This window comes from Aotus nancymaae, unplaced genomic scaffold, assembly GCF_030222135.1.
Source record: "Aotus nancymaae isolate 86718 unplaced genomic scaffold, 86718_ANA_hifiasm-v0.15.2.pri h1tg000053l, whole genome shotgun sequence".
NCBI classification, from domain to species: Eukaryota; Metazoa; Chordata; class Mammalia; order Primates; family Aotidae; genus Aotus; species Aotus nancymaae.
The window spans coordinates 24,787,435-24,859,004 of NW_026988467.1; the positions used below are offsets into that span (position 1 = coordinate 24,787,435).

Here is a 71,570-nt window from a genome sequence, read left to right on the forward strand (position 1 = left end):
AAATTACACTTTTGAGACAAGGTCTGGCTCTATCACCCAGGCTGGAGTGCAGTGGCGCGATCTCGGCTCACTGCAACCTCTACCTCCTGGGCTCAAGGCATCCTCCCACCTCAGCCTCCTGAGTAGCAGGGACTACAGGCATGCACCGCGTGCCCAGATAACTTTTGTATTTTTTGTAGAGACAGGGTTTCTCCATGTTGGCCAGGCTGATCTCGAAATCCTGGAATCAAGTGATCTGCCTGCCTTGGCCTCCCCAGGTGCTGGATTACATGAGCCACTTTGCCTGGTCAGATAACATTTCTTAACACTTTTAAAACATTGTTATGTTGGAGAACGCAATACACACGCATCCATATATAAAGACAAATTCAGGATATGATTACCTCTGGGAAAGAGGGGGTGAATTAGTGTGGGTACACAGGAGGCTTCTATTATAACTGTAATATTTAACACTATAGTGGATACACAGTGTTTGTAATATTATTCTATGGATTATATCTATTTTATATTCTATAAGACAAATACATGAGCCTGATATTGGCAAACAGAATCTGGAGAGTGAGAGAGTGAGAAGTCCAGGAACATGCCGCATCATCTATCAGCCTTGCCATTAAGTTGTAGTAAAGAAGGGGTGGTATAGACAACTCCAAGGATAGAAGATAGCACGAAAGAACAGAATAGTCACAGGAGGAAGGGGATTGCACTAAAGAAACATACAAGCCCCTGAGAGCCCAAAAGTAACGTGGGCAGAGACTCCTGGGGATGAACAGCCCTGAATCTTCTCTTCCTCCTCACCACAACCTCAGCTTCTCTCTCTCTCAATCTCTCTCTCTCTCTCTCTCTCTCTCTCTCTCTCTCTCTCTCTCTCTCCTCTTTCTCTCTCTCTCATCCTCTCTCAAATTTTGGGAGTTTGAATCCCATCTCTGCCACTTCACAACCGCATCACCTTGGACAAGTCCCTGGGCCTCACTGAGCCTCAGAGTCTTCATCTGTGAAGCACCCCATCCTCACAATGGGATTGGGCCAGTAAAGAACAACGCCTGACCGCTATCATTCTCCTCTCTCTTCTCCTCTCCTCTTCCTCTTCTTCTCCCTCATCCTCTCGAGTCCCGCTGGCCCTCCCTCTCCAGCTCAGGAGCAAAGCAAGAATTGCTCTGCTCCCCATCTTGTATAGTCGCATGGGCATGCACTGTATCCTGAGAGGAAGCCTCAGACCATGCAGAGGAGGCCTGATGGGGAGAAAAATCCAGACCAGGAGATTCAAAGGCAGGGAGGTCCCTGGAGATTTAGGGCAGCAGAGGACTTAAATTCAAAGAAGCCCCGGATGAGGCCACTGGCTTTGCCCGGGCAGGGGAGGGCCTCGGAAAGCCCACAGAGCCCAGGCACTCTTCTTAGAGCCCTGAGACTAGAAAGCCATGACATTGGTATGAAACGTAACTGTCATAAGTCTAACTCAGTGGTTCAAAGAGAGGTCTTCAGCCAGTCACAGTGCCTCACGCCTATAGTCCAAGCACTTTGGGAGGCCGGGGCGGGTGGACCGCTTGAGCCCAGGGTTCGAAACCAGCCTGGGCAACATAGTGAGACCTTATATCTACAAAAAGAAAAAAAGAGAGAGAGACAGAGAGAGGTCTCCAAGAGTTTAGGCTTCCCCCAAGAGGGAAATAGGGTGGTTGGAGAACAAGGACAGGAGAGATCTTCTCTCTATGCACTCTTTTATATCTATTGAAATTTTAACTTGCTAATTATTACCTCTCATTTTGGGTTTGTTTGTTTTTAATTAAAAAACAGAGGCTGGGCACGGTGGCTCACACCTGTAATCCCAGCACTTTGGGAGGCTGAGGCGACCTGATCACGAGGTCAAGAATTCAAGGCTACCAAAAATACAAAAAAATTAGCTGGTCGTAATGGCACATGCCTGTAATCCCAGCTACTCAGGAGGCTGAGGTAGGAGAATCACTGAACCTGGCAGGCAGAGGTTGCAGTGAACTGAGATCAGGCCACTGCACTCCAGCCTGGGCAGCAGGGCAAGCCTCTGTCTCAGGAAAAAGAAGAAAAAAAGAGGTAAGAGGCCAGGTGCAGTGGCTCATGCCGACTGTAATCCCAGCACTCTGGGAGGGCAAGGCAAGAGGATCGCTTGAGTCCAGGAATTCAAAACGAGCCTAGGCAACTTGATGAAACCCTGCCTCTACAGAAAATATAAAAATTAGCTGGGCATGGTGGTGCATGTCTGTGGTCCCAGCTACACATGAAGGGACTGAGGCGGGAGGATCGTTTGAGCCCAGGAGGTCCAGGCTGCCATGAACCAAGATCATGCCACCACTGCACTCCAACCTGGGAGACAGAGTGCGATCGTGTCTCAATAAATAAATAGAAACATTTAAAAAAGAGATGGACTCTGGGACTAGACTCACCTAAGTTTAAATTCCACTACAGCCTCTTAGCTGTGGTATATTAGGCAACTTTCGTAACCTCTCTGAGCCTATTTCCATAGATGTAAAATGAAGACAAGAATATCTACTTCATAAAGGTTTTACACAACTGTATAAGATAATGCTTGTAAAAGCCTTGAGCATGGCGTTTGGCTCCCAGGAGATGTGGTAAATGCCGGTAGCTGGAGTTTTTCTCTTTTGAGACAGAGTCTCGCTCTGTGCCCAGGCTGGAGTTGAGTGGCGCGATCTCAGCTCACTGTAAACTCCGCCTCCTGGGTTCAAGCGATTCTCCTGCTTCAACCTCCCGAGTAACTGGGATTACAGGTGCCCGCCACAATGCCCAGTTAATTTTTGTATTTTTAGTAGAAACAAAGTTTTACCATGTTGGTCAGGCTGGTTTCAAACTCCTGACCTCAGATGATCCACCCGTGTTTTTATTATCAGTGTGCTGTAAGTCCTAGGGCCATAGGAAGCAACACTGAGACAGCTGGGAGTGCTAGCCTCTCCTGTCATGCTCGGTGCAGCTGGGACCCCTGGCTCTGCTCCTGCCCTTTTTGACCCACTGTGCTGCCCTGGCTGCCAGCACATGAGGAGGGTGAGAAGTGGGGATGGGGTTACTGACCTACTGACTGAACAGTAGGGGCGCATCTGGGGGAAGGGCAGTTCTGTGGTATGTACAGGTGGTTGCGTTGCTGTGTGTGTATGTGTGTGCATGTGTGTGCACGTGCGCACATGTGGGGCAGGTATTTGTGAGACCTTGTGGAGTAGGTTTGTTTGCAGTGAATGGGTGGAGGGTCTTCCAGGTTGGGGTGTGTGTCTGTCAGTGCGGTTGTGCCTCCTGTGTGTCTGTGAGGATGTTTTTCCTTGGGTTAGGATCTGCATCGCCTGAGGCAATCTTGTCTGTTGGTGCCTGTTTGTGTATGTGTGTAGGGAGGGTCACGGGTTGTATCTGTGGATGACGAGGGTCTGTTGTGTATCATGAAGGGGTTCTGTGGGTGACGAGGATGTGTTTTGTGTGGTCTGTGGGGGAGTGTGTGTGAATGGCTGTGAGGGGTGGGAGGATTGTGCTGTGTCTGTGGGCAACAAAGACAGGCCGTGTGTCTGTGAGGGGTGCTGACAGGAGGGCAATGAGGCATCACCTAGCTCTGTAGACCCTTCCAGAATCTGAGCAGTCTTGGGGATTCTGCAAGGCAGCTAGATGAAGCGGTCAAATCTGAGTCCTTCCCTCAGGCCACCAGCCTCTTACCTGAGAAACGGCTGGGATGGTGGCCCAGGCGCTGGCAAACAGGCTGAGGCAGACGGGGCACCTGAGAGCATGTTTCCTTGCAGCTTCTCAGGGAGCTCCTGGACGGCTTCTCGGGAAGCGAAGGAAGCAGGAAATGAGTGGAGAGGAGGCAGAGGACGGGTCCAGACGCAGGTGTGTGACTCACTCTGCTCTAGCCTCCAATGGGCAGCAGCAGGATGAAGGGTTAGGAAAGCCCTGCCCCCGGGCTCTGCTGGGTGGGCAGGGCAGCTGAGGCCAGGAAGGCAGCTCCTGGGGTGGGGCCCCAACACCAAGGTCACCGGGAATACCCACATCCAGCCAGGCACACCAGCTCATCCCACAATACTGGGCTGGGCCCCCGCCCCCAGATGCTGCGCCCCTCTGGGAGGAAGGGCTGGGCCTGGGCTGGCAGAGGAGAGAGGAACTGGGTCCTTCGACTGAGGGGGAGATGAGCCCTAACCTAGAGAAGGACCCAGCCCTGTCCTCAGGAGCTCCCAGCCTGGGCCTTGTCCTAAGAAACCTAGGCTTCAGTGGGCACAGCCCCGAATCCAGTGAGCCCCAAACTGATGAAAAAGACCCAAAGCTGCCTCTAGAGGCACCCCTGTCTTAGGGGACATATGGCCAGTTTGTCCACAGGAGGCCAGTCCAATGAGTGTGACAAAACTGCGCCTACAGGTGCCCTCAACCGAAGAGGAGACAGCCCTGCCTTCAGAAATGCGCAGCCTCTGGGAAAGAGAAGATTCTGCCTTCTGAAGCCATATCCAGCTGAGAGGGACACAAAGACGTCCCTGTCCCCATAGCCCCCAGACTGAAGGAGAAGACAAACCCTTGCTCTGAGGAGCCCCTTGTCTGACCAAGGCAAAGGACCAGAGTTCTAGGACTGCACCTGGGGTTCCAACTTTGCAGGTTCTGCACTGAAAGTTACGCTATTTCTATTAATACCTCTGCCCACACCTGACCCCGCAACCAAAATATTGGGCTTAGCAGGGAGCAGAGGTGTCAGGCCACAGAGGAAAGCAAACTGGGCCATGGCATATGTGGACATTCTCAAATACCAACTCTAAGAATCTGACAGATCGGGGTGTAACTGCCACCTCTGGTCCTCAGCTTGAGCCCTGCAGTGAATGTTCTCTGAGCCTGCTTCCTGAGTCTGTAGCAGCAAGACATACATCCTACCTCCCACTTAGCATGATGACTGCACATACCAGGATTTCCGTAAATGAAAATCACTTTATTTATCCAAGCTCCTGTCCAGTGTCCTGGGGTTGGGAGTCAACTCCTTTCCCCACATCAGACTCCGTTAGAGAACTTTTTACAAATAAAGGTAGAGCCAAGCATGGTGGCTCACAACTGTAATCCCAGCACTTTGGGAGACTGAGGTGGGTGATCACCTGGGGTCAGAAGTTTGAGACCATCCTGACCAACATGGTGAAAACCCGTCTCTACTAAAAATACAAAAATTAGCCAGGTATGGTGGTGTGCACCTGCAGTCCCAGCTATTTTGGAGACTGAGGTAGGAGGATCACTCAAGCCTGGGAGATTGAGGCTGCAGTGAGCCATGATTGCACAACTGCACTCCAGCCTGGGTGACAGAGCAAGACCCCATCTCATAAAAAAAATAAATAAACAAGATTCTGAATCAGCAGTGCTGGTGATGGGGCCAGGAAGTGAAAAATTTTTTTTTGAGATGGAGTTTCACTCTTGTTGCCCAGGCTGGAGTGCTATGGCTCGATCTCAGCTCACCACAACCTCTGCCTCCCGGATTCAAGCGATTCTGCTTCCTCAGCCTCCATAGTAGCTGGGATTACAGGTGTGCACCACCACGCCCGGCTAATTTTTTTTTTTTTTTTTTTTAGTAGAGATGGAGGTTTCTCCATGTTGGTCAGGCTGGTCTCGAACTCCTGACCTCAGGTGATCCACCTGCCTTGGCCTTCCAAAGTGCTGGGATTACAGGTGTGAACCACCGCTCCTGGCCAGGAAGTGAAATTTTATTTTATTTTTATTTATTTATTTTTTTTTGAGACGGAGTTTCGCTCTTGTTACCCAGGCTGGAGTGCAATGGCGAGATCTCGGCCCACCGCAACCTCTGCCTCCTGGGTTCAGGCAATTCTCCTGCCTCAGCCTCCTGAGTAGCTGGGATTACAGGCACGCACCACCATGCCCAGCTAATTTTTTGTATTTTTAGTAGGGACGAGGTTTCACCATATTGACCAGGATGGTCTCGATCTCTTGACCTCGTGATCCACCCGCCTCGGCCTCCCAAAGTGCTGGGATTACAGGTGTGAGCCACCGCGCCCGGCGGAGTGAAATTTTAACAAGCACCCAGGTGATTCCAAGGTAGCAGTTCATGGAGCAAACAGGCTTGGAGGGACTCCAGAGGAAGCCAGGGAGAGGAGAGTTTAGTCCTTCAGGGGCTCTTTTTCTTTTCTTTCTCTTTCTTTTTTTTTTTTTTTTTGTGTGTGAGAAGGAGTTTTGTCCTATAGCCCAGGCTGGAGTGCAATGGTGCAATCTCAGCTCACGGCAAACTCTTCTTCCTGGGTTCAAGTGATTCTCCTGCCTCAGCCTCCCAAGTAGCTAGGGTTACAGGCATGTGCTATCACACCTGGCTAATTTCCTATTTTCAGTAGAGATGGGGTTTCTCCAGTTGGTCAGGCTGGTCTCGAACTCCCAACCTCAGGTGATCCACCTTCAAGGGCTCTAACTATGCTTGCCTATCTCCCACCATGGGAATGGCAGCCCTGCTGAGCCAGAGATGTGTGGTTAGGGTAATGGCATCACTGACAGAACACTAAGCTCTGCCCATCCCCAACCTCTTGGAGGACTGGCTGTCCCTGCCCGATGGCCCCAGCCCTGGCTGGGTTAAATTGGGAGTTTATTAAAGATCCAGCTGTCTGGCCGGGCACGTGGCTCACGCCTGTAATCCCAGCACTTTGGGAGGCCGAGGTGGGTGGATCATGAGGTCAGGAGTTTGAGACCAGCCTGGTCAAGATGGTGAAATCCCGTCTCTGCTAAAAATATAAAAAATTAGCCGGGCATGGTGGAGAGGGGCAGGTTATCCAGATGTGCTAGGATGAGGTTAGGGAGCGGGGAAGGAAATGGAGAGGGGCAAATCCTGTTTCCTTGAGGTTCCACCCTCAGAGCAGGTCCACACCCATCCACAACCTCCCACACAGTTCCTCCTACCTCCACTGGGCCCCAGGGAAGCGGGAGGGGCCAGAAGGTGAAGCTGGCTGTGGCTGCTCCAGGAAGCAGCTGAGAAGCCACAGCCATAGGGTGGGGGGGATTCAGATGACTGGAATGCCAAAGGCAGCAGCAATTCTCCTGCCTCAGCTTCCTGAGTAGCTGGGACACAGACACGCACCACCACGCCCGGCTAATTTTTATATTTTTAGTAGAGACGGGGTTTCACTATGTTGACCAGGGTGGTCTCGAACTCCTGACCTCTAGTGATTCTCCTGCCTCAGCCTCCCAAAATGTTGGGATTACAGGCGTGAGCCACCGCGCCCGGCCTACATTTCATTTTAAAGGTGCAGTTCTCACTTTACATACGAGGATACTGAGGCTGAGTTGATGTTTCCAGCTGTACCTGGCTGCCTCCTTCCACCCCATCTCTGCCCACAAAGGCCCTCTTGCCAGCAGTTGGCCCCGAAGCTGGGGAGCCTATCTGCTCCATTAGTCACAGAAAATAAGAAAAGTGGCTCATCCAGTCTTTCATTCTCTCTGGGTCCTGGCGCTCCTCCAGCAAGCCTTCCCTGTCCAGACAGTTCCCCTTAACCTATTCATGGATGAAGGGGCAGGAGAGGATGGCACTGTCATAGCCACAGTCCTGCCCTGGAGGCCAGTCTTGGCTGTGCTGCCTCAAGTCAACGCACAGCACACACCTCTCTCCCCAGCCAGGTCATCACAGAGATTGCTCCAAGCAGGGTTATAAGAATGTGCTGGGACCACTGCTGATCTTCCGAGTGAGTCTGTCACTAAAATGCACCAGAAAGGAAGTGGGAAGACTTTGGTCTATCTAGGAAAATAGGATGTCCTGACTGAAACCCAAATTCCTCAATATGCCATTATGATCTCCCTGGTCTCGTCTCACCTCACATCTGTGCTCCAGGCACAACAAATGTTATTCAGTCCCACGAATGGGCTAGGCTCTTCCCTCTAGGCCTTTGCACATGCTGTTTCCTCTGACTGAAACACATTTCCTCAAGTCCTACCCATTCTGTGCCAGACACTGTTTGTTGTTTCCAGTGGGCATTCTTTCATCCTTGCCAACAAAACTTTATTTTATTGGAAACAGGTGCCCAATCCCAAGGAGTATGGTGTATTCCCCATTCATTCTCCTTGGTGGCTCTCCCAGCCAAACTTACCAACATGGGTCCATGTGACCTACTGTCTTTTTTTTTTCTTTTTTTTTTTTTGAGACAGAGTCTCATTCTGTTGCCAGGCACCAGGCTGGAGTGCAGTGGCACAATCTCAGCTCACTGCAACCTCCGCCTCCCAGGTTCAAGCAATTCTTCTGCCTCAGCCTCCCGAGTAGCTGGGACTACAGGCGCACACCACCACACCCAGCTAATTTTTGTATTTTTAGTAGAGACTGGGTTTCACCATGTTGGCCAGGATGGTCTCGATCTCTTGACCTCATGATCCGCCCGCCTCAGCTTCCCAAAGTGCTGGGATTACAAGTGTGAGCCACTGCGCCCGGTGATGTGACCCATTTTCTAACCAGTGACATCATCTGGGAAAAATTTTGCTTCCTGGACTTCTATTTGGTAGTTGTTAAAAGATGTGGTGCTAGAACCTTCTTACAACTATGAAATGCCAAGCCCTCCAGAGAGGATGGAGAAGCATAGTAAGAGCCTGTTTCCTTGGAGGTATTACTGAATGAATGACACCACCACAAACAATACCTGAAACCACCTGTCTCCTCTTATGGAAGTAAAATATTCCTCTAATTCTTTTTGCTAGTTATTCCTTGCAGCCAAAACATTCCTAACTGATGCATCAGCCCTGGGTTCCAGTTTTTTTGTTTTGTTTTGAGACGGAGTTTCACTCTTGTTGCCCAGGCTAGAGTGCAATGGCACGATATTGGCTCACTACAACCTCCACCTCCCGGGTTCAAGTGATTCTCCTGACTCAGCCTCCCAAGTAGCTGGGATTACAGGCATGTGGCACCACACTCGACTAATGTTGTATTTTTAGTAGAGATGGGGTTTCTCCATGTTGGTCAGGCTGGTCTCGAACTCCCGACTTCAGGTGATCTGCCTGCCTCGGCCTCCCAAACTTCTGGGATTACAGATGTGAGCCACCGTGCCCAGCCAGGTTCCAGCTTTTAAAGAGGCCATTTTCTCCAGGAAATATTCCCTGGCTGCTAAAACCGAGATCAAGGGCCCCCTCCTTAGAGCAGTGGACACAGTCTCATTGTCTGTGTGCCCCAGCTGTGAGGCAGGCAACAGGGGTCCTGAGGTGTTCACCATTTTATTTCTAAACCAGTATATTTGTTCAATGAATAAACACACCTGATATGATTTGAATTTGTATCCCCGCCCAAATCTCATGCCCAATTGTAATCCCTCAATTGGAGAAGGGACCTGGTAAGAGGTGATTGGATCACAGGGGCGGCACCCTTTGCTGTTCTTGTGATAGTGAGTTCTCCCTATCACTGTCTCATGGTAGTGGGATCCGGTTGTTTCAAAGTGTATAGCACCTCCCCCTGCACGCTCTTCCTCCTGCTCTGGCCATGTAAGACGTGCCTCCTTCCTCTTCATCTTCTGCCTCAATTGTTAAGTTTCCTGAGGGCTCCCCAGCCATGCTTCCTGTACAGCCTGTGAAACCATGAGTCAATTAAACCTCTTTTCTTTATAAATTACCCAGTCTCAGGTAGTTGTTCATAGCACCGTGAGAACTAATACCCATAGCTAATTGCTGGCACAGCCTCCTTGAAGGCAAAGGTAAGTTTGTGGATGGCTGAACTAAACCACCACCACTTAAGCTCTAAGGAAGGGGTGTGTGCATCCACATCCTGGAGTGAGATGGGGGTCACTTTGCTTTGCCTGGCTAGAAAAGACAATCATTGCCCCCTACTCAGGACAGTCTGCATTACCTCACAGAATATATCGCTTTAGCAAGGCATCTAAACATTTCCTCCCTCTGCCTCGGTCCAGTTTTAGCCAGAGGCACACTCACCCATCCACCTACCCACTCACCCCTGTGCTCTACTTCATGTGTGGTTTGGATGTGCTCAGCTGTACTTGGAAGGACAGTAAGACACCCAAGCCTCTGTCTTCTCCCATAAAGAAATCAAAGCTGCACTTCTCATGATATTAAAAGACATTGTGCCTTTCATAGTCATGGTGCCTGTTTACTCGTCTCTAAGACATTGCAAAAAGCAAAGTCTAGTTCTGAGTCACCTAGTTTCCTGTATCTTCACATTTCAAGTGTCACCTTTCCACGTCTCATTTTAGGCCCCACCGGAGGGCTGATTCTGTGGCTGGAAGCAAGCCAGGCTTTGAGCATAGACTATGAGCTGGACGCTTCATACGTTACTTCACTTAATCCTCAAACCCATCAGTATCTTCATTTTACACAGAAATAATAGTTTTGTAGATGAAGACACTATGGTTTGCTCAGGTCTGTCCAATCCCAAAGCATTTTGGGGTTGAGCCAAGCCAGACAAGGGATCCAAAAGGGATAGTACAAGGAAGAATACATCAATAGTTTGGGTATAAAAATTTATTATACATAAAGAATATTACCACTAACAAATGCAGACAGGCTATGACACCATGGTACTGGGTGGAGGACGGCTAGCTCTTTGGAAAGTGAAAGGTTTGGGTGGCGTGGGCCTCATGCCACGCTGATTGGTCAGTAGACGGGAGGGCACATGCCAAACGCCACAGGGCACCAGGGCAGCGGGTGCCTGCTCTGAGTGCCCACAAGTGTTCCCTGTCTCATCTGGGCCTTCAAAGGGAGCACACCCAAAAGCGAGCAACTGAAGCGAAGGGGCTTCCTAAGGTGCCCCAGGCCTGTCTCTGCAGTCACAGCAACACCATTTTAAGCAATATGTTTAATTGGATGATTTCCACAAACTATCCACGAAGTTTCTAACCATCACAATTCAGTGAAGTACAAAACATTAAGTTACAGGCTGTGGGAAGAGAAGGCAGCACCAGTGGTGGCACCTTCCAATCCTGGTGGTTCTAGGGGCAGGGAGAGGGGAAGGTCTTCTTTTTAAACCAAGCCCCTCATTTCAATGTACAAAAGAATTACTCTGATCGGTATTAAATTGTATTGAAAACAAAATGGACTAAAAAGCAAATACTACTCTATGTTGGGGTGGAAGTGGGAGGAAAGAATGAGTCCTTCGAAGCAGGAAGGGAGACAGCAGGGGGAAGGTTCTGTGCCTGTGACCCTGGGCGGTCACTCACGCTGCTCCATTTTTACTTTTGGTGGTCTCAGGAAGGTCCGATTTTTCTTCTCTTTCTTCCCCTTTGTATTGGCTTGGAAATTTCGCCAGCTGTCTACACGACCATCTCGACTTTCCTATGCACAACGAAGTTTGAGGTGAGGAGACCAGTTAATGAGTGGAAAGGCCTACACCTGCCCTGCCATCCACCCACCGTCCTGTAGCCCAGCCCAGTTCAGTCCTCTGAAATAATCCAAGAGTGGAACAGAGCTTTCTTCCCACTCCCATGGGCCCAAGAAAGTATCATAGCGCCCCTAGAAAGCAGGATGAGCTGCAAGTTGAAAGAGGAGGACGAAATGAGGAATAATCATCACAACACCCAGGCCCCATTTGTTGGGGACCTCGAGGCTAGACGTTTAGCATATGGTATTTCTAATCTTCATCAAAAGCTGACTATGGTGTGTACTGCCACCAGCGCTTCACAAATAACATTGAGGCTCAAAAAGGTTATATTATCTTCTCAAAGCCATACAGCTAGCTAGCAGTATAGCTACTCTTCCCATTACAGCTTTCTGCTGCCCCCCAAAACTTGGATGGCTGCTCCGAGGCTAGTACAATGCCGAGCCAGTTGTGTAGAGATGGCCACTAGGACCTCTACCTCATTATCATTTTTTCTCTTTTCATACATGAAGTGGAACAGAAACAAAGTCATCAACTCTGATTAACCAGCCCCTAACCATGAGTCCTAAACCCTATAGAAGATAAGACTGAATGTTGCCACAATCCAGAAACTGGCCACGCACCTGAAGGATATAACCAGGGTGTCAAAGAAGAGTCAAGTTCAAAAGTTTTAACTCTCTCTACAGGCAGGACACTGGGGCCACAAGAACTTCAGCGTCTACTAAGAGATCTCTAAGCAGGGCACTACTCTATTTTACCCCTAAATTAACAGTGCAACCCACTGTTCCTGAGCCCACTGGGCAGCTGTGCCTACTACAATCTAAAAAAACCATTCAGGGTGAAAATGTTAGTGTGCTGTAAAAAGAAATTAAATAATAATTAAAAAAAAAATTTAAAAAGCCATTCAGGCATCTTTGCCAAGGCTACAGAGCTCACAGGAGGCTGAGCCAGGATCAGCCTCATTCTTCACAGCTCCCATTCTTCCCCATATATCCCACTTCCCTCTGACTGCCCCACTCAGTCCTGGGAGTGCCACAGGAACCAAGTTGCCTTAATCTGGAATTAGAATCCCTGGCCACCATGGAAATTTACCTCAAAGTTTTTCTGCCACTCTCTTTCTCGTTTGGCTTTTTCTTGAGCTTCGATCTCTTCCTCCCTTTGTCGTTTCCTGGGAGGAAAACCAGATCATAGTATTTATGTGATACTTACAGACTGAAATAACCATACGGCATCTCCCCACAGAAACAAGCATATATAGTAAATCAGTTCCCCAGAAGTCTACAAAGACAGCTGTCTGCAAAGGATTCAAAGCACTTTCATGAATGTCTCAGCCTAAAACATGCAGATGAGACTGTGGGCACGGCTATGGGGAAAGACATAAATATCCCTGTTACACAGATAAAGTAACCAAAGCCCAGCCAACAGCAATCTGAGGTTTTCGGCTCTGTCAGTGACAAAGCTATGTTGAGAACACAGGCCACCTTATTTCAGCAGAATGACCATTATAAACCCAAAGTTCTTAAGTTCTCTGGACAAAACCCTATTCCAAAACAAGGATATTTCACATAACCTCAACTAGCAAATTTTAGTTACTGCTACACACCAAGCAACAATATAAAATACACACAGAAACAAAACTTGGCCAGGCATGGTGGCTCATGCCTGTAATCCCAACACTTTGGGAAGATGAGGTTGGCAGATCACCTGAGGTCAGGAGTTGGAGACCAGCCTAACCAACATGGTGAAACCCCATCTCTACTAAAAATGCAAAAATTAGCCAAGTGTGGTGGTGCACGCCTGTAGTCCCAGCGACTCGGGAGGCTGAGGCAGGAGAATTGCCTAAACCCAAGAGGTGGAGGTTGCAGTGAGCTGGGATCGCGCCATTGTACTCCAGCCTGGGCAACAAGAGCAAAACTCCAACATTTCTGATGCTCAAGAGAAATCATATTTTAGAACATTAAATATTGTTACTGACAACACTGTACAATACACAATACTATATACTCACCAAAGCTGTAGTCACTAGTCCCACAAAAGGTTCTGGCCTCAATAACAATGGCCTTAATAACTGCTTATTTTACTCCAGGATGTCAGAAAGAACACAAGGCTCTTGATTATAAATAAACTCCCTAAGGACAGAGCTATTCAATAATTCCCAAAAGTCAAAGAAAAAACTTCTTACCCTGGTGATTCAAATGTTTGACTGTTTTTAGGTAACTATTTTTATGGTCTCTTAAATGATATACTACATCATTTGTTCATTAGGAAAATCACCAAAGACCAACGTTAGTTAATCTAGGTATTTAAACATGGTTTAAATGAAGACACTGCTATATACCTTTCATGCATCTCTTTGGCTTCTCTCTCTTTCCTTTTAATTTCCAGCTCAGCAAAGAGTTTCATAGTCTGTTTATATACAGCTTGTTTGAACTACAAGAAAATCAAGAACAAAAGAAAATCAGAGTAAATTTTTATCAGCAACTTGAACCATGTACTTTCACTTGAAGCCCAAGATAAAGCAGATTAAAACCTGGCACAGGCTGGGCACAGTGGCTCACACGTGTAATTCCAATACTTTGGGAGGCCAAGGCAGGAGAATCGCTTAAGGTCAAGAGCTCAAGACCAGCCTGGGCAACATAGCGAAACTCTATCTCCACAAAAATATTTCTTAAAAACTAGCACGCAGGCTGGGTGTGGTGGCTCACACCTGTAATCCCAGCACTTTGGGAGGCTGAGGCAGCAGATCACCTGAGGTCAGGAGTTCAAGACCAGCCTGGCCAACATGGTGAAATCTCATCTCTACTAAAAATAGAAAAATTAGCCAGGCGTGGTGGCACATGCCTGTAAATCCCAGCTATTCAGGAGGCTGACACAGGAGAATCACTTGAACCTGGGAGGCAGAGGTTGCAATGAGCCGAGATTGTGCCATTGCACTCCAGCCTGGGCAACAAGAGCGAAACTCTATCTCAAAAACAAACAAACAAAAACTAGCAGGGCATGGTAGTGCACACCTGTAGATCCACCATTTCAAAAGACTGAGGCAGGAAGATCACTTGAGCCCAGGAGTTTGAGACCACCCTAAGCAACATAGTGAGAGCCCAACTCTACAAAAAATAATAAAAATAAAACATTAACCAGGTGTGGTGGCACACACTTGTAGTCCCAGCTATTCAGGAGGCTGAGCGGGGAGGACTGCTTGAGCCCAGGAGGTCAAGGCTGCAGTGAGCCAAGACTATGCCACTGCACTCCAGCCTGGACTCCAGAGCAAGATTCTACCTTTTTTTTAAAAAAAAGTACACTGTATGACAGTCTTACAAAGATAGGAACATAAGCTATTATTATTTATTATTATTATTTTTGAAACAGGGTCTCAATCTGTCGCCCAGGCTAGAGTGCAGTGGTGTGATCATAGCTCACTGCAGCCTTGAATGCTCAGGCTGAAAATATCCTCCCACTTCAGCCCCCAAAGCACTCGAATTATATATCTGAGCCACCAGAGGTTATTATTAGAATGTATAATATCCACTAAGGTGGGAGGATCACTTGAGCCCAGGAGGTCAAGGCTGCAGTGAGTTAAGATCACACCACTGGCCAGGTGCAGTGGCTCACGCCTGTAATCCCAACACTTTGGGAGGCTGAGGCGAGCAGATCACGAGGTCAGGAGATCGAGACCACCCTGGCTAACATGGTGAAACCCCGTCTCTACTAAAAATACAAAAAACTACCAAAGTGTGGTAACACGTGCCTATAGTCCCAGCTATTAAGGAGGCTGAGGCAGGAGAATCACTTGAACCTGGGAGGCGGAGGTTGCAGTGAGCTGATATCACGCCACTGCACTCCAGCCTGGATGACAGAGTGAGATAACATCTCAAAAAAAAAAAGATCACGCCACTATACTCCAGCTGGGGTGACAGAGGGAGACCCTATCTGTAAAAAGAATTACAAAAAATAAGTGAAGGTAAGTGACCCAGCCGCCTGTTACACCAAGTAACAAATCACAATCCCCTCCCTACCAGTTTTTAATTCTTTATTTTCAAGAGTTCTTAAGAACAGAGCTTATGTTCTTACTGTACCTTTAAATTTTTTTCTCCAGATATAAAGTATTTTAAATATACATGGAAGTACAAAACTAATCCATCATGCAGATTTAATAGTGCCTATATTCTAAAATCAGACACTGGAGCAAAGAGTGATATATGGAGAGAAAGGAAAATTAAAAAGTCCCTAAATTTCTGTGACTTCTCTTTTATCCTGTTACCTGCTAGATACTGCTCTCTAAAAGCAATGCTTCAAACCCCACTCCCTAATAAAGACAAACATCAAAGGGATAAAGGAGTCTGTAATGAATAATTCAGTATCTTGAAAAGCTCCAAACACTGGATAGACAGACACTGGTGATTTCATATTTTTATATTTCTCTGCTTTTTCCATATTTTCTATCATTAGCATGCATTCTTTTATATTCAGGGAAAAAAAACAACTGAAAAAAGTTGGGCCAGGTGCGGTGGCCCACACCTGTAATCCTAGCACTTTGGGAGGCTGAGGTGAGAGGATCACTTGAGGTCAGGAGTTTGAGACCAACCTGGCCAACATGGTGACATCCTATCTCTACTAAAAATACAGAAATTAGCCAGGCATGATGGCAGGCACCTGTAATCCCAACTACTCAGGAGCCTGAGGCAGGAGAATCGCTTGAATCTGGGAGGCGGAGGTTTCAGTGAGCTGACATCGTATCACTGCTCTCCAGTCTGGGTAACAGAGTAAGACTCTGTCTCAAACAAACAGATACATAAATATATGTATATTTATATGTTTTAAGTTCAAATAAAGTGTTTTATTTAAAAATAAAAATATGTGAAATGAATAGCACATATTTATCATTCTTTTGGCTTCTGTCTCTATAATCCACCCATTTGTAGACTCAAACACACAAGATACAGTGGCTTCTCCCATATGTAACTCACCAGCTCAGGATCATCCTCCTCTACAATCGTAGGTTTTCCTTCCTTCTTTAATTGTTTTTTTCGCTCTTTCACCTAAAAAGAATTTTTTTTCATCAAAAGATGAGCACCTGTGCTTTGAATATATGCACTGGGCTGTACACATACAATATATGTAACTTTCTGTAGGCACAGGTGTAGAACAAGTTTCCATTAAAAAAAAAAAATCAGCCCCTCCCCTCCCTCCTCAAAAGAACAATGGAATCGATAAAAATTAGGAACCACAAGTCCTAATTTTTTTCTAACCTCATCTAAAATCCAATCTACCAAGAAGAATGAAAGGGGACCAATGGGAGGTTGTCCCCAACTCATCAGATCCAAAAAGTCTTTGATGAAATAAACTGACTACTCATTTATCTTTCTTGGCTTGTGGTTATGTGTTTATAGCAAAGACAATATATTTGTCAAGTTTTAGAAGAAGCTACAGAATTTGTGGCATTATGTCCAAGTACTGTTTTTCTGGCATTTCTGTAACTGCATTCTTGATCATTTTCACTGTGGAACCCTCTTAAACCACACATTATATTAACTGATACTTTTACCACTTTGGCCACTACTGAGATTTAAAAAAAAATTAAATATACCCATTCATACAAGGATGACACTACTCCATGTACTGACCAGTCTATTACACCAGCAAAGGCCAAGTGCCCTCTAAGTTCGAAAAGACCCTATTGCCACCCTGTGGTCAGGAAGCCTAATGACTTTCTTGCAGGCAAAAGACATAGGAAGGGTAACTAGCATAATGATTTAAAGAGAAACTGTCAGGCACTTTTCCTATTTCTACCAGGATAAGGCCTACAAGTGCCATTTCCAACACATGACCAGCAGGACGTAGTTACGGGCCCTTTGTTTCCTCTTCTTATCCATTTTCCTCACTGAAACTGGATTCATTATTATGGTTATAAAGTTCTGTTTCAGATTCCAAAGCTCTTCAAGTGAAAAGTCACATTCACATTCAATCACAATTGAAACAGTTCTTATAAATGGCCACAAGCTTCTTGCCCCCAGCAAGTAAAAAGTTAAAAGACCTTTCTTACCTCAGGAAAGCCATACTGTCATTTCCCACCACATGGGAGATTTATGTGTCCCCTCAAGAGCAAACAAAAGTAACACCAGCTATAACTTAACTTCCTTCAGTTGAGTTCTTCCCAACTCTGTGATTATGATGGACATAAACCTCCTCCTATTTTAAAAAAATGTACACCTATCCTCCTGCTAGCCTTTGCCAAGCCTTGTTCCAAACGCTTCACGGGGACAAGAATAAAAATCAAGGGTCAAGAGTCACAGGCTGCTCCACATTTCCAACGAAAGAATGGGGTAAGTGGCAATACGCAATGAAGGGGAGAGAACAACCCTTTCTCCCCAACACAGGACTGGCGGGGAAAGAGGTAGGAGCAGTGTCCTAGCTACTCCTCACCTGAGTTCTTCTCTTCAGGGTGAATTACAGCTTCAGGCACACACTATTCATGACCACCACCACAAAATGGTGGAGAGCGTGTTAAGTAGCCACAAGTTGTGCCAGGAGGCATTACTATGTTAACATGTACCCTCCTACAAGGTGCCCAAGGCTTGCTGATACTTCCTGTAAACACAGCAGCACTATAAATACTTACAGTGTGTTCCACGTATTCTTTTCCTGCCTGAATTACATCCAGGGCCCTCTTCTTTTGCTCCTGATCCAGTAGCAACTTGTAAGCTTTGTCCACAGCTAATGCAAAACATTGAAATTAACTGTTTCTGCAAACACCCTCTGAAAGTCTGAACTATACTCAGGTAGTGTAAATGGACTTGTGCTGTCTAAAGCATTCCCTACTTTAATTATTTACTGTCGTTAAACTAATTTTAAAAAAACATTCAACTATAGCAATGACTTTCCTTGAGAGCCTGGGAAAAAATTAAATATATACTCAAGGCTAAATACACCACATCTGGATTTAATTCAGTGATAAAATTCTTTATGTTCAAAGAAAAAAAAATGATCCTATGCAATAACAGTCTTTGTTGGCATATAAAAGTTTTAATGAAGCAAAGTTAAGGTCTACTTCTAAAACAGCAACATTCTGCTTTGAAATGGCAACTGTTCTAATGTAAACCACAGCTTCTTGGTGACCAGAAGACAAAACTATAACAATCTTTGCTTGATCTAGGACAAGGAACAGTTAGGCCCTGCCATTCACAATCTAAACTCAGAAGCAGGTAAATTTACAAATACCTTCAAAAGCCTTTTGTGCTCTGTCAGCATCATCTTGATTTTTGTCAGGATGCACCAATATGGATAACTACGATAAGAGAAAAGTTGGAGTTGTCAATAAGAGAAACATTTACTAATTTCCAGCCTGCCATGTCTTGTTACAACCAAAAGTTCTAAGGTCCTACAGCAAAAAGAGACTCTTAGCAAGAAACGTTTTTAAATAATTAACAAAGCTCTTTAAATGCCCAGAAATACTGATCTTTAACAAACTTCAAGCACCAAAAGGTAAATGTACAACTAGGAAACATTTCAGGTTTTAATCACAAAGTTGAGAACAAACGTACCAGGCACAGAGGATCATGCCTGTCATCCCACCACTTTGGGAGGCTGCGGTGAGAGACTTACTTAAGCTCAGGACTTCAAGACCAGCCTGAGCAACACAGCAAGACCCTGTCTCTACAAAAAAAATTTTTTTAATTAGCCAGACGTGGTGGTACTTGCCTGTAGTCCCAGCTACTTAGGAGGCTAAGGTGGGAAAATCACTTGAGCCTGGGAGGCTGAGATTGTGCCGTTGCACTCCAGCCTGGGCAATAGAGTGAGACCATGTCTCCAGGAAAAAAAAAAAGAGAGAGAGAGAGAACAAATGGAAGCCTAGCACTATGAAGATGTTGTAATAATTTGGGGGAGGAAGGAAACTGAAAAGTATCAAGCTCCTATCATGTTCCTTATGCAGGCTGAGCACCCAAAATCCAAAATGCTCCAAAATCTGAAACTTTTTGAGTGCTGACATGACACTCAAAGGAAATGCTCATTGGAACATGTTGAATTTTCAGATTAGGGATGCTCGATTATTATGCATTCCATAAATATTCCAAAATCTGAAAAAATCTGAAATACTTCTAGTCTCAAGCATTTCAGACTAGGGATACTCAACCTGTACTGAGCACTAAGGTGGCTAAAGCAGGTTTGAGACATCACCTCTCTCCTAAAATAACTTCTAATCTAAAGCAGTGTTTCTCATTCTGGCTGTGCTCTAACCCTGTGAAGCTTCTAAAAAACACAGCAGTCTAATTCCACCCTCAGACCTTCTGGGTCAGTCTCTGGCATCTGCACTTTGTAAACCTCTACTAGACTGGGTTTCAGATAATCGTAGGGAATTAGTGCTCGCTCATTTTGTTAGGTGGGAAGTGGTTATGCAAGAAAATGTCCTTTTTTATTTTGGATGGATACATGCTGAAGTATTCAGAGGCAAAGGATCATGGTCTACTGCAATTTACTTTACAATGATTGAGCCAAAAATATATAGTTAAATATATAGTTAATGTCAGCCAGATGCGGTGGCTCACGCCTATAATCCCAGCACTTTGGAAGGCCAAGGCTGGCAGATCACTTGAGGTCAGGAGTTTGAGACCAGCAGCCTGACCAACATAGTAAAACCCTGTCTCTACTAAAAATACAAAAATTAGTCGGGCATGGTGGTGCACATCTGTAATCCCAGCTACTCGGGAAGCTAAGGTAGTAGGAGAATCACTTCAACGTGCGAGGTGGAGACCGCTGTGAGCCAAGATCGCAACACTGCACTGCAGCCTGGGTGACAGAGCCAGACTACGTCTCAAAACAAACTGTTCAATATATATGGTGGATATATGAATATTCATTATTCTATTCATTCTTTTTTTTTTCTTGAGATGGAGTCTCACCCTGTCGCCCAGGCTGGAGTGCAATGGCAAAATCTCAGTTCACTACAACCTCCACCTCCCAGGTTCAAGCGTTTCTACTGCCTCAGCCTCCTGAGTAGCTGAGATTACAGGCATTTGCCACCATGACCAGCTAATTTTTGTATTTTTTTTTTTTTTTTTTTGAGACGGAGTTTCGCTCTTGTTACCCAGGCTGGAGTGCAATGGCGCAATCTCAGCTCACTGCAACCTCCGCCTCCTGGGTTCAAGCAATTCTCCTGCCTCAGCCTCCCGAGTAGCTGGGACTACAGGCGTGCGCCACCATGCCCAGCTAATTTTTGTATTTTTTTTAAGTAGAGACGGGGTTTCACCTTGTTGACCAGGATGGTCTCGATCTCTTGACCTCGTGATCCACCCGCCTCGGCCTCCCAAAGTGCTGGGATTATAGGCGTGAGCCACCGCGCCCGGCCCTAATTTTTGTATTTTTAATAGAGACAGGGTTTACCATATTGGCCAGGCTGGTCTCACACTCCTGACCTCATGATCTGCCTACCTTGGCCTCCCAAAGTGCTAGGATTACAGGCATGAGCCACCATACCCGGCCTCATTCTTTTTTTGTGTGTGTGAGACAGTCTTGCTCTATCATCTGGGCTGGAGTGCAGTGGTGCTATCCCAGCTCAATGCAGCCTCAATCTCCTGGACTCAAGTGATCACTACCTCAGCCTCCCCAGTAGCTGGGACAACAGGCATGCACCATCGCACCTGGCTAATTTTTGGTTTTTGTTGTTGTTTCTAGTTTTTTGTAGAGACAGGGTTTCACCATGTTACCCAGGCTGGTCTCGAACTACTGAGCTGAAGCGATCTGCCCACCTCAACATCCCAAAGTACTAGGATTACAGGCATGAGCCACTGTGCTATTCCATTCTTTTTTTTTTTTTTTTTTTTTTTTTGAGACAATTTTGCTCTTTGTTCCCCAGGCTGCAGTATAGTGGTGTGCTCGTAGCTCACTGCAATCTCTGCCTCCCAGGTTCAAGCGATTCTTCTGTCTCAGCCTCCAGAGTAGCTGGCAGTACAAGCACCCACCACCATGCCTGGCTAATTTTTATATTTTGAGTAGAGATGGGTCTCACCATGTTGGCCAAGCTGGTCTCGAACTCCTGAACTCTGGTGATCTGCCTGCCTCAGCCTCCCAAAGTGCTGGGATTACAAGCATGAGTCACCACGCCTGGCCCCATTCTTTTTTCTATATAAAATTTGTATAATAAACCAGCTATAAAAAAGAACTTTCATAGGTAATTCAGAAACTCACAGTTAAAAAACATAACATACTGTCATTGACAGATAGAAACCAACTAGTTAGAGGCCAGGTGTAGTGGCTCACACCTGTAATTCTCACACTTTAGGAGGCCAAGGCAGGCAGATCACCTGAGGTCCGGAGTTTGAGACCAGCCTGACCAACATGGAGAAACCCCACCTCTACTAAAAATACAAAATCAGACAGTTGTGGTGGTGCATGCCTGTAATCCCAGCTACTCAGGAAGCTGAGGCAGAATTGCTTGAACCTGGGAGGCAGAGGTTGCAGTGAGCCAAGATTGCACCCCTGCACTCCGGCCTGGGCAACGGAGCAAGACTGTCCAAAAAAAAAAAAAGATTTAAACTAGTTATATAGCTCCAACACACATACTCTTTCAATCCATATTAATGCTTTAGTAAGAACTCTTAACTCTTATTAAGTTCTTTATATAGCTACATAAAAAGTTGTTTTGACTATGAACTTGAATGCTTATTAATTTGGGAATGACTGGTAATGCATTATTAGAAAATTTGAAATTTTAGAAAAAGGATAAAAGCTAAATGTTAAGTATACAGTAGAGCTTAGGAAGGAAAAAATAAAGATATTAAGTTATATAACGGAAAATGATTACATAGACTAAGATAAAAAACATCTTGGCTTAACTGCAGATCAGAAAATAACTATGAGCTTGAGAGAATCGCTTAAACCCAAGAGGTGGAGGTTGCAGTGACCCAAGACATCGCCACTGCACTCCAGCGTGGGCAACACAACAAGACTTGGTCTCAAAAAATAAAAATAAATAAAAGATAAAATTACAGATGAGGTGGGGCATGGTGGTTCACGCCTGTAATCCCAGCACTTTAGGAGGCCAAGGCAGGCAGATCACCTGAAGTCAAGAATTCAAGACCAGCCTGGCCAACATGGTGAAACCTCATCTCTACCAAAAATACAAAAATCAGCCGGGTGTGGTGGCACATGCCTGTAATCCCAGCTACTCGGGAGGCTGAGGCAGGAGAATTGGCTTGAACCCAGGAGGCGGAGGTTGCAGTGAGCTGAGACTGAGGCATTACACTCAAGCCTGGGTGACAAAGTGAGACTCTGTCTCAAAAAAAAAAAAAAAATTACAGATGAATGGGGGTCTTAAAGGTAAAAATGTGCTATGAATCATTTGATGTGTTCCCTCCTAGAAAACAGGGTGTTTGGCAGTTACAACTTCATGCAAGCTCTATTAATAATTTTACTTTATATTTATCCTTCTTAATTAAGGAGCTGCAGATATTCTATTTAGATGTAAAATTCATTCTATTCATAAGTAAGCTATGGTCGTTAAATTATTTAAAATTTTATATATTACTATGAGCTTTTTTATACAACAGTTATACAGCCTTAAAAGAAAACAGGTTAAATTGTGGCCCAAACATATTAAGTCATAATAGCAAATACTGAAAGAATCATGTGCTTCATACATTTTCAAAAAGATCAAACAGGGAAATAATACTGTACCTGCCGAAACCTCTTTTTTATTTCTTCATCTGTAACTTCAGGATCTATCTGAAGAACCTGGAAGTATCAAAATCAAAACCATAAAAAAGGTGAAAATAAATTACATGTATATTTAAGAAGTGCTCAGTAATTACATATATTATAATCAGCATCTAGAATAGTACCTCATGGTCTAGAACACAGGCTGGCACACAGTTCTAGAAATCGTTCAAGAAATATGAATAATCAAATCAACAGAGTAACAATTATATTGTCTTATGGTTCTCAATTAATATAATGCTTATTTTCTCTTCATCAGAAAAATAATTTATTTTATACCCAGAGACATGTTTTTACATGAGAAAATTTTGCATTTTTCCTTCATTCATTAAAAAAGCTTAACTCCCCCCTCCCTTTATCTTTGCAAATGTCAAGAAAGCATAGTAACTCAAAAAAGAAAAAATTAGGCCAGATACCTGTTCATCTCAATCCAGAAATGGACACTTTATAATTTACATGGCCCAGGGTTCTTAATCAGAGTGAATATTAGAATCACCTGTGGAGGCCAGGGGCAGTGGCTCACACCTGTAATCCCAGCACTTTGGGAGGCTGAGGTGGGCGGATCATGAGGTCAAGAGATTGAGACCATCCTAGCCAACATGGTGAAACCCTGTCTCTACTAAAAATACAAAAATTAGCTGGGCGTGGTGGCATGCGCCTGTAGTCCCAGCTACTCAGGAGGCTGAGGCAGGAGAATTGCTTGAACCTGGGAGGCGGAGGTTGCAGTGAGCCGAGAGCACGCCACTGCACTCCAGCCTGGCACCTGGTGACAGAGCAAGATTCTGTCTCAAAAAAAAAAAAGAATCACCTGTGGAAACCTGCCAGCAATGGCTTTCCACTTTAGGAAAATCTGATTCCAATCCAGTAGAGTGGGGGTAGGGCCAATGGCCAGAACAACCCTATTTTTTAAGCAACACTTCTTTAAACAAAATTTTTTTTTGAGACAGTGTCTCTCTTTGTTTGAGCAGTGTCTCACTGTGGAGTGCAGTGGCATAATCACTACTGCAGCCTCAGACACTGGGGCTCAAGTGGTCCTCTGGTCTCAGCCTCTTGGGCAACTAGGACTCTAAATGCATGGAGCATACAGCCATGCCCAATGACTTTAAAAAATTTTTTTAGACATGTGGTCTCCCTGGCTGGGAGCGGTGGCTCATGCCTGTAATCCCAGCACTTTGGGAGCCCAGGACAAGTAGATCCCTTGAGGCTAGGAGTTCAAGACAAGCCTGGCCAACATGGTAAAACCCTGACTCTACTAAAAATACAAAAAGTAGCTGGGTGTGATGGCACACGCCTGTAATCCCAACTACTCAGGAGGCTGAGGCACAAGAAGCTCTTGAACCTGGGAGACAGAGGTTGCAGTGAGCCGAGACCATACCACTGCACTCCAGCCTGGGTAACAGAAAGACTGCTGCAAAAAAAAAAAAAAAGAGAGAGAGAGACAGAGAGAGATGGGGTCTACCTACGTTGCCCAGGCTGGTCTCTTGGCATCAAGTGCTGAGATTACAGGCTGAGCCACCACACTTAATGGAAACATATACATTTTTATTTTTATTTTTTTCTTAGAGACAGGGTATTGCTATGTTCCCCAGGCTGGAGGGCAGTGGCTATTCACAGGCACGATCCCACTACTGATCAGCACGAGAGTTTTGACCTGCTCCATTTCCGACCTGGGCCGGTTCACCCCTCCTTAGGCAACCTGGTGGTCCCCCTCTCCCAGGAGGTCACCATATTGATGCCGAATTTAGTGTGAACACCCGATCGGCACAATGCACTACAGCCCAGAACTCCTGGACTCAAGTGATCCTCCAGCCTCAGCCTCCCTAGTAGCTGAGACTATAGGCACGTGCCACTGAGCCAGGCACATATATACATATATATTTTTTTTATTGTGTAAGTGCTTTTTGAACAGAGGAATGTTAGAAGACATACAATTAAGCCGATTATTTTATAGTATAGTCCCTGGATTCAACATAGCACCTACTATTATTGCTTATTTGGTATTCAAAACCAGAAGAGGATGCTGAAAGGGCAGAGGGTGAAAAGAATTTGTTAGAAATACAGAAGAGCAGGCTCTACTTCAGTCTGACTGAATCAGAAGCAGCAGTTTAACAAGATCTCCAGATGATCTGCATCACATCAAAGCTAACAAAGCGCTGGCAAGGAATAACAATGAAGGTTAGAAGTTATTCCAAAGTTAACAGAATAGTCATTAAAGGGTGCATAGAAGAAAAAAAATAAGCCTTGAAATCAAAAACACATACAAAGAAATAAAAACTGAAAAATAACCTGCCCAGTTTAGTCAGATGTTTACAGGGCCTTAGAAAAACCTGGGACCCCTTCCTGTCACCTTACACTAAACTAAAATTAACTCCAGATGGATTAAAGATTTAAACATAAGACCTAACACTATAAAAACCCTAGAAGATAGGCCGGGCATGGTGGCTCAAGCCTGTAATCCAGCACTTTGGGAGGCCGAGGTGGGTGGATCACGACGTCAAGAGATCGAGACCATCCTGGTCAACATGGTGAAACCCCGTCTCTACTAATACAAAAAATTAGCTGGGCATGGTGGCACATGCCTGTAATCCCAGCTACTCAGGAGGCTGAGGCAGGAGAATTGCCTGAACCCAGGAGGCGGAGGTTGCAGTGAGCCAAGATCACGCCATTGCACTCCAGCCTGGGTAACAAGAGCAAAACTCCATCTCAAAAAAAAAACAAAAAAAAAAAACCCTAGAAGAAAACCTAGGCAAAACCATCCAGGACATAGGCAAGGACTTCATGACTAGAACACCAAAAGCAATGGCAACAAAAGCCGAAATAGACAAACGGGATCTAATTAAACTTCAGAGCTTCTATACAGCAAAAGAAACAACCATTAGAGTGAATCGACAACCAACAAAATGAGAAAAAATTTTTGCAATCTACCCATCTGACAAAGGGCTAATATCCAGAATCTACAAAGAACTAAAGCAGATTTACAAGAAAAAAACAAACCTATGCAAAAGTGGGTGAAGGACATGAACAGACACTTCTCAAAAGAAGACATACATGAGGCCAACAAATGTGAAAAAATGCTCATCACTGGGCATTAGAGAAATGCGAATCAAAACCACACTGAGATACCGTGTCATGATAGTTAGAATGGCAATCATTAAAAAATCTGGAGACAACAGATGCTGGAGAGGATGTGGAGAAATAGGAACACTTTTACACTGTTAGTGGGAGTGTAAATTAGTTCAATCATTGTGGAAGACAGTGTGGCAATTCCTCAGGGATCTAGAAATAGAAATTCCATTTGACCCAGCAATCCCATTACTGGGTATATACCCAGAGGATTATAAATCGTTCTACTATGAAGACATATGAACATGTATGTTCATCACGGCACTGTTTACAATAACAAAGACCTGGAACCAACCCAAATGCCCATCAATGATAGACTGAACAAAGAAAATGTGGCACCTATATGTAAGGCCGGTTGCCTCGCCAGGAGCACGGATGCACCGCCCCCCTCCCCCTTTTTTTCAAAAGCTTGGACAAGCCCAGACGAGCTCAGGCAAGCTCAGACATGCTCAGGCTTTTTCCCTTCTCCCATGCTGGCACAGTCTGACCTTCCCTTAAAAGAGCCCAGTATGCAAACAAGGTGCAGTAACCCTAGCCTCTTAACAACCAATAGCAGTTAAGTCTTAACAACCAATAGTAGTCAAATCTTAACAACCAATAGCAGTTAAGCCTTAACAACCAATAGCAGCCAAGTCTTAACAACCAATAGCAGCCGAGTAATTCCAACCAACAACAAGCCAAGTCCTAGGTCAAGGCTTGTAACTTACCCAATAGCAGTCTTGCTCTCCCACAACCAATCGAGCTGTTTCACTCCCTATAAAACCCCGTCTGAGAGGAGTCCATGCGACTTCTCCGGCCCCTCCTGTCAGACCGCAGAGCCTCACCCAGGAGACTGAATAAATTCCTTTGCATTGGATTATTTTCGTGCTGGCCTCAGTTTCTTTGTTTTATCCCCGGTGAGAACAGACCTTACAAATGGTGCTGAAACCCCAGAGGAGTTGTACGACCCCTCCTGGGGGAAACTGACTCTTCCACACAGAGCCGGACTGGGGAGCTGCCGTTTCACCACAAGGTAAGACTTCTGTTACCCACTATCCCACCTGCTGTTTTCAGGGAGTCCCTGTCCAAAAACCACTGCGCAGCATCAGGGATTCCCATCAGGAGTCCGGGACTCCCACAGCCGCGGGGTCCCCAGCTTCCTTTCCTTCCCCACGGGTCTATGACCCTGGCAGGCCTCCCATCGTAAGTCTGTGACTCCAGCTTCCTTCCCCGCGAGTTTTTTTTTCTTTTCCCCATGGGTCTGTGACCCTGGAAGGCCTCCCAGCCGTGAGTCTGTGGCTCCGGCTTCCTTCCCCACAAGTCCATAACTCCAGTTTCCTTCCCCACAAGCCCGCGGCTCCAGTTTAGAACCTGAGTGTAAAAGGAGACATCCCTACACTCTTGTTCTCTCCCCATGAGGGGTTTTTAGGATCAGAAATTTGAGGGAGACATCCCCACTTTCCTGAACCCTCACCAGCAACCGAGGTGTGAGTACTCAGAAGCCCTGTTGAAGCAGCCCTTCCTCATGGCAGAGTCAAACCCCCGGCTTATACCAAATTCGTTATTTTAAACTAGCCCATTTGGCATAAAAGGCTCCCGTTTATTTAAGAAACTGTATTTTCGGCTTCTTTCTTCTGTCTCTCTCTCTCTTAGCTTTCTCTTCCACCTAAAATGGTGGCCGTACCATGCCCTTAAGATGGCGGCCACTTTCTCCCTCTTAACTTTCTCTTCCACCTAAGATGGCGGCTGAACCGCACCCTTAAAATGGTGGCCGCTTTCTACTTTTAACTCTATTTTTCTCCCTTTCCTCCTAATTCTGGTTGTGTGGGCCTTAACCCGCGGTTCCACGGGGACGTGGCCAAGAAGACATCAGACTGGTCTCCCATTTGGGGGGCACCCACCCTTTGTCCGTCAGTCTTGTATGTAGTACTGTCTTTATTGTAACCTCTAATTTTGCCATGTGGCAGATAGCCTTAGCCCTGTCTCTTTTTATTTTCTTCCTTATTATAATCATTGTAGCCTGTAAGTTTTCTCAGCCACCCCCTCTGGGAAAGGAACTCTTCTGCCCGTGTTGGATGTAGTACTGTTCCTATCCCTTCCTTGCCTCCGACTGCCCCACAAAAGCCAACTATGGGGAACCAGAAGTCCCACTTAGACCCCAAGTCGTCATTAAAATGCCTAGCCCAAAACCTACCCAAACTAGGGCTTTCCATAAAGAAAAGAAAAAAAATACCTTCTTTACCATTCCTCTACACTCTTGTCTTACTTTCTCTTTAAAAATCCTTCAGTCAGCCTTCATCTCACTTCTCTACTCAACTCAGGTACTTTGTTTCCTCTTCCATCCCATTCCCCCTCCCCAGCCCATTCCTGTCCTAAACTAATGGATACATTTGTTACACCTCGGGAGGGCCTGTCTAACCTTTCTCTCTCTAGCCCAGACCTTGCCTTTTTGTAAAGGGAGGTTCAATAGTGACAGCAAAGGGGTGACAAAAAGCGGCCTATGCAGTAGTTACAGATTCAGCCACCCCCGAGGCACGTCACCTCCCCAATGGACCTACCGAATAAGGCCACCTTAACTAACCAACTCAGGCCCTCGAGATGAAGGTGACTGTTAATAATAGTGGTAGTAATGAAAGTGGTAATAATAATAAACGTATAATGAAGGTAATGATAAAGGTGATGGTAGTATGTTGTAGGTGATAATGAAGGCGATGGTGATAATAGTGAAAGTGGTGATAATCATAATGAAGGTTATGGTAATGGTAATGATGGTAATGGTAGTGATGGTAAAAGTGATGATGCTGAAAGTAGTAATAATAAAGGTTGTAGTAATGACAGTAGTAATGATGAGGGTAATAATAAAGGTGCAACAATCCCCCCCGCTTCCTCCATCTCCTAATTCCAACCTAGCCTCTCCCGTTAATGCACACACCTGCTCACACAGTGCTCCTAGTGACAAAGCCTCCCTCCTTTGCCCCCTCCGCAAGGTGGCTGGAGCAGAGGGTATTGTCCGAGTGCACATTCCCTTCTCCCTCTCTGATCTGTCAGCCATTAAGAAACACCAAGGTCTTTCTCCACCAATCCTACTGCTTACACCAAAGAATTCCGCTACCTTACTCAGGCATATAATTTAACGTGGCATGACACGTTTGTAATCCTATCCTCCACCCTTACCCCAGACAAGCGTGACCAAATTTTTACAGTAGCCCGGAAACATGCTAATCAGGTACATCTGACTAACAACCAGATGCCAGTAGGTGCAGCAGCGGTCCCCGAGGCCAACCCTAACTGGGATTATCAGGACGGTCGGGATGGCCGCCGCCGCCGCCGAGACCAAATGCTACAGTGCCTCCTGGCGGGTATGCAAAGCGCAGCCCAAAAAGTAGTCAATTACAATAGGTTAAGGGAAATAACTCAGGGACCCAATAAAAACCCAGCCCCCTTCCTTGACCGCTTGACTAATGCTATAATCCTCCATACCCGGCTGGATCCGGCCTCCTTAGCAGGAGCTACAGTCCTAGCCACTCACTTCATTTCCCAGTCAACGGCCAATATAAGGAGGAAACTTAAAAAAGCCGAGGAGGGACCCCAAACTCCCATACGAGACCTGGTAAACGTGGCATTTAAAGTTTTTAACAGCCGAAAGAATAAGGCTGAGGCCACCCAAAAGGCCCATTTACGGCAGAAGGTAGACCTCCAAACCCAAGCTCTTGTAGCAGCCCTGAGGCCAGCAATCTACCAAACATCTGGTAAGGGAGGTCCATCAAAACCTGTCAGAAATGTTTTAAGGGCCCCGCCCAGGTCCTACTATAAATATAGTCAAAAAAAAATTGGGCCCAGGAGTGCCCCTGTCCTTGTCCACCTCCTGCACCCTGCCCAAACTGCAAACAGACTGGACATTGGAGGGTTAATTGCCCATTCTAAACCAAAGGCCCACTCCCCGCACCTCTATGTGAAAAGCAGGCCGGTCCGCAAGAAGCAATCCCTCCACTTGAATTTCTTAGCCTTCTAGATAACTAACATAGCCCGAACTCGAGGACCCCCACCACCCTTGCTAAGCCCAGGGTAACACTGCAGGTAGCGGGTAAGTCCATTTCTTTTTTAGTGGACACGAGGGCTACCTACTCTGTATTGCCTTCCTTATTACCCATTGTCACTCTGCCCTCTGGAAAAAGCGAGAATTCCTTACCATAAAGGGGACCCCCATAGTCAATGCCACCCAAATCTCTAACCTCTTACAAGCTCTAATGCTGCCCAAAAAGGTTGCAGTCATCCACTGACGAGGGCACCGGGCCCAGCAGGATGCCGTTTCTCGGGGCAATGCAAGGGCAAATACAGTAGCAAAGGCTCTAACCAGTACCAGGCCGGCTCCTGCTCCGGTCCTATTCCTTACCACAGCCACGTTGCCAGTGTACTCGCCATCGGAAAGACAGGACCTTATATTAAAGGGTGGAGCCGAGTCTGACCAGGGCTGGATCTTCCTAAATAGTAAGATCGCCTTCCACGGCAGGCTCCTAAAATCATTGCCGAAATCCACCAATCCTTACATATAGGGCCCAAGGCGTTGTACTGCTTTATACAACCTCTCTTTTATTCATCAGGTTTACAACAGACAATTGAGCAGGTACACAAGACATGCATTACTTGCTCTAAGGTCTCGTCTCAGGGAAGCTTAAGGCCACAGTTCCCCACCCACCAAATGCGCGGCAACCTGCTGGCCCAGGATTAGCAAATTAATTTTACTCACATGCCCACTCACAGAAAACTTCGCTACCTCCTAACTTTTGTAAATACCTTTTCAGGTTAAATAAAAGCCTTCCCTACCTCTCGGGAAACAGCAGACACAGTAGCCTCCATTCTTACTCAAGAGATCATCCCTCGTTTTGGCCTACCTGCCACTATCCAGTCAGACAACGGTCCAGCATTCATAGCCCAGGTAGTCCAGCTAGTCGCCAAGTCTCTCAACATATCCTGGAAGCTACACATCCCCTACCACCCTCAGTCATTAGGTAAAGTCGAATGGGCCCATGGCATCCTCAAGGACCATTTGGCTAAACTAACTATCGAGGTAAAACTCTCTTGGCCCACTCTCCTACCTCTTGCTCTAGCTCGAATCCGAGCCACCCCACGGGAACCAACGGGCCTTAGCCCCTTTGAGTTGCTGTACAGTCAGCCCTTCTTGGTTTCTCATAATTTCCCGGTGCAACCACCTCCCCTAGCCTCCTACCTTCCCTATCTATCTCTCCTCCGCCACTTACTCAGGGAGCACGCAGATCGTGCCCTCCCCATTGTTCCAGGGCCTAGAGACTCGCACCCAGCAGCACCCCTGCAGCCAGGTGACAGTGTTCTCCTCCGGGAGCTACAGCCAGGATCTCTGCAGCCCAGGTGGTCAGGACCCTACATCGTTATCCTAACCACCCCCACAGCTGCCAAGCTCCTGGGTCACACCCCGTGGTATCATGTGTCCCGCCTTAAGGCGGCACCTCAAGATGACCAATGGAAATCCGAACCCCTGGGTCCCACTCACCTCAACCTCACCCGCGGCCCCTGCCCGTCAATTCCTAATCCTTCAAATCCTCCTCCTAACAATCCTTCTAATATCTCCCCTTAAGGCCAGTCCCTACTATGCCTGGCGGTTCCATTTGCAGGAATCCTGGAAACAAGGCCCCACTACTAAGACCCAATATATTGCTCAAGTAAATTGCCAGCCCATAAATTGCAAATCCCCCATAAAATTCGAGTTCCCAAAATCCAAGGCCAATACTATTAAAAACTCTCAAAATAACTTTGGCCTCTGCTGTCTGTATAACCAAACCAAGAATTTTTGTCATAAGTGGAGCGCTATCTTTAGTGGATGCCCGTACGCCTCTTGTGTCATGCATAAAACCCCAAAAAGTAAAGTACTTTCCATTAACAACCAAGGCAAGGTGTCCCTTACTATTCGTAACCCCTGGCACAATCGATGGGAAAAGGGAATTGCAGGTAAAATATACACCAGGTTTACAAATAGCCACCCCAATGGTACATGGCAAGTATATCGGACCTATACCCGCGTCGTGCCAGTGGAAGTAAACCGACTCAGCTCATTAGGCAACACCATTTTACAAAATAAGGCCGCTTTAACTAACCAACTTGGATCCTCAAGCAATAACCCCCACCCCCTTGTTAACACTAGTACAGCAAGGCGTTAATATGTTAAGTTTAACTGAAGCCATAAACTTTACTAATTGTTTTTTGTGTGCCTCCCTCAACAAATCCCCCTTAGCCACAGTTCCCCTCTAGACTGAGTTCAACCTGTCACGATCACCTACAGGACCTAACATCACCCTAACAGGGATCCCGCTGTTCAAAGCACACTCCCAGGATCTCTTTCTCTGCTACGGAACAACTAACAGCCCCAGCTGCAACACAACTATAGAAGTAAAATCCACCCACTATGCACCTCCGGGAGAATACTTTTGGTGTAATAGAACCCTAATCAAGGTTATAAATGCCTCCCTTCCCTCCCCTTGCGTACCTGTTACTCTGGTCCCACAGTTGAAGGCATATGGGCAGGCCAAGTTCCTATCCCTCCTTACGCCCCCTCCCCCTGTTCGCCGAAACAAACGAGCTGTTTTCCTCCCAGTAGTAGTTGGCCTCTCTTTAGCATCATCTCTAGTAGCCGCTGGAATAGGAAGCGGAGCAATGGGCTACAGTGTCACTTCAGCTGGCCAACTGGAAGACAAGCTCCGTGTGGCCATTAAAGCATCAGCCACCTCTCTGGCCTCCCTCCAGCGGCAAATCACATCACTGGCCCAGGTAACTCTCCAAAACAGACAGGCCCTTGACCTACTAACAGCGGAAAAAGGAAGTACCTGTATGTTTCTCCAGGAAAAATGCTGCTACTACATCAATGAATCAGGCCTAGTAAAGGAGAACATCAACACTCTCCACTGTCTCCAGGAAAACCTCCAAAAAAAGCAAAATACAGGAGCCTTGTCCCTAAGCTGGTGGCACGCCATGCTTACCTGGCTAACCCCCCATCATCACTCCTATCATTGTAATCTGTTTGCTTTTACTAATGGCCCCTTTTCTTCTCAGGTTCCTACAAGCTCGTATGCGAAAATTTGAACAAGTGGCTCTTAACCAAATGCTGCTTCATCCCTTCGTCTGCGTCTCAGTCGAGGCACCAGCCAACTAACCTGTCCCCCTTATTTCGCCCCTATTCAGCAGAAAGTAGTCAAAAAGAGCAGCGCCCTCTATCTATCATCAAAAGGTTGGAATGTAAGGCCGGTTGCCTCACCGGGAGCACGGATGCACCCCCTCCCCCTTTTTTTCAAAAGCTCCAACAAGCCCGGACGAGCTCAGGCAAGCTCAGACATGCTCAGGCTTTTTCCCTTCTCCCATGCTCGCACAGCCTGACCTTCCCTTAAAAGAGCCCAGTATGCAAACAAGGTGCGGTAACCCTAGCCTCTTAACAACCAATAGCAGTTAAGCCTTAACAACCAATAGCAGCCAAGTCTTAACAACCAATAGCAGCCGAGTAATTCCAACCAACAACAAGCCAAGTCCTAGGTCAAGGCTTGTAACTTACCCAATAGCAGTCTTGCTCTCCCACAACCAATCAAGCTGTTTCACTCCCTATAAAACCCCCTGTCTGAGAGGAGTCCATGTGACTTCCCCGGCCCCTCCTGTCGGACGGCAGAACCTCACCCAGGAGACTGAATAAATTCCTTTGCATTGGATTATTTTCGTGCTGGCCTCAGTTTCTTCATTTTATCCCCGGCGAGAACAGACCGTACACTATACACCATGGATTACTATGTAGCCATAAAAAAATGATGAGTCTGTGTCCTTTGCAGGGACTTGGATGAATCTGGAAACCATCATTCTCAGCAAACTGACACAAGAACAGAAAATCAAGGCCGGGCGCGGTGGCTCACGCCTGTAATCCCAGCACTTTGGGAGGCCGAGGCAGGTGAATCACTTGAGGTCAGGAGTTCGAGACCAGCTTGGCCAACATAGTGAAACCCCATCTCAAAAAAGTAAAAATTAAAAAAAAAAGAACAGAAAATCAAACACCGCATGTTCTCACTCATAAGCAGGTGTTGAACAATGGGACACATGGACACAGGGAGGGGGGCATTACACACTGGGGTGAGTTGGAGGGGGCTAGCGGAGGGACAGCAGGGGGTGGGGAGGGATAACATGGGGAGAAATGCCAAATATAGATGATAGGGGAATGGAAGCAGCAAACTATCTTGCCATGTAAGTACCTATGCAACAACCCTGCATGATCTGCACATGTACCCCAGAACCTAAAGTACAATTAAAAAAGAAAAAAGAAAAACCTGGCAACAAGTAATGTCAAGATTTATGGCCGGGAATGGTGGCTTACACCTGTAATCTCAGAACTTTGGGAAGCCAAGGCAGGCAGACTGCCTGAGCTCAGGAGTTCTTTTTTTTTTTTTTTTTTTTCTTGAGCTCAGGCGTTCTTAATCAGCCTGGGCAACATAGTAAAAACCCCCCAACTCTACTAAAAAAAAAATACAAAAAATTCACTGGGCACGGTGGATCACCTGAGGTCGGGCATTCTTGCCTATAATCCCAGCACTTTGGGAGGCCAATGCAGGCAGATCATGAGGTCAGGAGTTCAAGACCAGCCTGGCCAACATGGCGAAACCCCATCTCTAATAAAAATACAAAAAATTAGCCAGGCGTGGTGGTGGACGCCTGTAATCCCAGCTACTCAGGAAGCTGAGACAGCAGAATTGCTTGAACCCTGGAGGCGAAGGTTGCAGTAAGCCGAGACTGCGCCACTGCACTCCAGCCTGGTCAACAGAGTGAGACTCCATCTCAAAAACATAAATAAATAAATAAATAAACTTTTGAAGGTTATGACAGGAACATACACATTTTCCGATATTGGGGGTATAACAGGGAAGAGGGAGAAGGAAGAATCACTTTAAAATGAAAATTTTCGAGTCAGTGCACCCACTCTTACACCTTCCCAAGGGAGAAAGGAATTGGAAAAGTCACTCCATAGGAAGAGCAAAGTCACATAAGATTTACAGAGGAGGGGAGGTAACTGCTCATACAAAAGTATTCATAAGAGAACCATTAGTTCTGAGGAAAAGGACTCTCTAGGGGCAAACCAAAGTCCAAGAAATCCCAGGTGTCCAAAATAAGTGAGAAAGAATAGAAATTGTCCCACACTCACAAAAAAAGCCTCTGATAAAGTAAGAGCTTCCAACTAATCATGCCAAAATGTAATTCATAAAACTCTGATTGATTTCTTTTTAAAAAATAAATTTTGCTGTGTATATTTGGGGCTTACAACATGATATTATGAGATATATACAGACAGTAAAGTGGTTATAGTGGTTTTTGAGCTAAAGGAAAAACTAAAATAGCTATAAAGGAGATTTTGGGGACAGCTGGGCCCATCTGCATGTTGACTATATGCTGGATGAAGTTTACTTAATCTTGTTTTCCTACGGCTAAAGTTACCTAAGCTCTAACTTTATTAGAGGCTTTTTGTTTCATTTTGTTTTTTGAGGCAAAGTCTTGCTCTGTAGCCCAGGCTGGAGTACAGTAGCGAAATCTCGGCTCACCACAACCTCCACCTCCAGGGTTCAAGCAATTCTCCTGCCTCAGCCTCCTAAGTAGCTGGGACTACAGATGTGTGCCACTATGTCTGGCTAATTTTTCTATTTTTAGTAAAGACAAGGTTTCACTATGTTGGCCAGGCTGGTCTTGAACTCCTGACCTTGTGATCCACCTGCCTTGGCCTCCCAAAGTGCTGGGATTAGATTACACGCAGGAGTCACCACGCCTGGCCTATCAGAGGCTTTTTTTGTGAAGATGAGCGTCTTGTTCTGTCGTCTGTTACCCAGGCTGGATGGAGTGCAGTGGAGCAATCTCAGCTCACTGCAACCTCTGCCTCCTGGGTTCAAGCAAGTCTCCTGCCTCAGCCTCCTGAGTAGCAGAGATGATAGGTGCATGCCACCACACTAATTTTTCATATTTTAGTAGAATGAGGTTTTCAGCTAATGTTTTGTATTTTAGGAGAGATGGGATTTTACCATGTTGGCCAGGGTGGTCTCAAACTCCTGAGCTCAGGCAAACCACCCACCTCGGCCTCCCAAACTGCTAGGATTACAGGCGTGAGCCACTGTGCCCAGCCTTTCTATTATTTTATAATGCTATTTTCCATGACAGTGGTGTCACAGAAGTGTTCTTGTTTTGAGGAGATGCATGCTAAAGTTGCTAAAGTATTTAGGCATTAAGTGTTAACAATGTCTGTAGCTTACTTTCCCACATGACTGGGCAAAAAGGAAGAGAGTATATATACATACATACACATACAAACACACACCCCAAAAGTTATTTTTCCAAGAGTTACATCAGAGCAAATATTCACTGAGTGCCTGCAAAGCCAATCCAACTCCTCTTCCTCTTCTTTGAAGTCAGCTTTATACATTAAGTACCAACTTTTAGAGCACAAAAAGTTTCTAAGACAGCTAGATACTGTGCTCACTACTTTTCTTAGTCTGTTTTGTATTGTCAGAACAGAATACCATAGACCGAGCAGTTTATAAAGAAAAGAATTATGGCCGGACAAGGTGGCTCACGCCTGTAACCCCAGCACTTTGGGAGGCCGAGGTGGACAGATCATAAGGTCAGGAGTTCAAGACCAGCCTGACCAACATGGTGAAATGCCATCTCTACTAAAAACACAAAATTTAGCTGGGCAGGGTGGCACACACCTGCAATCCCAGCTACTCAGAAGGCTGAGGCAGGAGAACCCCTTGAACCCAGGAGGCAGAAGTTGCAGTGAGCCGAGATGGCCGGCCACTGCACTCCAGCCTGGGCGACAGAGCGAGATTCCATCTCAAAAAAGAAAAAAGAAAGAAAATAATTTTATTTCTAATACTTCTGGAGGCTGGGAAGTTCAAGGTTGAGTGGCCATCATCAGGTAAGGGCCTTCGAGATAGCAAACAAGAAGGGGCTGAATTCATGTATATAACAAGTCCATTCTTGAGATAACTAATCCACTCCCAAGATGAGGACATTAATCCATTTGTTGAGGGCAGAGTCCCCATGACCTAACTACCTCTTATTAGGCCCCACTTCCCAAAGCTGTTGGGATTAGCTTCTAACACATGAACTTGGGGGACACATTCTAACCACAGCTCTACTATTCTCACAGAATTTAAGGTCCAGTAGATAAGGGAGAAACAAGTAACAAGTAATTCTGACAAAAATGATAAACACCTTATTACCAACACGGCTGTAAGCACACAAGTCTCTTCGGATTCTTGGAAGGTTTTTCTAACTCCTATTGTGTCTCAGGCCTTGAGGATATGGAGGGAGAAACATACAGTCTTAAACCTCAGAGAACTAATTAATCATCACACAGAAACAAAAATGCTTAACTGTGGCATTCAGATAAATTCCTGAATTCAAACTGTAACAGCAATCTCCTTTAGGATCTTCTGCTTGAAACAGGAAGCCAGTCTTAGGTCACACCTGAACTCTCTGACCTATTAATGATGTGCAAGTTCCAGAGTCCTGTGAGATAAGCACCTTTCTTTCCAAAGCACTGAATAAGACAAACAGGAAAAGTCTATGGTGCTTGCCTGACAGGGCCTTACAAGTTAAATCAAAAGAAGAGGCCGGGCGCAGTGGCTCACACCTATAATCCCAGCACTTTGGGAGGCTGAGGTGGGCGGATCACGAGGTCAGGAGTTCGAGATCACCCTGGCCAATATGGTGAAACTGTCTCCTGCTAAAAAAACAAAAATTAGCTGGGCGTGGTGGTGTGTGCCTGTAGTCCCAGCTACTCAGGAGGCTAAGGCAGGAGAATCGCTTAAACTGAGGAGGCAGAGGTTGCAGTGAGCCAAGACTGCGCCATTGCACTCCAGGCTGGGCAACAGAGTGAGACTCCATCTCAAAAAAAAAAGAAGAACACAAAGAGGGCAGAATTGAGCAGGGGCACAGGTTCATCTAAGCTTAAGTAAGGAAGTTGGGGAGAGCCCTTAACCTAAGAGTAATTGACAAATACATAAGAAAGATGCTTGCATAATGGCTAACAGTTAGAAATGTGTCCAAAGGCCAGGCATGGTGGCTCAAACCTGTAATCCCAGCACTGTGGGAGGCCAAGGTGGGTGGATCACGAGGTCAAGAGTTTGAGACCAGCCTGACCAACATAGTGAAACCCCATCTCTACTACAAATAAAAAAAATTAGCTGGGTGTGGTGACACACACCTGTAATCCCAGTTACTCAGGAGGCTGAGGCAGGAGAATCGCTTGAACCCAGGAGGCAGAGGTTGCAGTGAGCCGAGATTGTGCCACTGCACTCCAGCCTGGGTGACAAGAGGGAAACTCCATCTCAAAAAAAAAAAAAGAACAGTTGCCGGGCATGGTGGCTCACACCTGTAATCCCAGCACTTTGGGAGGCCAAGGCAGGCGGATCATGAGGTCAGGAGCTCGAGACCAGCCTAGCCAATGTGGTGAAACCCTATCTCTACTAAAAGTACAAAAATTAGCTGGGCGTGGTGGCAGGCGCCTGTAATCCCAGCTACTTGGGAGGCTGAGGCAGGAGAATCACTTGAACCCGGGAGGCAGAGGTTGTAGTGAGCCAAGATCGCGCCACTGCACTCCAGCCTGGGTGACAGAGTGAGACTCTATCTCCCAAAAAAAAAAAAAAAAAAAAACAGTCATGGAGTCCTGCCCACTGCCCATTCAGACATAATCTTGCACCTTTCAGACTGTGCAACTTCACCATATCTTCACACATTTAAACATACTTCCTACGATGAGAACAAAGGCTACAGGGCAATGAGTTCCACTTTCAGAACCACATTAACTAATAGGGTACTAAAATCCTATCCCTAACAACCTGTCCCTTCTCAAAAAAAAAAATTTTTTTTTTTTTGAGACAGTCTCGTTCTGTCGCCCAAGCTGGAGTGCAATAGCACGCTCTCAGCTCACTGCAACCTCCGCCTCCCGGGTTCGAACGATTTTCCTGCCTCGCCTCCTGAGTAGCTGGGACTATAGGGGCACACCACCACACCTGGCTAATTTTTGTAATTTTAGTAGAGACAGGGTTTCACCATATTGGTCAGGCTGGTCTTGAACTCCTGACTTCAGGTGATCCACCCACCTCAGCCTCCCAAAGCGTTGGAATTACAGGTGTGAGCCATCATGCCTGGCCTATGCTCAATTTTAAAGTATGGCTAGAACATACCATAAATTCTTTATCATCGCTTCAGCACACCATCTTCCCTTATGCCCTCCCCAAAATCATATCAAAAGTACTCTTCAATATTTGTACACCCATGTATATAGCAACACTTTTCTCAATAGCTAAGATGTCCATCAACAGATGAATGAACAAGCAAAATGTGGTATATCCATATAACAGATTACCATTCAGTCTTAAAAAGAAGGAAATTCTGCAATATGCTAGAACATTGAAGAACTCAAGACATTGTACTAAATGAAATAAGCCAATCACATAAAAGACAAACACTATGATTCCTCTTATATGAGATACTTGGTCAAAGTCATAGAGACAAAAAGTAGAATGGTGGTTACCACGGGCTGGGGAGGGAGGAATGGGGAATTATTGTTTAATGGGTATACAGTTTCAGTTTTATAAGATGAAAAGAGTTAGTGCTGGGTGTGGTGGCTCACGCATTTAATCCCAGCACTTTGGGAGGCTAAAGCGGGTGGATCACGAGGTCAAGAGGTCGAGACCATCGTGGCCAACATAGTGAAATCCCGTCTCTATTAAAATACAAAAAATTAGCTGGTCATGGTGGCATGCGCCTATAGTCCCAGGAGGCTACTTGGGAGGCTGAGGCAGGAGAATCGCTTGAACCCTGGAGGCAGAGGTTGCAGTGAGCCGAGATTGCACCACCGCACTCCAGCCTGGCACCTGGCGACAGAGCGAGACTCTGTCTCAAAAAAAAAAAAAAGAAAAGAGTTACGGGATATCAGCTAAAAAAAAAAAAAAGAAAAGAGTTATGGGAATGGATAATAATAATGGTTGGACAACACTATGAGTGTATTTAAAACCAATGAACTACATATTTAAACATGGTTAAGATGGTAAATTTTATGTGTATTTTATAATTTTAAAAATTAAAAAAATATATATATTCTTCAAACTTTTTATCTCCTCCTTCCCTTCCAAAGCAATAAATCCAAATCCATTAAGTGGGATCAGGCAAAGCAGACATCTACTCTGGGTGGGAGTCACATGGCCCAGAGCACAGCATCAGAGTCCACCTGGAACAAGGAAGGGAGTGACCACACAGGGAGTGGTGGCTAGTCACAGGGTGCTGGAGCCCAAATGGGGTGAGAAGGGCATCCACAAAGAAGGACAGCCTGAGATGGAGTACAAAGCAAGTTAAGAAAGGCATCCCCATAGATAGGCAGGCTGGCACAAGAACATCAGAACCTAAGTAGGGAAAAAATGTCAGCATGAGAGGGCAGCCAGTGCTGGATTTCAGAGCTCAAGAGGGATGAGGAAAGCATCCATGTAGAAGTACAGCCCAACACAGGGTGTCTGAGACCAAGCAGGGTACAGAGGGTACCCACAGGGGAAGGTAGCCTGGCACAGGGCACGAGAGCCCAAGCAAGGAAATTCTCACAAAGGGCAGCCAAGCATGGGGTATGGAAGCCTGGGTATGGAGAGAAGAGTGTCTGAGTAGGAAGGCACCCAGTCTAAAAAGGCAGCCCAACACAAGGTTCAGAGCTCAAAAAATATGGAGAGACCTGGAAAATGGAGCCAGAGCCCAAGTCAGAGAAGAAAGGTGTTCATGGAGGCTTGACAGAGGATGTCAAAGCCAGAGCAGGGTAGGGAAGATGCCTACTCAGCAGGGAGGATCAGTGTGGGATGCTGGAGCCCATGCAGTGAAAAGAGCCCTCAGCAGGTAGAAGGCAGCCTCAGAAAGCCAGAGAGGATGGAGGAACACACCCACATGGAAGGGTGGCCTGACATGGGAGTTCAGAGCCCAGGTGTGGTGAGAAAGGCTTTTGCATAGACACATCCTCGTGCTGCTATCAGAGAACAGTGGGGCGAGGACAGCATTCAGAGGAAAGGAGTGGCAATGAGAAGTTAGTTGCATACAGAGAGATAAATTAAGTAAATATAGATGTTAAATTCTGTGGGAGCCAGCACCAGGTACACTGGCTGTAATGCTATAATCAATCTCAGTATTTTGGAAAGCTAAGACAGGAGATTCGCTTGTGGCCAAGAGTTTGAGATCAACCCGGGCAACACAGTGAGACCTCGTCTCTACAAAAGAAAGAATAAAGGAAAGATAGTGGGAGCCAGATTTCTAACTATTAGAATAAATCCTGTAGTGTTGCACTGAAAATAGATGTTGCGTGTAAATATATATGTGTACACACACACACACACACACACACACACACACACACAGACTACAGGGTTTGTTGTAAGCTGTGATATCCCAGTAGCAATGAATCTACTGGGCATCCAAATCTTGATTTTTATACATCATTCTTTGCCAAAAGGAACCAGGGCTGCTTGGTGAAATGGTTAATTCCAGGCTGGGTCAGGAAAAGCACAAAAAGCCTAGTAATCAAAGAATGATGAAGACATATGAAAGATACAAGAGATAGCTTGAAAGGTAACCCACTGGCCAAACTTGGGACAATCTGAGCATAAAAATAAACATAAAATTACAACTCACTGAATAAAATAGGAAACCCTAAGTCCATACTGGCAAATAAATGATCTAAAACTTTTATAAGGACAGGATATTTACAGTTTCAAAGCACCTCCACCTAAAATACTTATTCATTACAAAGGGGAGAAATAGTAACTTCATGACATCTCTTTTTTTGTCACCCAGGCTGGAGTACAACAGCATGATCTCCGCTCACTGCAACCTCTGCCTCCCGGGTTCAAGCAATTCTCCTGCCTCAGCCTCCCGAGTAGCTGGGACCACAGGCACGCACCACCACACCCAGTTAATTTTTGTATTTTTAGTAGAGACAGGGTTTCATCATGTTAACCAAGCTGGTCTCCAGCTCCTGATTTGAAGTGATTCGCCCACTTCAGTGCTGGGATTACAGGCATGAAACACCGCACCCCAGCGGACACCTCTTTAATTAACTGATCTAGTAAATAGAGTACTATTAAAGACGCCGCTTTAATTAGCTGATCTAGTAAATATCATTAGTAAAGGGATAAATCAAAAGTATCTATCACTTTACAGGTTGCAAAGAGAAGAATGTAGCATTACTTCTGTGCTATTTTTTTTTCTTTTTTCTGTTGCCCAGGTTGGAGTGCAGTGGCGTGATCTTGGCTCACTGCAACCTCTGCCTTCTGGGTTCAAGCGATTCTTCTGCCTCAGCCTCCCAAGCAGCTGGGATTACAAGCATGCACCATAACACCAGGCTAACGTCTTTTGTATTTTTAGTAGAGACAGGGTTTCACCATGTTGGCCGGGATGGTATCGAACTCCTGACCTCAGGTGATACACGAACCTTGGCCTCCCGAAGTGCTGGGATTACAGGGTGAGCCACTGCACCCAGTTGACTTCTATGGTATCCTTGCCGACGTTACATAAACTGAATCAAATATGAAGACACATCAGACAAATCCAAATTAAGACATATTCTACAAAATAACTGGCCTGTAATCTTCAAGAGTCAAGATCATAAAATCAAGGAAAGAGTGAGAAGCCATTCCAGACTGAAGGAGACTAAAGAGGCACTACACGACAACCAAATGTCATGGGAGATTTCTGCACTCCAGCCTGGGCACACAGCAAGACTCCAAGTCTCAAATGTATCAAAATAAGGAAATGAACATTGACACATTATTACTATGTAATCAACAGACCCCATTCAAATTTTACTAACTGTCCCAAAAAGGTCTTTTTCAGGGCCTGTCACTTAGCTCACTGCATAGCTTACTGTAACCTCAAATGGGGCCTGATACATAGTAACGATGTATCCAGAGAGGCCCTGAGAAAGACCTTTTTGGGATAATTAGTAAAATCTGAATGGGGTCTGCTGATTACACAGTAACAATGTATCAATATCCATTTCCTGATTTTGATAGTTTATATTGTGGTTCAGTGGGAGGATATTTGTAAAAAATCACATTAAAGTATTACAGGGTAACAGACCATCATATTAACAACTTATTCTTAAAGAGTTCAAGAAAAAGTCTTCATAATTATATTTGAAATCTTTGTTAATCTGAGATGGTTTCAAAATGAAAAAGTTCTTGAAAAATTACTCTTCAAAAAACAGAAAATAGATGAACTTTGAAAACATCATGATAGGCCGGGCGTGGTGGCTCACCCGTGTAATCCAAGCACTTTGGAAGCCAAGGTGGGCAGATCACCTGAGGTCAGGAGTTCAAGACCAGCCTGACCAACATGGTGAAACCTCCTCTTTATAAAAAAGAAAACATCACCATAAGTGAAATAAGCCAGACACAAAATAACAAATACTATATGATCCTATTTATATGAGTTTCCTAGAAGAGGCAAATTCATAGAGAGAGTAGAGGTTACCAGGGGTCAGGGAGAAAAGGAGGAGTTACTGTTTACTGGATACAGTTTCTGGTTGGGGTGATGAAAAATTTCTGAATATGGACAGTGGTGATGGTTACACAACACTGTGAATGTACTTTAATGCCACTGAATCGTAAAACTAAAAATGGTTTAAATGGTAATTTTTTTTTTTTTTTTTTGAGACAGTCTTGTTCTGTCGCCCAGGTTGGAGTGCAGTAGCACAATCTTGGCTCACTGCAACCTCCGCCTCTGGGGTTTAAGCGATTCTCAGGCCTCAGCCTCCCAAGCAGCTGAAATTGCAGGCATGCACCACCACTCCCAGCTAATTTTTGTATTATTTTTGTAGAGATGGGGTTTCGCCATGTCAGCCAGGCTGGTCTTAAACTCTTGGCATAAACTGACCCTCCCACCTTGGCCTCCCAAAGTAGGGGGGGCTAGGCTTAAGTGGCTCACGCCTGTAATCCCAGCACTTTGGGAGGCTGAGGTGGGCGGCTCACGAGCTCAGGAGCTTGAGACCATCCTGGTCAACACGGTGAAACCCCATCTCTACCAAAATAATACAAAAATTAGCTGGGCATGGTGGCACCTGGCTGTAATCCCAGCTACTCGGGAGGCTGAGGCAGAATTGCTTGAACCAGAAAGTCTGAGGTTGCAGTGAGCTGAGATCGTGCCACAACACTCCAGTCTAGCAACAGAGAGCGAGACTGTCTTTAAAAAAAAAAAAAAAAAAAAGGCTGGGTGCAGTGGCTTATGCCTGTAATCCCAGGACTTTTGGAGGCTGAGATGGGTGGCTCACCTGAGGTTGGGAGTTCGAGACCAGCCTGACCAACATGGAAAAACCCCCATCTCTACTTAAAATACAAAAATTAGCTCGGTGTGGTGCCATGAGCCTGTAATCCCACTACTCGGGAGGCTGAGGCAGGAGAATCACTTGAACCCAGGAGGCAGAGGTTGCAGTGCGCTGAGATTGCACCACTACACTCCAGCCTGGGCAACAAGAGCAAAACTGTCTCAAAAAACAAAAAAGAAAGAAATGATTAAATAAATTATATAGAATTATTTTTTTTTTTTTGCCCCCAGTCTATTATTTTATAAACCATTTAAGGCCGGGCGCGGTGGCTCAAGCCTGTAATCCCAGCACTTTGGGAGGCCAAGGCGGGTGGATCACGAGGTCAAGAGATCGAGACCATCCTGGTCAACATGGTGAAACCCCGTCTCTACTAATACAAAAAAAAAAAAATTAGCTGGGCGTGGTGGCGCGTGCCTGTAATCCCAGCTACTCAGGAGGCTGAGGCAGGAGAATTGCCTGAACCCAGGAGGCGGAGGTTGTGGTGAGCCGAGATCGCGCCATTGAACTCCAGCTTGGGTAACAAGAGTGAAACTCCGTCTCAAAAAAAAAAAAAACCATTTAATAAATAAGTAGTTTCTTGGGGATGATATATTACTTACACGTTTTCTATGTAGTAAGCATGTATGTATATGTGAGTGTATCCAACTACTTTGTTGGAGTGATTCCTATGGTGTGGAACTGATGGGGCCAAGTTTATGCAAAAATATCCGTTTTTGAGTAAACTCCTCATGACAAGAGTTAAGTTTCCCCAGTATTTCTTCATTTCCTAAAGCTGTACAAACATTAGCTAACAATATTTGTAAGCAATGATAATGTAATTTATAATGAAATTGCTTTCTCAACTATTAGTATTAACTATAACATCTTCATATACCCTTATAACTCATTTGTGCTATTCCATTTTCCTGTTACTTTTATTTCCACTTCTCATGTAATGTTAGTCTCTTTGTACTGATTTCTGAAGAGTTCATTTATGATTAAAGATTTTAACATTTTGTCAAGAATTGCAAAAAAGGTGGGCAGAGAGGATACCAAAAAAAAAAAAATTGCAAAAAAAATTTTTTTCTTTTTTTTTTTTTAGCTGTCAAAATTTTTTTTTTGGCTGGGCACAATGGCTCACGTCTATAGTCCTAGCACTTTGGGAGGCTGAGGCAGGTGGACTGCCTGAGCTCGGGAGTTCAAGACTAGCCTGGACAATACGGCAAAACCCCATTTCTAATAAAAATATACAAAAAATCGGCCAGGTGCGGTGGCTCACGCCTGTAATCCCAGCACTTTGGGAGGCCGAAGCGGGTGGATCACGAGGTCAAGAAATCGAGACCATCCTGGTCAACATGGTGAAACCCCGTCTCTACTAAAAATACAAAAAAATTAGCTGGGCATGGTGGCGCGTGCCTGTAATCCCAGCTACTCGGGAGGCTGAGGCAGGAGAATTGCCTGAACCCAGGAGGCGGAGGTTGCGGTGAGCCGAGATCACGCCATTGCACTCCAGCCTGGGTAACAAGAGCGAAACTCCGTCTCAATAAAAAAAAAATATATATATATATATATATATATACAAAAAATCAGCCAGGCGTGGTGGCACGCATCTGTAGTCCCAGCTATTCGGGAGGTTGAAGCATGAGAATCGCTTGAATCTGGGAGGTGGAGGTTGCAGTGAGCCAAAAACATGCCACTGCACTCCATCTGCTGGGCAACAGAGTGAGACTCTGTCTCAAAATAAAAAAATTGTTCTAACTTTTAAATTTACCAAGCACATTTAAAATGTTACATAAACATATTTTCATTAACGATATAGGATTAAGGCCAGGCACAGTGGCTCGTCCCTGTAATCCCAGCACTTTGGGAGGCTGAAGCAAGCATATCATTTGAGGTCAGGAGTTCTAGACCAGCCTGGCCAACATGGTGAAACCCCATCTCTACTAAAACTACAAAAATTAGGCTGGGCTCATGCCGGTAATCCCAGCACTTTGGTACGCCGAGGTGGAAGAATCACGAGGTCAGGAATTCGAGACCAGCCTGGTCAACATGGTGAAACCCCATCTCTACTAAAAATACAAAAAATTAGCCGAGTGTGGCAATGGGCAACTGTAATCCCAGCTACTTGGGAGACTGAGGTAGGAGAATCTCTTGTACCCAGGAGGTGGAGGTTGCAATGAGCCGAGATCATGATATTGTACTCTTGCCTGGGCAACAAGAGTGAATCTCCATCTAAAAAAAAAAAAAAAAATTCGTCAGGCATGGTGGCACACACCTGTAATTCCAGCTACTCAGGAGGCTGAAGCAGGAGAATTGTGTGAACCTGGGAGACAGAGGTTGCAGTGAGCTGAGATTGTGCCACCATACTCCAGCCTGGGTAACAGAGTGAGGCGCCATCTCAAAAAAAAAAAAAAAGCATTGGCTAACGCCCTTTTCAGCCTTAGCCCACCTGTACCCAGGTGAATAATAAAAATATTAAAAAAAAAAAAAAATTTAAAACAGCATTGAAGCTAGACATGGTGCCAAATGCCTGTAATCCTAGCACTTTGGCCCAAGGTGGGCAGATAATTTAAGCCCAGGAGTTCAAGAGTGCAGTAAGCCATGATCACACCGCTGTACTTCAGCCTGGGTGACGTGAGACCCTGTCTCAAAAAAATAAAATAAAATAAAATTGCATTAAGCTGAGCCAGGCATAGTGCCATATGCCTGGAGTCCCAGCTACTCCAAAGGCTGAGCAGGTCAGGGAGATCACTTAAGCCCATGAGGTCTAAGCCAGCTTGGGCAACATAATGAGGCCACATCTTGTTTTTCTTTTTTTAAAGAAAAAAGAAAGCGAGGCGCAGTGGCTCATGCTTGTAATCCCAGCACTTTGGGAGGGCAAGGTTGGCGGACCACAAGATCAGGAGATAGAGACCATCCTGGTCAACATGGTGAAACCCTGTCTCTACTAAAATACAAAAAATTAGCTGCCCTGGTGGTGCACGCCTGTAGTCCCAGCTACTTAGGAGGATGAGGCAGGAGAATCACTTGAACCCGGGAGGCGGAGGTTGCAACGCACCGCTATTGCGACATTGCACTCCAGCCTGGCAACAGAGGGAGGCTCCGTCTCAAAAAAAATAAATAAATAAAAAGAAGCAGCAGAAGCATTAAGTATATGATGCTCCATGTTTTTAAGCAAAACAGTTTGAGTGTAAACACTAGTGGCTATTTCTCTTAGGTGGGATTATACATGATTATTCTTGTTTTCTGTATATTTATAACAAATATGACTTACCTTTATAGTCAGGAAAAGTTTAAAGTTATAAAATTAAAATCAAAAAGTATATTCACTTATCTAAAATCTTGTGATCTTTGTTTTGTTGTTGTTGGGTTTTTGGCATTATTTTATTACAGTGAAACAGAAAAATTTTAACAAGTAGTCTAAATCAAGAATCCTAAATTGATCAGAGCTAGCCACTCTTTCACATCTGAAATTAAATCCTCGTATATTTTGGTTGCTAAAAGATGATGGAGAATATGTGACCCTCTCACTTTCCTTAACTTGCTGCCTCACCAGCTCTGCTCAGTAAAACCACCCACGTTTAAAGACAATTTACATACAGGTTTCATATCCCTAACCCAAAAATCCAAAATCCAAAATGCTTCAAAATCTGAAACTTTTTGAGAGTCAATTGATGCTCAAATAAAATGCTCATTGACATTGTGAATTTTCTAATTTGGGATGCTTCAACCAGTAAGTAAGTAGAATGTATATATTCCAAAATTCCAAAAAAAATCAAAATCCAAAAAACTTCTGGTCCCAAGCATTTTGGATAAGGAATACTCAATACTGTACTGTACAGATTCCATCACTTTACTCCACCATTTTTCTCAATCCTAACTATGATATAAATTAAGAATGTATTCTGATGTAGGTACACCTGCAGCTATACAAATCTCCCCCATTACAGAGGCCCTAGTAACATCAATCAGCTTACCTCAAATGGGTTCAAATTGAAGTAAGAGGAACCAGGACGGGTCAGTCTTTCAATCTGATTTTTGGATGTTAGAACCGAGTCTCTCTTCTCTATTTGTTTCACCTAAAATTATGAGGATTAAAAACTTCATTAATAGATTTCAGTAATAAACTGAATTGTTTATCTTAACACAATATTTACTGACATGTTCAACAAACATTTATTTGTATGTTTAGCATGTGCAAGACATTTTGCTAAATGCTTTGAGAAATAATTAAAACTACCATTTGTTGAATTTTAACATAAAAACCTTACACGTATTTATTAATCTCAACAACCCTATGTGGTAAATACTGCCATTATACCCATTTCACAGACAAGAATACTGAGGCTTAGAGAAGGTAACTTATTCCCAATTAACCAACTTGTAAGCCAGAATTTTAACTCCAACAGTTTGACCCCACAGCAGGCATCAAAAGGATTCAAAGATAAATAAGTCACAGCCTTTAAAGAACTTCCATTCTAATGATGGAAGATGTACTTGTATGTGGTTACACTTCATTTACAACTTTCAACTTTAAGAAAAAAAAAATAAGAGATTTATCTGTGGGGAAAAAAATAAAGAAAAAAATTAAAGAGCAAAAAAAGGAAAACTACAATCACAGTAAGACATAAACTACAAGCAACATTTAAAACTGTGATAGGAGGGAACAAATAACTCCACCACCTAACTCTAATACAGTTAGAAAAATCCCAGACTGGGCCAGGCGCAATGACTGTCACCCATAATCCCAGTGTTTTGGGAGACTGAGGTAGGTGGATTGCTTGAGCTCAGGAGTTGGAGACAACCCTGGGCAACATGGCGAAACCCCACCTCTATTTTTAATTTAAAAACAAGGAAAGAAAGAAAAAAGAAAAATCCCTGACCTGAAGACAATGCCAGGGAGAACAAGCACCAGGCAGTCCCCAGAAAACATTCTTGGTGTCACTGTCAGAGTTGGAATGCTAGTTGGAATGAATCTCTGGTATGCTATATACCATCTTTATTCCTATGGCCAAAACAAGGTTGGAAAGAATTTCATTAACATAAAAAGTCATTCCTTCTAGGCATCTTCCCTCTTCACTCGTTTCCTTCATACTCTCTATCCTCTTTCTTAGATTTACTTATCACTACCTGACACCATATAGGATATCTGTTTGTTAGGGTTTAACCTGCTCTACAGAATGCAAGCTCTATGAAAACAGGATTTTTCTCTCTTGTTCTCTACCGTATCCCCAACACCTAAATAGCAAGCTAGTATACTTCAGATGTTCAATAAACATCAGCTAAATGAATGAGGCCAATGTGGTAGCTTATGCCTGTAATCCCAGCACTTTGGGAGTCTGAGGCAGGAGGATCATTTAAGCTCAGGAGTTCAAGACCAACATAAGCAACATGGCAAGACCCTATCTCTATTTTTCTAAAAAATGACTGAAGCATCCTTCCTTAGATACTTTTTCCCATACAATTCAAACAAACAAAGGTTAGTATTTGGGTTTTTTGTTTGGTTTTTTTGAGATGGGGTCTTGCTCTGTCACCCAAGCTGGCGTGCAGTGGCAGCCTGGGTCACAGAGCTGGGTGATCATGGCTCACTGTAACCTCCACCTCCTGGGCTCAAAGGATCCTCCCGCCTCAGCCTACTGAGCAGCTGAGACTACAGGCAGCACCTACCAGGTGTCTAAACCTAAATGTAATACTTTGGAGAAACTACTATGTAACAAGCACTGTTACAAATGCAAGAAATAAAAGATGAATGTGATATGGTCCTTACCCCTGAATAGCTCACAGCCTGCTGGGGGGCAAGCCTATTCCTCAAACCCACGCCAACCTACAGAGGTCCCATCTCTGTCTTGTTTAACCCTGAGAAAGACGCTTCCGCTTTATTTTATTTTTATGAAATGCTTTCTTATACATTAACTCCTTTAGTACTCATGAAAACGCTTATTTTAAAATTAACTCTCTGGTCAAGCACGGTGGCTAACACTTGTAAATCCAACACTTTGGGAGGTCAAGGCGGGAGAAATTCTTGAGCCCAAGAGTTCAAGACCAGCCTGGGCAACACAGCAAGACCCTGTTGCTACAAAAAAAAAAAAAAAAAAATCAGCCTCGCATGGTGGCACAGACTTGTAGTCCCAGCTACTGGGGAGGCTGAAGTGGGAGAATCACTTGAGCCCAGGAGGCAGAGGTTGTGCATTGCAGCCTGGGCAAGAGTGAGACCCTGGCTCAAAATAAATAAAATAAAATAAAATTAACTCTCTCGCTTTTACAGATGTGGAACATGAATATCTGCAAAATTAATGTCTTGTAAGAATTCAATCTCAGTTCAGTCAGGTTAACTGCCTTCCAAGAATTTTTTTTCTAGCCTTTTTCTTTCTTTTTAAAGAGACACGGTCTCACCCTACCGCCAAGAATGGAATGCAGTGGTCCGATCATAGCTCGACGCGGCCTCAAACTTCTGGATTCCTCCCACGTGGGTTTCCCAAAGTGCTGGGAATACAGACGTGAGCCACTGTGCCCAGCCCCTTGCAAGAATTTAATCTGAGATTCTGATTCCAAATGCCATGCTTTTATTTCATTTATTCATTCATTCACTCAACAAATATTTACCGAGCATCCACGACACACTAGGCGCTGGATATGCGATAGTAAAGGAGGCTCAGACCAAGCCCACTGCTGTCCTAACATACCACCAGGCTGTAACCTACTGTAAGGCCCCAAACTATTTCACCTCCCTAAACCTCAGGTTCGTCACCTGTAAAATGGGGGTAATATGCCTAACTGGCATGATACACACTGCCTGGCGTTCGTGAATGGCATAAATAACCACGAAAACAACTCCTTATAGAGGACTAAGAAACGTCTTGGGGGCCAAGAAGGCTAAGTCACTCTCAGGAAGGGCCCAGCCTCTGACAGTCCCCGACTCCGCGGACTTGGGGCAGTCTGCCCGCGCGCCCGCACTACGTTGGACACACTCGCCTCCTCCATCGATAGGTCGAACACCAGCCCCTCTTTCGTTGCCGCTGGCATCTCCCAGCAGCTATCAGCGGGAGACGCTCACACACCCCTAGACCCCCTCCACCCCGAAGATTGGACTGGAGGAATAGCCCAACGGTCCAGGCCAGGCGGCCACTGCCTTTGTCCACTGGGAAAGTAGGCCCGAGAGAGGTCACCCCGGTGCCACCACTCCTCACTCTGTGTTCACCTCACTGTAGAAGGTCATAAATGCTTCCTCTGTGCTGCCTCCGCCGCCCGAAGTCCCGCTCTCTCCTGAAGCCGCCATTTCCCAGGCCAGTCACCACGTGACCCTTCTGCGCAGGCGCCGCCTCACGTGATTCTTACAGGTCCGCCCCTCTAGCCCCGCCTCCCGCCTGAGAGGCTCTTAAAGAGCTCTCAGCCCAGCCAGGCACTTTAAACTTAGGTGGGCTTTTTTAAATTTAAACGAATTGCCCATAACATATAATTAGCCAGTTTTAAAATTTATTTATTTATTTATTTATTTATTTTGAGACGGAATCTTGCTCTGTCGCCCAGGCTGGAGTGCAGTGGCACGATCTCAGCTCACTGCAGCCTCCACCTCCCGGGTTCCAGGGATTCTCCTGCCTCAGCCTCCCGAGTAGCTGGGGTTACAGGCTCAGGCCACTACTCCCGGCTAATTTTTGTATTTTCAGTAGAGATGGGGTTTCACCACCTTGGCCAGGCTGGTCTTGAACTCCTGACCTCAAGTGATCCTCCCGCCTCAGCCTTCCAAAGTGCTGGGATTACAGGCATGAGTCACCACGCCCGGCCATAATTAACCACTTTAAAGTAAATAATTTGCTTAAGTTATTATTGTTAGGTAAAAAATAATAATAAAAAAATGAATGATTCAGCAGTTTTTTTGTTTGTTTGTTTTGTTTTTCAAGACAAGATCTTGCCCTGTCGTCCAGGCTGGAGTGCAGTGATGCAATCACAGCTCACTGCAGCCTCTACCTCCTGACCTCAAGCTATCCTCCCACTTCAGCCTCCCAAGTAGCTGGGACTGCAAGCGCGCGCCACCATGCCCAGCTAATTTTTTGTACTTTTGTAGAAACCGGGTCTTGCCATATTGCCCAGGCTGGTCTAGAATTCCTGGGTTCAAGCGATCCGCCAGCTTCAGCCTCCTGAATTACAAGCATGAGCCACAACGCTGGACTAGCTCAGTGGTCCAGTGGCTAGAACATTCACAATGTTCTGCAACCGCCACGTCTGTCTAGTTCCAAAATACTTTCATCACCTCAAAAGGAGACCTAGTACCTTTTTTGAGACTGTCTTGCTCTGTCGCCCAGGCTGGAGTGTAGTGGGGTGATTTCCACTCACTGCAATCTCCTCCTGCCTGGTTCAAGCGATTCTCTTGCCTCAGCCTCCCACGTAGCTGGGATTACAGGCACACCACCATGCCCAGCTAATGCTTTTTTTTTTTTTTTCGAGACGGAGTTGCACTCTTATTACCCAGACTGGAGTATAATGGCACGATCTTGGCTCACCGCAACCTCTGCTTCCCAGGTTCAAGCGATTCTCCAACCTCAGCCTCCCAAGTAGCTGGGATTACAGGCATTTGCCATCATGCCCAGCTAATTTTTTGTATTTTTAGTAGAAACAAGGTTTCTCCATGTTGGTCAGGCTGGTCTCGAACTCCTGACCTCAGGTGACTCACCTGCCTCGGCCCCCCAAAGTGCTGGGATACGCGCCCAGCCCCAAAGAAAGTATTTTTATAATCATGAATCTGGCCCAATTCTCTCAGCTAAAGGAGAAGAAACAGAAGATAAAACAACTTAGAGAAGAGCTATACACTTTATGAAAGTAAAGATTACTATTGTCTTATTCACATTCATTAGACGGAGGTGAAGGTTAAGCTTTCCCTAGACTCCTACTTATGCTTTTCTTTTTTTTTTTTTTTTTTTGAGATGAAGTCTCGCTCTGTCACCCAGGCTGGAGTGCAGTGGCGTGATCTTGGCTCATTGCAACCTCTGCCTCCCAGGTTCCAGCGATTCTCCTGCCTCAGCCTCCTGAGTAACTGGCACTACAGGCACATGCCACCCTACCCAACTAATTTTTGTATTTTTAGTAGAGATGGGGTTTCACCATGTTGGCCAGGATGGTCTCGATCTCCTGACCTCGTGATCTGCCTGCCTCGGCCTCCCAAAGTGCTGGGATTACAGGCATGAGCCACCACGCCCAGCCTACTCTTTTCTACTCCATTGTACCACATTGCCAAAAGTGCAGTTATTAAGCCCATTTAACAATATGTTGTTAACAACAACAACAAAAAAAAAAAACTAAAATATTTTTTAAAGGTTTTTTTTTTAAATTGCATTTTAGGTTTTGGGGTACATGTGAAGAACATGCAAGATTGTTGCATAGGTACACACATGGCAGTGTGATTTGCTGCCTTCCTCCCCTTCACCTATATCTGACATTTCTCCCCCTGCTATCTCTCCCTAACTCCCCACCACCCCGCGCTGTCCCTCCCCTATTTCCCCGCAACAGACCCAGTGTGTGATGCTCCCCTCCCTGTGTCCATGTGTTCTCATTGTTTACCAATATGAGTGACCATAGCTTGGGGAAGCACAGCCTCAAGAAGTCCTAGGAAAGTATCCCTGAGGTCATCAAGTTATAATTTGGATTTTCTTTTTTTTTTTTTTTTTGAGACGGAGTGTCGCTCTTGTTACCCAGGCTGGAGTGCAATGGCGCGATCTCGGCTCACCGCAACCTCTGCCTCCTGGGTTCAAGCAATTCTCCTGCCTCAGCCTCCTGAGTAGCTGGGATTACAGGCATGCACCACCGTGCCCAGCTAATTTTTTTTTTGTATTTTTAGTAGAGATGGGGTTTCACCATATTGACCAGGATGGTCTCGATCTCTTGACCTTGTGATCCACCCACCTCGGCCTCCCAAAGTGCTGGGATTACAGGCGTGAGCCACCGCACCTGGCCCATGAAATTATTTTTTACTTTTATTTCTATTTTTATTTTTTTTAGAGATGGGATTTCACCATATTGGCTAGGCTGGTTTCGATCTCCTGACCTCAAGTGATCCATCCACCTCAGCCTCCCAAAGTGCTGGGATTACAGGCTGGATTTTCTTAAGGGGTTTTTTGGGGGGGGCGGGTATTTTTTTTTTTTTTTTTTGAGACAGTGTCTTGCTCTGTTGCCCAGCAGGCTGGAGTGCAGTGGTGCCATCATAGCTTGTTATCATCTTGAACTCCTCGGCGCAAGATATCCTCCCAAGTAGCTAGGATTATAACACATGTACCACCATGCCAGGCTAATTTTAGGGGGAAAGGGAGGTAGAGATGATGTCTCACTACATTGCCCAAGGTGGTCTCAAACTCTGGCACCAAGTGATCCTCCTGCCTTGGCCTCCCAAAGTGCTGGGATTACAGACATGAGCCACTGCACCCAGCCCACAGCTTGGTTTCATAAATTTCAGGGAGACAGGAGTTACAGGCAAAGATATAAATGAATACATGAAAGATATACATTGATTTGGCCCAAAAAGGTGTGGTATCTTGAAGCACGGGCTTAGAGGTTATAGGTGGATTCAGAGATTCTTTAATTTGCAATTGGTGGCCGGGCGTGGTGGCTCATGCCTGTAATCCCAGCACTTTGGGAGGCCGAGGAGGATGGATCACCTGAGGTCAGGAGTTCAAGATCAGCCTGGCCAACATGGTCAAACCCCGTCTCTATTATTAAAAAAAAAGAAAAAAAGAAAAGAAAAGGAATTTGCAATTGGTTAAAGGAGTAAAACTTAGTCTAAAAATTTGGAGTCAGCAGAAAGAAATGTTTAAGATAAGAAGGCTGTTAGCCAATACATTGGGTCAGAGTGACCTGTAAATGTGTGTGACTTAACTGTAGTGTGGCATAGCCTTAAGTCCTATTTATAATTCAATATCTTATTTTCACAAAGAGTGTGTTTTGCTAATCTTACGATCTCTATTTCAACATTGATGATGGTCAGTTGTGCTTAAACATCAAAATGGAGGGAGCATAACAAGATGTGCTTCTGACCTCCCTTACTTTCAGGGCTGGCTAAGAATTCAGTTTTGTTTGTTTTTGTTTTTTGTTTCTTTTTTTTTTTTTTTTTTTTTTTTTGAGACGGAGTCTCACTCTGTCTCCCAGGCTGGAGTGCAGTGGTGATCTTGGCTCACTGCAAACTCTACCTCCTGGGTTCCAGCAATTCTCCTGACTCAGCCTCCTGGGTAGGTGGGACTAGAGGCATGTGCCACCTCGACCAGTTAATTTTTTTTTTTTTCTTTTTTAGTAGAGATGGAGGTTTCACTGTGTTGGCCCGGCTGGTTTCGAACTCCTGACCTCAAGTGATCCTCCTGCCTTGGCCTCCCAAAGTGCTAGGATTACAGGCGTGAGCCACTGCGTCCGGCCTTGTGTTTTTGTTGTTTTTTGTTTTTGAGATGGAGTCTCACTCTGTGTCCCAGGGATGGAGTCTCACTCTGTGTCCCAGGCTGGAGTGCAGTGGCGCAATCTCGGCTCACTGCAACCTCTGCCTCCCGAGTTTAAGAGATTCTCCTGCCTCAGCCTCCCGAGTAGCTGGGATTACAGGTGTGTGCCACCATGCCTGGCTAATTTTTTGTATTTTTAGTAGACACAGGGTTTCACCATTTGGCCCAGGCTGGTCTCCAACTCCTGACCTCAGATGATCCACCCACCTCGGCCTCCCAAAGTGCTAGGATTACAGCAGTGAGCCACTGTGCCCGACAGGAATTCAGTTTTCAATGATTTTTCTGGTGTCCTTTGGCCAAGAGGGGGTCCATTCAGTCGGTGGGGTCGGGGGGCAGCTTGCAATTTTATTTTTGTTAACAATATTAATACAATCCACAAATATTAATTCAGTGCCCACTTGAGCAAGGACCTGATAACTTCACAAGGTGAAAAGTGCAAAGAAAAAAAGAGACCAAAACGGGGAGGAGATATGAGAGAATCCCTGGTGATAAATTGACAGAGAAGGTTATATTTAGGTATTTTTCTTTTTTTAAGTAGAAACAGGATGTTGCTACGTTGCCCAGGAAGGCCTGAAACTCCTTGGTTCAGGTAATTTCCCGCCTTGGCCTCCCATACCATTGGGATTATAGGCATGAGCCACTGTGCTGGGCCAGGGAAGTTTTCTCTGAGGTGACATTTATGTTGACTGGAGAGTGAAATGTCAATGAAACAAAAGAAGCCTGGGTAACATAGCAAGATCTTGTCTCAATTAAAAATTAAAAATTGGCCGGGCGCAGTAGCTGACACCTGTAATCCCAGCACTTTGGGAGGCTGAGGCCGGAGAATCACGAGGTCAGGAGATCGAGACCAACCTAGCCAACATGGTGAAACCCCGTCTCTACTAAAAAAAAAAAAAATTAGCTGGGCATGGTGGTGGGTGCCTGTAATTCCAGCTACCCGGGAGGCTGAGGCAGGAGAATCGCTTGAACTAGGGAGTAGGAGGTTGCAGTGAGCCGAGATCCTGCCATTGCACTCCAGCCTCAAAACAGAGAGAGACTATGTCTTAAAATAAATAAATATAAATAAATAAATAAAAATTAAAAATTAAAAAAAAGAAAATGTAGCTGGCACAGTGGCATTCGCCTAAGGTACCAGCTACTCTGGAGGCTGAAGTGGGAGTGTTGCTTGAACCGGGAACGTGGAGCATTCACTGAGCGGTAATTGCATCACTGCACTCTCTGAGTGCAACAAGGTCAGACTCTGTCTAAAAAAAAAAAGAGAGAGAGAGGCCGGACACAGTGGCTCACACCTGTAATCCCAGCACTTTGGAAGGCCGATTTGGGTGGATCACCTGAGGTCAGGAGTTCGAGACCAGCCTGGTGAACATGGCGAAACCCCGTCTCTACTAAAAATACAAAAAAATTAGCCGGGAGTGGTGGTGCACGCCTGTAATTACAGGAAAGCGCTGGGATTACAGCTACTTGGGAAGCTGAAGCTGGAGAATCGCTTGAACCTGGGAGGCGGAGGTTGCAGTGAGCCGAGGTAGTTCCACTATACTTCAGCCTGGGTAATAGTGAGACTTCGTCTCATATAAATAAATAAATAATTAATTATTAAAAATAATTTTAAAAAAGAAACAAAAGGACACTGATTTTTATTTTATTTATTTATTTATTTATTTATTTTTTTTTTTGAGACGGAGTTTCGCTCGTTACCCAGGCTGGAGTGCAATGGCGCGATCTCGGCTCACCGCAACCTCCGCCTTCTGGGTTCAGGCAATTCTCCTGCCTCAGCCTCCTGAGTAGCTGGGATTACAGGCTCGCGCCACCGTGCCCAGCTAATTTTTTGTATTTTTAATAGAGACGGGGTTTCACCATGTTGGCCAGGATGGTCTCGATCTCTTGACCTCGTGATCCACCCGCCTCGGCCTCCCAAAGTGCTGAGATTACAGGCGTGAGCCACAGCGCCCGGCTGATATATATATATATATTTTTTTGTTGTTGTTGTTTGTTTGTTTGTTTGTTTTTTTTTGAGACGGAGTTTCGCTCTTGTTACCCAGGCTGGAGTGCAATGGCGCGATCTCGGCTCACTGCAACCTCCGCCTCCTGGGTTCAGGCAATTCTCCTGCCTCAGCCTCGGCTGATTTTTTTTTTTTTTTAAGAGTAAGTCTTGCTCTGTTGTCCAGGCTGTAGTGCAGTGGCACGATCTAGGCTCACTGCAACTTCTGCCTCCCAGGTTCAAGCCGATTCTCCTGCCTCAGCCTCCAGAGTAGCTGGGATTACAGGCGCGTGCCACTACACCCGGCTGATATTTGTATTTTTAGTAGAAACGAGACAGGGTTTCACCATGTTGGCCAGGCTGATCTCGAACTCCTGACCTCAGGTGATCACCCACCTCAGCCTCCCAAAGCGCTGGGATTACGGGCGTGAGTTACCGCGCCCCGCCAGAACACTGACACTCCTCGTAACAAATGAATGCGATTTACGTATCTCTAAACCGAGGCACGTCGGACGTCGGTATCCTGGACGTCAGCATCCAGGGACACAGCTGCCAACTCCACGTTCCCCCATTTTATTGACGCTAGTAGGCCAGGGAAGGGAAAACTTCCTTTGAGCTTTGAAATAACAACGACTTTAGGATTGAAATCGTGGGCTGGGGGTGGACGCCACGCCTCATTCTGATGGTTCCAAGAGCCGAAATTTCGGCTTCTGGCACTCTCCTTACCCAGCTCTCTAAGCTCCTCCGACATTCTTCTTTCCAGGCCAGTGCCCGGAGCCCTTGCTAGCGATTGGCTAAGAATAGGCTCACCTCTTGCTCGGGATTCGCTGTGAGCTCCAGGAAGCCCGCCTCCGCTCTCTCGTGATTCGCTACTTCAGTGTTCATCCGCCTCTCCATCGACCAGATTGGGTGCTTGGCCGTCCCCGTCGTTAGCGCGTACCCAAGTACTGCTTGCTGCGGCAGAGACGCCAGAGGTGCAGCTCCAGCAGCAATGGCAGTTACGGCGTTGGCGGCGAGGACGTGGCTTGGCGTTTGGGGCGTGAGGACCATGCAAGCCCGAAGCTTCGGCTCGGATCAGGTACGCTGCGACAGTGTCCGCTGCCCCAGCCGCGAGGGCGGATCCCATCTTCGCTTCCGCATCTTTATCAGTGTCTGTCTCTCTGCAGTCCGAGAATCTCGATCGGGGCGCGGGCTCCATCCGGGAAGCCGGTGGGGCCTTTGGAAAGAGAGAGCAGGCTGAAGAGGAACGATATTTCCGGTGAGGCTCACCGGGTCCCAAGTCCAGCCCGAGATCTCCCAGGGCTTTCCAATCCTTAAACTGCCAATCGCCCCACCTATTCCTACCTGGTGCCTTGGGGCACCCCATCCCCCAACAGAACTCTCGGGCCCCTTGATGTGCCGACCGTTGCCACCTATAGGGCACTCCTAGTTCCCTGCAGAACAGTCTCAGGCCCCCAAACCATTTCTACTGGCGAGTCTCCAAGACAACCCACGGCTCAACTCCTCCTTTATCATTACCATCCCCCGCGTGGAGTTCTGCTCTGGTCGTGCGAAACGCCCCCAGATTCTTTGCACAGGGTCTAGATCCCACCATCTGATGCTTGCCTCCCAGCCTGACTCCCTCGGCCCTCACCCACCTGTCACCCCCTCTACGCTCTCTTTCCTCCCCAGCACCCCTTAGCTTTGCAAGCCTGCATGCATTCAGGCTTCTCAGGCGTTTCCAGACCCCCGACTCCGCAAGAGTGAGGGTCTTGGGAACTGATCATGGGAGCTGCTTATGGTTGGACTACACCATCTCCTAAAGGCTTTTGCCCTACTCAGCTCAGCCTAGACCCGTAGATTTCCCTCTCTTGCTTGGGAGTACGGAGTGGGCTGGGCCTATTTACTCCCTTTCCCAGCCCTGAGTTATCTTTAACTGACTTCTGTCCACTCTGGAGAGCAGTGAGGAATTAATCTTGCTTTTGCTTGTCCTTTGGCCATTCACTTCTGCCTTCTGTTAAGAATTATCACCATGGCACCTGCCATACTGTATAGAGCCAAGATATAGCCCTTAGAGACTATCTAATTGAGCCCCTACATTTTATAGTTAGGAGAACTGAGGCCTAAATGTGGCCAAACCAACATTGTAATCCAGTCCCTTCTTGGGACCCAAGTTGAACTGCCAAATACTGCCCATGCAAGAGACCCATTTTTGGCCTTACAGTGGGCCATGCGTGTCTATAGGCAAAGAAAGCCCTAGACATATTAAAATAGGAGGTGGGCATTTGTCTTTTAACCACACCCTTTGTCTTCCTCATTTTGTTCCTTTGTTTTCTCCCAAAGGGGAGTCAAGTTCCTTGGGTTGTTCCTTGCTTAGGTATTAGGGACTTGTGTCACATCTCTCTGGAGTTTTCTATTGCAAAGAGGAATCCGAAAGCAATAAGCTCTTAATGATAGAATTTAAGCCACTAGCACCAGTGGAATCATTTTGGTCTTCTCCTTAAGATGACTACACCTCAATTTAAGATGGGGTATTCTTTCACTAGTTGAGGAGTAGAAGAGGATGACCAGCCAGACTCCCATGGGATTGGGACACCTGTTCCTTGCTTAGGTATTACAGGTTATGCTTAGAGATCTCTTTGGGGTGAAGGATTGATATATTAAACCCTGAGCTACTGTGTCCTTGTAGAGCACAGACTAGAGAACAACTGGCAGCTTTGAAAAAACACCATGAAGAGGAGATCGTTCATCATAAGAAGGAGATTGAGCGTCTGCAGAAAGAAATTGAGCGGCATAAGCAGAAGATCAAAATACTAAAAAATGATGATTAAGTGCACACAGTTCCCCATAGAATGGCACGTGTCATTGCCCACTTCTGTGTAGACATAGTTCTGGTTTAATTAATATTTGTCTGTGTGCTACTAACAGATTATAATAAATTGTCATCAGTGAACTGTGTTTGATGCCTTCTTCTATCTGGGAGAGATAGAGGGACAGACACTAATGAACTACTAAAATGAATTAGAGGGGTCCCTGCATCAGGAAACTCACAAACAAAGCACAGTGTGATAAGTGCTATGAAACAACGAAAGTGAGGGGATGGGAATGACATAGAAAAGGTACCCCTCCCAGTCTAATTAGAAGTGTTCAGAAAAAGCTTCTTGAAGGATAAAGATGAGGAGCAGCCTGGAGATCAGAAGGAATCATTGCTTCAAAAGATACAATTGGGCCAAGTACGGTGGCTCATGCCTGTAATCCCAGCACTTTGATAGGCCAAGGTGGGTGGGTCACCTGAAGTCAGGAGTTCAAGACCGGCCTGGCCAACATAGTAAAACCTCGTCTCTACTAAAAATACAAAAATTAGCCAGGTGTGGTGGCATGCACTTGTAGTCCCAGCTACTCAGGAGGCTGAGGAAAGAGAATCACTTGAACCTGGGAGGTGGAGGTTGCAGTGAGCCAAGATTATGCCACTACATTCCAGCCTGGGTGACAGAGTGAGACTCTTGTCTCGAAAAAAAAAAAAAAAAATGGATAAAATTGAAAGCACCATTAGTTAAAACGGCATTTTGCATTTTTAAAACGGTTTAGAGGACACTTAATATGAGCTAGTCATCCTTGTTCTAATTTTGTAGACTGAGAGAACTGGAATTAGAAAACATGTGATTTACACAGTCACTCAGCACCTTGGCAGTGAGACTTGTGTCCAGGTTTTATGACTTCTAATCCAAGTCTGTTATTAACAGAAAATCAGAATTATTTTTTAGGTTATATTTTGCTTTGCCAAGTATGTTTTTGTTTAAAATTAGACTTGAGGGCCTTGTATAACTAAATTATTATACAAACTAATATAAATCCTCTAGGCAAAAAAATTTGAGGTGACCTTTGGGCCATTAGCAAAACATTTTCAGTTCACCGATTTAGTAGAGTATTTGCCCAGGATTGTAATGAGTTATTTGTTCTAAGACCCTATCTATCTTACAAAGGCTTCTAGGGCCATTGAGTGATAAAAGGTTGGAGAAGTCACATTGACCTTGTCCACAACTTGCCCATGAAACTGAACACTGAGCAAGGTGTGGTTGTGCATGCCTGTAGTTTAGCTACTTGGCAGTCTGAGGCAAGATGATTGCCTGAGCCCAGGCGTTCCAGACATGCCTGGGCAGCATTTTAACCCCAACTCTTAGAAAGAGAGAGAAAGAAACGCTAAACTTTGAATTACAATGATTATAATGTTGCTGAATCTCAGCGCTGAGGCCTCAGTAGTGCCTGTTTTTCAAGTAGCCAGCACAAAATGAAGTTCAAGAAACAATCATACTGGCCAGGTGAGGTCTGTAATCCCAGCCCTTTGGGAGGCCGAGTTGGGTGGATCACAAGGTCAGGAGTTCAAGACCAGCCTGACCAACATGGCAAAACCTCATCTCTACTAAAAATACAAAAATTAACTGGGTGTAATGGCAGGCGCCTGTAATCCTAGCTATTCAGGAAGTTGAGGCAGGTGAATCACTTGAACCCAGGAGGCAGAGGTTGCAGTGATCTGAGATCGCACCATTGCACTCCAACCTGGGCCACAGAGTGAGACACCATCTCAAAAAAAAAAAAGGAAGAAAGAAAAAAATAGAAACAATCATACGAAGATCAAATGCCTTTTCTTTTAATGTTATTAACAGAATAACACTTGAAAAGTTTAAAAGATGTTTTAGCAAACAGCTTTCATTTTGTATACTTAAAATAAAAAAAGGCATACAAAATCCCCTAAATTGTACATGATAGTGTTTTTTTTGTTTTGTTTTGTTTTTGTTTTTGTTTTACTTATAATCAACAATTGTCTTACTAGGAGTGATGTTCCTAAATTGTTTCCTCAGTAAAGATGTACCATCTAGGCCGGGCACAGTGGCTCACGCCTGTAATCCCAGCACTTTGGGAGGCGAGGTGGGCGAATCACCTGAAATCAGGAGTTCAAAACCAGCCTGGCCAATATGGAGAAACCCCATCTCTACTAAAAATACAAAAAATTATTTTGTGTTGGTGGTACATGCCTGTAATCCGAGCTACCCAGAAGGCTGATGTAGGAGAATCACTTGAATCCAGGAGGTGGAGGTTGTGGTGAGCCAAGATCGAGCTATTGCACTCCAACCTGGGCAACGAGAGTGAAATTCCATCTCAAAAAATATATATATAAAAAAATTAGTTGGGCGTGGTGGCACACATCTGTAATCACAGCTATTTAGGAGGCTGAGGCAGGAGAATTGTATGAACCTGGGAGCCAGAGGTTTCAGGGAGCTGAGATCATACCACTGCACTCCAGCCTGAGAGACAGCAAGAATTTGTCTCCAAAAAAAAAAAAAAAGTACCATCTACTCTTGTCATATATTTTATTTTAAATAAGAATCAGTCTATGATTGAACAAACCAAGCAAAAAGTTGCAACTTTAAAGTGATGACAAAAGAATCATAGCTTGGGCCAAGCACGGTGGCTCACGTCTATAATCCCAGCACTTTGGGAGGCCGAGTTGGCAGATCACCTGAGATTGGGAGTTCGAGACCAGCCTGGGCAACATGGTAAAAACCCCCATCTCTACTAAAAATACAAAACTTAGCTGGGCATGGTGGTGGACGCCTATAGTCCCAGCTACTCGGAAGCCGGAGACAGGAGAACCACTTGAACCTGGGAGGCAGAGGTTCCAGTGAGCTGAGATTGCGCCACTGCACTCCAGCTTGGGTGACAGAGCAAGATGCTGTCTCAAAAAAAAAAAAAAAAATCATAAAAATGAATCTGAATTAAAAAAAAAAAAAAGAATCACAGCTTGAATTCTTAAAAAGATGAAATAGGCTAATTTCAGCCAGACATGGTGGCTCACACCTGTAATCCCAGCACTTTGGGAGGCCAAGGCGGGTGGATCACCTAAAGTCAGGAGTTCAAGACCAAACTGGCCAACATGGTGAAACCCTGTCCCTACAAAAATACAAAAATTAGCCGGCCATAATGGTAGGTACCTGTGATTCTGTCTCACAGAATCTCAAGAAGACTTCAACAAACAAGACTCAGGAAAGAAAGGGACTGCAGTAGCCAGAGTAGTTCTGTGAACTGCAGGAGTGGATCTGTCTAAGCAACTTCCAAACCCTCTGTGTCAGAATCGTGCTGGCTGGGCTGGGCACAGTGGCTACCCCTCTAATCCCAGCACTTTGGAAGGCTGAGGCGGATGAGTCACTTGAGTCCAGGAGCTTGAGACCAGCCTGGGCAATATGACCAAACCCCATCTCTGCGGAAAACAAAAGAAATAGCCAGGAGTGGTGGTGCAGGCCTGCATTCCCAGCTACCTGGGAGGCTGAGGTTGAAGTGAGCGATGATCGCAGCACTGTACTCCAGCCTGAGCAATAGAGGGAGACACTGTTTCCAAAAAAAAAAAAAATTAGGAATCATTGGGGTGCTTTTTTTTTTGTCATTTGAAAGACTTCTATAGAATTTTATGCAGTGAAGTTATTTAACAATCGCACAATTAATAGAGCACTTTAAAATTATTGGGTCATTAAATCTCATATTTTTAGCAAACAGATCCATTCCATTAGTTTAATTTTATACCCAAAGTAACCAAAGGAGGGAATTGTGAAGTAGTTTTCACAAGGTCACATAATCAGGTTTGTGCTGATCAAGGTCTTCACTTTAGAACTCTTGCTCCCACAACCTTGAGTTACAGTTCCAATCCAGTGCTTCAGCTGCCTATTAGCTCCCTCTTCAATGTGAGGGAGTGGGAGGTACATGGACACCTGGGGATGGGTGGTAAAGGCAAGGGCTCTTGGCATTAAACATAGAAGTGCCAGCGGCTGGTGTTGGCATTCGCTTTTTGGCTGTGACATAAACCCCAACAGCATGTCTATGCATGCCTACATGATGCAAACATGTTTGCAATAGAGCCTAGTTTGAGATTTTCACAACAGTAAGCCTAAAGTTGTAGTTCCCAGGCTGGGCGCAGTGGCTCATGCGTGTAATCCCAGCACAATGGGAGACTGAGGCGAGCAGATCACCTGAGGTCAGGAGTTCGAGACCAACCTGGCCAACATGGTGAAACCCTGTCTACTAAAAATACAAAAAATAGCAGGGCGTGGTGGCACACGCCTGTAATCCCAGCTACTCGGGAGGCTGAGGCAAGAGAATGACTTGAACCCGGGAAGCGGAGGGTCCAGTTAGCAGAGATCGTACCACTGCATTCCAGCTTGGGCAGCAGAGACTCCAACTCAAAAACAAATAAAATAATGAAGTTGTAGTTCTTAGCACAGGTTTCTGCTTCCCAGAAATGTTAGCCAAAAAAACAAACAAAACCTTGAGCGCAGTTAAATCCAAATCTGCAAGATTGAGGCCTGGGAATTGGTGTGGACATACTTCATTTTATAGTGCTTCATTTTATTGAGCTTCACAGATACTGCAAATTGAAGGTTTGTGGCAGCCTTTCATCGAGCACTATTGGTGCCATTTTTCTAATGTCATATGCTTACTTTATGCCTCAATGTCATATTTTGGCAATCCTCTCAATATTTCAAACTTTCTCACTATTATCTATTAGGGTGATTTGTGATCAGTGATTTTTGATGTTACTCTTGTAATTGTTTTGGGGTCATGAACTTAATCAATAAATGTTTGTGTATTCTGACAGTGCTACCAACCTGCCATCTCCCTGTCTCTCTCCCTCTCCTCAGGCCTTCCTATTCCCTGAGACACAACAGTACTAGGCTAATTAATAACCCAACAACAGGCTCTAAGTGTTCAGATGAAAGAAGGAGTCTTTTGTTTCTCTCTCCTTTTTTTTGAGATGGAGTCTTGCTCTGTCACCCAGGCTGCCGTGCAATGGCACGCCCTTGGCTCACCGCAACCTCTGCCTCCTGGGTTCAAGCGATTCTCCTGCCTCAGCCTCCTGAGCAGCTGGGATTACAGGCACACACCACCATGCCCGAATAATTTTTGTATTTTTAGTAGAGACGGGGTTTCATGATGATGCCCAGGCTGGTCTTGAATTCCTGGCCTTAAGTTATCTGCTCACCTCGGCCTCCCAAAGTGCTAAGATTACAGGTGTGAGCCACCACAACCAGTCCAACATTTTTTTAGACGTAATACTATTACACACTTAATAGACTACGGCACAGTGTAATTTTTTTTTTTTCTGAGACACAGTCTTGCTCTGTTGCCCAGGCTAGAGTGCAGTGGCACAATCTTGGCTGACTGCAACCTCTGCCTTCTGAGGTCAAGCAATTTTTGGGCCTCAGCCTCCCAAGCAGCTGAGATTACATGCATGCATAAAAAAAAATAAAAAACAACAAAGTCCTGACCTCATGGAGTTTATATAATCTGAGGGAAGCAAAAAACAAACAAGTAAGTGCACACATTAGGTGGAAGAAAACTAAAGCAGGGTACGAGGACATGAAGTGGCTGGAGGCAAACTATTTTTTTTAATTTTTTTAATTTTTATTTATTTATTTATTTATTTTTAAATTTTTTTTGTATTTTTAGTAGAGACGGGGTTTCACCATGTTGACCAGGATGGTCTCGATCTCTTGACCTTGTGATCCACCCGCCTCAGCCTCCCAAAGTGCTGGGATTACAGGCGTGAGCCACCACGTCCGGCCCACTATTTTTTTTTTTTTTAAGACGGAGAGTTTCACTCTTGTTACCCAGACTGGAGTGCAATGGCGCCAAACTTAGCTCACTGCAACCTCTGTCTCCCAGGTTCAAGCAATTCTCCTGCCTCAGCCTCCCAAGTAGCTGGGATTACAGGCATGCACCACAATGCCCAGCTAATTTTGTGTATTTTTAGTGAGACGGGGTTTATCCATGTTGGTCAGGCTCGTCTTGAACTCCCGACCTCAGGTGATCCGCCAGCCTCGGCCTCCCAAAGTGCTGGGATTACAGGTTTGAGCCACCCTTGCCCAGCCTATTTTATATAGTCTGATCTGATAAGGTTGTCATGTTATATATAGAGTTTGCTGATAAGAGAGAGGCTTCAAGGACATAATAGCATGAAATACAAAGATACAGAGCATTCCAAGATGAGTTCGAATAGTAGTTGCCCTGAGACAAGAGTGTCTTAACATGGTCAAAGAATTGCCAAGTGGTTTGGCAGGGTGACTGATACCTGTAATCCCAGCACTTTGAAAGGCTGAGGCAGGAGGATCACTTGAGGCCAGGAGTTTGGAACAGCCTTAGCAAATACAGTGAGATCTTGTCTCTACAAAGAAAACAAAAATCTTTTTTGAGACAGGGTCTCACTCTATCACCCAAGCTGAAGTGCAGTGGTGCAATCACAGCTCATAGCAGCCTCGACCTCCTGGGCTCAAGTAATCCGCCTGCCTCAGCCTCCTGAGTAGCTGGGACTACAGGCATGCACCACCATACCTGGCTGATTCTTTTTAATTTTCAGTAGAGATGAGGTCTCACTATGTTGCCCAGGCTGGTCTTGAACCCCTGAGCTCAACCGAAACACCTGCCTCAGCCTCCCAAAGTGTTGGGATTACAGGCATGAGCCACCACCCCTTGCTAAAAAAAAAAATTTTTTTTTAAGTAGCTGGACATGAGGGCACTCATCTGTAGTCCCAGCTGCTTCACAGACTGAGGCAGGAGTATCACTTGAGCCCAGAAGTTTGAGATTACAGTGAACTATGGTTGCACAACTGCACACCATCCTGGGCAACAAAGCAAGAACCTGTCTAGAGGAGAGATCCAAGATGGCCGATGACTAGCAGCTCGGGCACGTACCTCCCAGTGAAAGCGCAAAGAACGAGAGGACGTCACACTTTCAGACGAATATTTGTTGCTCACGGACCAGGAGATTCCCAGTGGAGGAGCCCCACGGGTCACCAGGGCGACTCTTGTGGCTGGCGCGGTGGTTTTGCTGGTGCCTCAGCGCGCCAATTCTAGGTGCAGAATCCGGAGATTCCCGGGCAGAAAAGCACCATCAATCTTAACACCGCTGTTTTGGCTGGCACAGTGGACTGCTCAGATTTCGGCGCTGGGAATCAACAAGTTGGACCTCAGAGACCTAGTTAGAAAGTCGGCAATTACAAAGATGACAGACGGATAAATATATAATGAAGGGAAGAAACCAGCGTAAAAAGGTAGAGAACACTCAAAATCAGAATGCCTCTCCCTCTACAGGGGATTGCAATTACCCATCAGTAACGGAACAAGGCTTAATAGATTACACGTGTGTTCCAATAACAGAAGCAGGCTTCAAAACGTGGGTGATAAGAAACTTCTGTGAATTAAAAGAACTTGTTTTAACCCAATGCAAAGAAACTAAGAACCTTGAAAAAAGGTTTGACGAAATGTTAACGAGAATGGACAAGATAGAGAATATAAGTGAATTGATGGAGCTGAAAAACACAACACGAGAACTTCGCAAACCATGCACAAGTTTAAAGAGTCGAATTGATCAAGCAGAAGAAAGGATATCAGAAGTCGAGGACCAGCTCAGTGAAATGAAACGAGAAGGCAAGAATGGAGAAAAAAGGATGAAAAGGAATGAGCAAAGTCTCCAGGAAATACGGGACTATGTGAAAAGACCTAATCTACCTTTGATAGGTGTACCTGAATGTGATGAAGAGAATGAATCCAAGTTGGAAAATACTCTTCAGGATATCATTCAGGAAAACTTTCCCAACCTGGCAAGGAAGGGTAATAATCAACTCCAGGTAATACAGAGAACACCACAAAGATATTCTTCAAGTAGACCAACCCCAAGGCACATAATCGCCAGATTTATTAGGGTTGAAATGAAGGAGAAAATACTAAGGGCAGCCAGAGAGAAAGGTCAGGTTACCCATAAAGGGAAATCTATCAGACTTACAGCAGATCTCTCAGCAGAAACCCTACAAGCCAGAAAAGAGTGGGGATCAATATTCAACATCCTTAAAGAAAAGAACTTTCAACCCAGAATTTCCTATCCAGCCAAACTAAGCTTTATGAGCGAAGGAAAAATTAAATCTTTTGTGAACAAACAAGTACTTAGAGAGTTCACCACCACCAGGCCTGCTTTATAAGAGCTTCTGAAAGAAGCACTATACATATAAAGGAACAACCAATATCAGCCTTTCCAAAAATATATCAAAAAGCAAAGAACATTAACATAATGAAAAATTTACATCAACTAATGGGCAAAACAGCCAGCTAGCATCAAACGCCAGTATTAAACTTACATATATTTTAATTGGATAAAAAGCCAAAACCCATCAGTATGCTGCATCCAGACCCATCTTACATGCAACAATACACAAAGACTCAGAGAGAAGGAGGAAGATTTACCAATCAAACAGAGAGTAAAAATAAACTAATAAACAAAAAGCAGGAGATGCAATTCTCGCCTCTGATAAAGTAGACTTTAAAGCAACAAAGATCAAAAGAGGCAAAGAAGGATATTACATAATGGTAAAAGGATCAATGTAACAAGAAGAGCTAACGATTCTATAGATCAACGAGATAGAAAATTAACAAGGACATCCAGGACTTGAACTCAGACCCAGAACAAGTAAACTTAATAAACATTTATAGAACTCTCCACTTCAAATACACAAAACATACATTACCACCTCACACCTATTCCAAAAGTGACTATATAATTGGAAGTAAATCACTCCTCAGTAATCGCATAGCATTTCATAGGTTTAAATGAAATATTGGTTGGCTGTTTGTTTGTTATCTTCTTCCCTTATTCCTTCCTGATTACATCATCAAGTATAATTATCATTATAAAAGAGGTTTTTAATAACCATTACTAAATTGCGTTCTAGCCTGGGCAAGAAAGCAATACTCTCATTCTCTCTCCCTCTTTCTTTTCCTTTTTCCTCCTCCCCATTCTCTCTCTCTTTCTCTTCCTTTTTCCACCTCCCCATTCTCTCTCTTTCTCTTTTTTCTTCCTCCTTTTCAAATAAAATAAAATAAAATAAAATAAAAGAACCTGTCTAAAAAAAGAAAAAAAGAACAGCAAAGTGACCAATAAAGCTGGAACAGAGTGAGCAAGGAGGAGAGAAATAGGAAATAATGGGCAAGAGCTATATGTGAAGTTGCACACCCTGTAGCAGAATTTCTACTGGACATTCCATTCCATTTGGTTTGATGCAATTGGCTGACTATGACCTGGTCTTATCAAGAAAAACAAACACCTCAGGTTAATGAGTGAAGAAGAAAATGTGTTACTTAAAAGAGCATAGATAACGAGATGAGAAATGCTGGTTGTAATTCTCATTCTGCCTTAAATTTTTACCTTGAGAAGTGTGTGTGAGCAAGAGTGGAAGGAAGTAAAGATGAAAGGGGGAAGGAGATGAAAGGGGGAAGGTGCAAGACTATCATGGAGCTTTGTTTTTTTGTTTTTTTTTGAGACAGAGTCTCACTCCGTCACCAGGCTGGAGTGAAGTGGCACAATCTCAGCTCACTTCAACCTCCACCTCCCAGGTTCAAGCAATTCTCCTGCCTCAGCCTCCTGAGTAGCTGGGACTACAGGCATCTGCCACCATGCCCAGCTAATTTTTGTATTTTTAGTAGAGACAAGGTTTTACCATGTTGGCCAGGCTGGCCTCCGAACTCCTGCCCTCAAGTGATCCGCCCGCCTCAGCCTCTCAAAGTGGTGGGATTATAGGTGTGAACCACCGCGCCAGCCAATCATGGAGCTTTGAATACCATGTTAAGGAATCTTGATCCTGTCCAAGAGTTTTGAACTCAAGTTTCTACAGAGGCCAGGCAGGTAATGTAAATGATCAAGTGTTCTATTTGTTACTATTATGGGAAGTGAGAAGCCAAATCTGGTTGTGGGACCCTGGAATGCAGTCTCAGTACTGCCAGATCTTCCTGTTTTCCAAGGGAATTCATAAATTGGAGATTTTAAAATCTTAGTAAATTATTCAAACCCGGAGGACTGAATAATATACATTAGTAAACCAAATTAGGATCTATCGCATGTCCAAGTACAACCAGGACAATGCAAGACAGAAAGAGTTTTGTGCCCAGAAGTGTCTGGGTCAGAGTATTTTTGGATGTCTTTGCTTATCTGAGCTATTTATATTTGCCTCTCATGTCACCTGTCTGATCCTGGCAGCCAGATTTTGGCCATTACTCAGCTCTGTACTCACCCGCACCACCACCCCCACAAGGATAGCACCACGCTCGGCTAACTTCCAAACGTATATTTAAAAGAAAGAAAAGAGCGGGGAGAAAAAGAAAGAAATGAAAAGCAGATCAGGCAGTTCAGCCTCTTCTCGCGGAGGCGGAGCCGGGCGGAGTCAGGGGCGGGCCGCCTGGCCTGCACCAATCAGAGCCCGGTTGATAGGCGGAGCCTGGAGACTTCGAAGACACGCCCCCCGTCACTTCGCTTACGGAAGCGAAGCCACGGGGATTCGCTTCCGTAAGCAGCCTGGAAACCAGCCTGGGCCTATCCTGCGCGCTGCTGCGGGCTACTATCAGCTGCCAAGAAACCCCGCCCATCTTCCTGCTGATTGGCAGGTGCGGTTTACGTAAGAGGAGCCTGTTGCTGAGCGAAAAGTCTGTTCTGCAGTTTTCGCTAAGGAGGTGTTAACTCTGAAACCGCACTCGGCGCCCTGGGGTCAAAAAAACAATACAAGCCACAGTTTATTAAACTGCTACTAAATGCCAGGCTGTGTGCGCCAAACTTTTAATATTAATGGTTGCAGCCACCTTTCTTGAACACCCACCACT

At 45.3% G+C, this 71,570-nt stretch overlaps 2 protein-coding genes across 2 annotated transcripts; one reads left to right on the forward strand and one right to left on the reverse strand.

The window, feature by feature from the left end:
- Positions 1-10,404: 10,404 nt before the first annotated feature.
- DNAJC8 (DnaJ heat shock protein family (Hsp40) member C8) lies at positions 10,405-51,769 on the reverse strand. The gene is made up of 9 exons (XM_064363556.1): positions 51,658-51,769; positions 48,437-48,538; positions 22,940-22,996; positions 18,488-18,554; positions 17,889-17,983; positions 16,237-16,308; positions 13,611-13,702; positions 12,365-12,440; positions 10,405-11,229 (listed from the first exon to the last, which is right to left on the reverse strand). The coding sequence occupies exons 1-9, from the start codon at positions 51,733-51,735 to the stop codon at positions 11,107-11,109; spliced, it is 762 nt and encodes a 253-aa protein (XP_064219626.1). The 5' UTR covers positions 51,736-51,769; the 3' UTR covers positions 10,405-11,106.
- A 7,035-nt stretch (positions 51,770-58,804) lies between these two features.
- On the forward strand, positions 58,805-60,837 carry ATP5IF1 (ATP synthase inhibitory factor subunit 1). The gene is made up of 3 exons (XM_012439933.3): positions 58,805-58,983; positions 59,072-59,163; positions 60,574-60,837. Exons 1-3 carry the CDS (start codon positions 58,897-58,899, stop codon positions 60,713-60,715), a joined length of 321 nt encoding a protein of 106 aa, XP_012295356.1. The 5' UTR covers positions 58,805-58,896; the 3' UTR covers positions 60,716-60,837.
- Positions 60,838-71,570: the final 10,733 nt, after the last annotated feature.

Coding starts and splice junctions, on each gene's coding strand:
- DNAJC8 (XM_064363556.1), bottom strand. CDS start 51,735: ATGGCGGCTTCAGGAGAGAGCGGGACTTCGGGCGGCGGAGGCAGCACA. Junction 48,539..51,657: donor TTATGACCTTCTACAGTGAG/GTGAACACAGAG, acceptor TCATAATTTTAG/GTGAAACAAATAGAGAAGAG. Junction 17,984..18,487: donor AGCACAAAAGGCTTTTGAAG/GTATTTGTAAAT, acceptor GTTTTGCATTAG/CTGTGGACAAAGCTTACAAG.
- ATP5IF1 (XM_012439933.3), top strand. CDS start 58,897: ATGGCAGTTACGGCGTTGGCGGCGAGGACGTGGCTTGGCGTTTGGGGC. Junction 58,984..59,071: donor GAAGCTTCGGCTCGGATCAG/GTACGCTGCGAC, acceptor GTCTCTCTGCAG/TCCGAGAATCTCGATCGGGG. Junction 59,164..60,573: donor GAAGAGGAACGATATTTCCG/GTGAGGCTCACC, acceptor GTGTCCTTGTAG/AGCACAGACTAGAGAACAAC.